Here is a 54,339-nt window from a genome sequence, read left to right as displayed (position 1 = left end):
CACTGACTTGGTGTCGTGGCCGCATTCCGAACGCCGTTCGCTGCGATTTACTGCCAGTCCCATCCTCCTCCCGTGCCGTCCTTCTGCCATCTCGCTTGATTTACCCCTGTGAGTCAGCAGTTCCCATCGCACAAATGTCCATCGCTATGCTGGGGGTGCGGCCCTCCCGCCGCACGCCGGGCCGAGGGGAGTGCAGCAGCCTTGGGATGTTCTGCGTTGGCAGGGCCTTTCAAACCTGAACCTTGCTTTATGAGGTTAAAAAGTACTTCATTCCCTTCCATTGGTGTTCATGGAGAAAATGTGACCTAAGCAGAACACACAAGAAACAGCCGAGGGTTTTGGCTGGCACTCACACCCTGGCTGGCGTTAACACCTCACAGGAGCCCTCCTGAGCTGGATGCTCACCATCAGCACACAGGTTGCTCTACAGGCCTTCAGTTCTGCTCCCAGAGATCACCTTTGGCTTTTCATGGTGCACGGTGGGGAGAGCGTGCTCACTTCACTTTCCATGAACGAGAAAGTTACTTTCCACAATCTGGGAAATGAACCCAAACAGAGGCCCTCTGGGGAAGTGTCTGTAACTGCCAGGAGATCTTCAGGCAGCCCCAGGGCCACATAGGGTTGCAAGATGAAGTCAGATCACAGTCACAGCAGTAGTCTGTATTCCCTAAACATGGAGATGGAACAGAGCCATGGTTTATTCTGAAAACACAAAGCACCAGATTCCCTCTTTGCTGAACACGTGGGGAGCCCAAAGGGCTCACGCACTGGAGCCTACGCTGCTGCTGCTGAGCCGTGAGCCCAGCTACCTGTGTCATTGCACGTGGGGGGCACAACAAGGGAAGGCTGCCAGACCTGGCAGGGCACTGCAGGAGCTGTGCTCCTGCTCACAGGCTCATGGGGAAGTGGTTCTGCTCTGCACTTGGCCTGCTTGCCCCACACACGTGAGTTGCTGCCTACTGGCACTGTTTGCAGACAAGCCCTTGCACTGCCCAGCCCAGGCCTTCCCCACCACAGTTCCTTGCCAGCAGATCCATGCACATTTGTGCGTGACTGCTGCCGAAGCCAAGTGCTGGAGCGCATGGCCACGCAGCTCTCCGGCCCAGGCTCCACCACACAGAGCCATGAGAAGCTTTATCCCTGAGAGCAGAGCTGGAAGCCATCACTACCAGCTCCTGTCTGAACAACTCTTGGGAAACTCCAATATCCATGGGTATTATAGTCCACACCAACGGCATCGAGCAGCCAGGAGTCTCCCTAAATGTTTGGAGGGACACTGCAGGCCCTTAAACCATTGGCTTGGCAATCAGCCTCAATCCCAAGAACAGAGACTAGCTCTTTGCAGATGCTTGTTGTGCTTCACAGGGCCAAGAATTTTAAATCCTGTACATTCTGCTCTTATCTGCACCTTGATTCTGTGCTGCATGTGCTTTCCCAAGGCTGTGTCCCTCCTTGCTTGTTTGTTGGGAGATAACAGCAGTCCACGTCTGAGGCCTCGTCCCCTCATCTCTTCTTAGAAAGTGTCTCAGCTGCAGGCACAGGAGCACTCTCCAGCTCAAGCCTCCAGCAGTCTGCGGGTGACTTGGAGAGGGGCCACAGTATTGTCTTTTCCTGGAAACATGGCTGCAGGAAGAATGAATCACACGTTGGACCGTGTAACCAACTGGAAACAAAAGCTCAGGATTCTGCATCTCACTGCTGTGAATAATGGGGGGAAAAGTGGGCATCCTGTTTTGAAATCCAGCACCAGCTGACAGGATGAAAATACTGCAGGCATGATTGTCTTCTGAGGCTCAGCAGTAACATAAGGCTGTGGCCATTTAAGGGAAAAAAATGAAACAAAAAAAGTACTTAGGGAAATAGATCCAGTGCTTCTGCTAGGGTGTGAGTAAAAAAAGAAACCAGTGAGGTTGTTCAGAACACACAGGGTCACAGGGGGAGGTTTAGTAGCCCTAACGTTCTCAGTTTTCAGATCACCTCCTGTACTACTGACGAGCGCTGAGCAGTGCCAGCAGGGCTGGGAGCTGTGCCTCGCAGCACACAGACTCCAGCATGGCTGTAATTGATCCCACCTGTACCTTAGTGTCTCTGCAGCAATCCTGGATGTCAGCACAGGCAGTGCAGAGGTTCTTAGCATGCGAGCACCTGGATCACTGCAGTGATGCCATTTGGCATAAATATGGCAGTAAATGTTTTTTGACCTTGGAGTCTTTTTTTGGATCTTGTCTTCATTTTGTCCTAAGAAAACATAAAACTAGCATCCGCAGGTATTGGAGACTCAAGAGAATGGACTGCAGCAGTGGAGTTATGGAGACCTTACACCTGAAAAGAGAATCTCAGATGTGCTGAAATCAAGGAGGCTGTGCTCTGTGCTGCTGGGCAGAGCTGGCACAGCTCCTCTTCCTGAGGAGCCAAGCATTGGAAATAGCTGTACTCCAGGTCATGTATGCAGTTTTCCTATGAGGAAAAGGGAAACGCTTTCCAGTATTTTAACACAAACATGAACATGGCATGTGTGACTTCATTCAGAAACAGCAAACTGCATGTATAAGCCCAGCCATAGCTTTAAGAAAAACTTCTGAAGGCTTAGTTCCAACATGGGCCATGAAAAGCCTGGAGGGAGGCCCTGAGGAGCCCTTCTTGTGAGGTCTGAGGCACCAGAAATTGCCTATGGGTGCCTAGTGCTTCTTCTCCTTTGTCTGAAGGGTTTTGTTTCTAAAGAGTGGAGAAAAGCTGCCTAATACTATCTCAAATAAATAAACAAACCAACCAACAAAAAAAATTTTTCTTGGTTTCTACTTGTTGAAAAAAGGAACCTGATGCATCTACCTGCATGCTCTAGCTCCTGTCTGCTTGCCTATAGAACTGTTTTCAAACTGCCCTTAGTTGTCGTTAACTAGTTGTAAATTAATACAGTACATGGCTTGCACTGTAATTTTCCCTCCAATTACATAACTCTGCACCTACGGAACACATCAGAAATGCGAGCACTTAAAATTAACCCTCTGGATCTACATTCAGCCTCCACCAAAGAGTGTTTTTGCAGCACATTTCCCAGTGCAGCAGCATCCCACAGGCAGACACCCGAGCCAGGTGCTTTGCAGCCCCCAGCCAGGCACCCTGCACATGAGAGCTGCGGGAGGGCAGCAGCATCTGCACTGTAACCCACCTCCCTGCCTCCCATGGCCCTGCAGCACAGCACTGTCTGCTTCCCATCAGAGGGCCAGCACGGCCCAGTGCCCAGCTGCTGGCACACCAATGTGAGGCTGTAGGTCAGATCTGCAAAGTGCATTAGCAAGAGCTGGAGGTTTCCAGCAACCAAAGTGCCATTGTCACTTACGGGGAGAAGAGCTGGCTCGTTTTGCTTTTTGTTGGTTAATTAAGATTTCAGAACAATGCCAACTTTCAGAACTGTGTGGCCTTTGAGAGATCAGTCACGTAACTCCACTAGAAGTGATGTGATTTTTCTGTATCAAGAGATTGTAATAAGTGCCATGATTATATCTGACAGTTGATCAAGATATGAGGTTTATGGAGTGATTGTAATAGTGCTGATGGGAACTATTCCTTCACAACAAAACTTCCTGCATTTCAGCCCCCGCGCTTCTGAAATTAAGCATCTTCATGATTTTTTTCATTACTTCCGTCGCTTAACATAACTGTGTTTGTATAAAGAAAATGACACAGTAGCTCATGCCATACATTATTTTCTTATTTAACACTTCTTGCAGAACCAGCAAGTTATAATGTCTGCAGATAACCTGTTAGCTTCTGCAGAAACTTAGGTTTTCATTTTTAATTCATCCTGTTGGTTTCAAAGGTGGTTCAGATCAATCAGGCTTTATTCTGTAACTGCAAGCAGCGATGAGCAGAATTAATCTCTGGCTGACTCCCTTTTTGTTTAACAGAAAGCAATTCAGTGCCCCATCTATCTCTCTGGTGCCAAGTGTGTGGAAGCTACCAGTGAACACGTAAAAACTGTTCATCACTTCACTGCTAGTCACTTGAATGGCCGCTGCTGGTGGTAGCTGAGGAGAAAGCTTTTTTTTCCAAGTTCCCCACCATGCCTGGTGTTAGTTAGCATTTGTTTGATTGGAGGAAGTTTTTAGCAAAACAGACATCTGTCAAAACTTTCCTTCACAGATAGTTCTTGTGTTCCAGTGGAAGGACAAGCAGAAATAGCTGATATTTGCTTAGACAGAAAGGATTAAACACATAGGCTCAGAAGTCTCCAGGCAAATAGTCACTGCGGCCATTTGGGATAAGGCGTTGCTGTCAGACAGTTACCAACAACGCATGTTCCCTGATAGAGTTTTTAAAAAGTGTATCAGATTGTTTCTATTTATACCTGTCTTTGCCGTGGCAACCAGAGACTGTGAGATGGATGCAGTGTTTTCCTCGCGTTGTGCATGTCTCCAAGATCCATTTGGTATATGCAGTGTCTGCAGAACCATCACAAGAACTGCTGTATTCATTTCAAAGGAAGGATTTTAAACATTTAGCAGCCAAGAGAAGATTTCTGTAAGAGATGTGTACCAGTACAGTCTTAAAAGAATTTGCTCTCATTTTCATGACATCTACTTGGTTCTTTGATATTCTGAGCATTAAAAGAACCACTGCTCTGAAACACTTCTTTAAATCACCCCACAAAGCTTATTGGCATCAGAGGGAGCAGGATTTACAGTTGGACATACTGCACCTCTGTTCCATCAAGTAGTTGAGTGAGATAAGAATGGATTGAAAGCAGTGTTTATTTTTGCTTTAATTCACCCTTGCTTACCTTACAGTGAGCAGTTTCCTACTTTGCGAATTTATCTGCAGCTCAGATATCCATATTGCCTTCTGCAGCATTTAAAGGCGAACCGAGTTACATTTCTCCCAACTTCATTGCTGTGCTAAGCTCTCACCTTGCTGAGAGAAAAAGTACTTCAGTTTTGGACAACTGTCCTATGCATAGAATTCTTTTTTGTTACATTTTCCTTGCCATTTTACTGTCAGGAAAGGTGGGGAAAAAAGTATGTCTCTTACTCTGCCGTTATAATACTTGAGTACTGTAACTTGGAAAACAGATTTCTAGAGAGGAAAAAAAGTTAGATGTAGGGCCCTTTAATAGCCTTTAATTGCCTTTTTAATAGCTTCACTACCAAGTTATGCTCTGGAAAGTAATTCCTGGCCTTCTGTCTAAGGCGTGTGAAAGTCAGTGCCAAAGTAATATTAGCAAGGAAGAAAGGGAAATACTTCTGAGGAGAAGAGCAGGGTTCGTAGAGCCTGCTGAGCTGCTGAGATACTCTGGAATATATGCCTTAGAAAAACACACTATTGAGAAAAGACTATTTGCTGCATTATTGTCAAGTAGGAGTAGTGGCAAGGAACCAGTGCTTTAGACATAAAACCACAGTAAGCTGAATCATCACACCTGCTCTGGCCTGCTTAGGAAAAGAAGTCTGAGTTGCCATAAGACAAGTATGAACCGGTCTGGGGCAAGTGGAATTCTGCTTTCCACTCCACTACAGTAGCAGAACCCTACAAACAAGCTTTGTTTCCTGCTCCCCTGTGCAGCCTGTAATGCTCTTCCACAAAGGTGTTAACGAATCTAAAGCCGCTCTGTTGAAATCAACAGCTTTCACATATAACAACATTTGCTTTCTTCTGCCAGCCAGATTTGCTGTTTCCTGTGGGAGGGCAGGGCTGCGTTCTGAAGTTGGTTGTGCTCCCTGAGTTTGAGGGCTGGCACCGGGAGCCGCTGAGCGGTGCAGCCCCCGGAGATGGGCGCGGGTCTCCCAGGCGCTTCTCCTGTGACCCGTGCACGCCTGCTCTGGCCCCGTGCAGGGAACGAGGAGCATGGCCGGCACTGCCCTCCTGCTGCCGGAGTCTTTGCCGAGCGCCTCCGGGAAGCCAGGACGGCTGCCCGGCCCTCCCACGGCCTTTAGCAGGCTTTGGAGCAGGTTCAAGGAACTGGGTAGGGAGACAAAGGAGAGGCGCGCTGTGTTGTTTTGCCAAACAAGAGATTAAACGGAGCCAAAGGTGACGAGAGAGCCGTGCACAAACAAGGCAGTGGGAGCACCGGCACCACACCTCCGCCGCTGAGCGGCTCGGCCCTGCGGCCGCGCTCGGCGCCGCGACCCAGCCGTACCGGGAGCCGCGTCCGACGTTATCCGGCCGCGCGATGACCGCTTCCAGCCCGACACCGCTCATCGGCACGGGCCCCTCCGCCCGGCCCAGCCCCGCCGCCGCCCGCCCCTCCCGCGCCCCGGCCCCTGTTCTGCACGGTTCCGCCGCGGCCGGAGCGAGGGAGGCAGCGGGACGGCTTGGCCGCGCCCCGCCGCGTTTCCGCCGTTCCGCAGGAAGCGGCCGCGATGGCGCTGGTGCCCTACGAGGAAGGCCGGGCGCTGCAGGGCCTGCGCAGGCCGACGGCCACGTACCGCTTCGCGGGGCGCACCGTCCGCATCCGGCAGGACTGGGAGCGGCGCGGTGTGGCGGCCGTGGTGTGGGACGCGGTAGGTGCGGGCCGGGCGGCGGCCGGGCACTTCGGATCGCGCGGAGAAGCGACCGAGCGCCGAATTGGGGATCGGCGGATTAAAGAAAGTTCGCTTCCCTGAGGCCCCTCACGTGCGCGAGGGCAGCGGGCGCCCCGGGCCCCGCACAGGCGGCGCGCAGCACGGAAGCACGCGGGGCCCGCCGCCTGCAGCGGCCGCGAGGACCGCCGGCAGCCTCGTCGGGGCCGTGGCCCTCCCGGACGGCCCGGCTTTGGGACGAGCCCGAGGCTGCGGGGCGCTGGCAGCGGGAGAGATGCGGTGCCCGAGCGGCCTCGTCGGTTCCGGCAGAAGCCGCCCCGCGGAACGCTCCTCGGCGCTGCACGTTAGGTAGCGGGGCCGTTATCGTATTCTGCCTCTAAGGGTCTTCCATAAAGCTCACGACAAGACCGCACGCTGCTCACGGGCCCTCCACGGAAGGGCTGACCGGAGCCTTGCTGCAGACCCTCCTCATAACGTGCTTCTTCCGTGTAAATCAGAAGCGCTGTGATTCAGTATGACTGAGGTGCACTTAACTGACCTTGTCTCCTGGCTCAGGCTGTCGTCCTGTCTGCTTATCTGGAGATGGGAGGCATCGATCTCAGGGATCGGTCGGTGATTGAGCTGGGAGCTGGAACTGGATTGCTGGGAATAGTGGCCACACTGTTGGGTAAGGGTTGTTTTGTTTGCCGTGAGCAATTTACAGCTGTAGTAAAACTGGCATTTTTACATCCACATGCAGAAGTTCATATGAAAGCCACACATGTGAACTGTGATATATCCTGAGTCATCTTCCTCCCTCATCAGACTTCAGAGCCTGCTGTGTTATTTACTGTACTGATAGTGCCACCACAGTTTACTTTATGGTGGGACCTTGCTAAGACTGATGCTGTTACCATGGCAGTCTGCTTCGCAACACTGAGCTTTGCAGATCTCCTCCCCCAGGGAGCAAGAGCTGTGCTTGTCGTCTTTCAATTCTCCTGAAATGCAGCACAGATAAAGCTGCAGACAGAGAGCACACAAAGCCACATTAGCCTATCTTGCAGACAGGGAAACCAAGGTCTGGAGGAATGATTTGCCTCGCATACTACTGTGGCCGAGACAGGGGCTGAGCACTGTTTAATCTGTGCTAAGTGTCGCAGATTATCATGTAATTCAGGGCTGTACTGACAGTGGAAAGTGCCTGTTAAAATAATAAAAACAAAGCAGTTTGACAAAATGTGGCAATGCCATAGGAAATCACACAGGCATAAATTTTCTCAGACCTCTTCAGTTGCTTCTCTTCTAATGAGGAATCAGAGCAAGTTAATGGTGACAGTCTTTTTAAAATTGTTGTCACATACCAGAAAAATAATTACTCTCATGCACTGAGAAAAAGCGCCAGAAAACCTTTTTGTTTAACCTGATTTAATCTTCGTGTGGAATATATTAATATATTTTATATTCTTAAGTGACTAATGAAGAATGGGATGTGTCCAGACAGTGGGATTTCTGCTTGTTTTGTTCCTTTGTTTTTAATCAAGCATCTCAGCAGTTATTAGGACTGCTTACCTTGAAGCTTTGTATTCCAGATGCTCTATTTATGGACATCAAGCATTTATCTGAGATGTATATTCCTGTACCGCTTAGGTGCTCGCGTTACCATCACAGACAGGGAGCCAGCACTAGAATTCCTGGAGTTGAACGTGTGGGCTAACTTACCTTCTGAACTACACCCAAAGGCTGTGGTGAAGGAACTAACTTGGGGAAAAGACCTAGGCAACTTCTCTCCAGGAGCATTTGACTTCATCCTGGGGGCAGACATCATTTATCTTGAAGAAACTTTTGAGGAACTGCTTCAGACATTGGAGCACCTGTGCTCAGAGCAAACTGTGATTCTTCTTTCCTGCCGCATCCGCTATGAACGGGATAGCAACTTCTTGAAGATGCTGAAAGGCCGTTTCTCTGTAAATGAGGTCCACTATGATTACAGTAAGGATGTTCATATCTACAAAGCACAGAGGCATGGTCACAAAGATGACTTTTGACTGTATACTTTGTTAATAAACTGCTGATCCTTTTCAAACCTCTCCTTGTTCCTACTAAATACACTTGTTCCTAAGCATATAATTATGGAGGTTGTGTTATTTCACTGGCTTCTTTTTCTACTCAGTCTGAACCAGCAGGGAAAGTTCCTATCCTCCTTCTGCATACTGATTTTCCACTTCATTTCCCAGTAAGAAATACATAAGGTCTTCCAATGACTTTTTATCAAATAATTTTTGAAGTTGATTTATGTTGCAGAAATTGTCATGCATGAAAAATGTAATCAAAAGATCTGTGGTTTAAAAATCTTAATTTTCCCACTTAATTTTCACAGGAAACTTATATTAGCAATTAGATTAGGTGGGATTTTTGCCTTTTATCACTTCTTCAACTTTAGAAAAGTGGAATAAACTAAGACTTCAGTTCAAAGTGTTTTAACTCATCAGACCTGCATTTTTAACACTGTGGTAAAAGAAGCCATGCAAAGGGCACACCCAACAAAGGCAGATGCCATAAATCTGTTCTATTGCTACCACTACTGAACTGAAGAAGAGCAGGAAAACAGGGCTGGGGTGGTAGGAGGGGGATCAACAGTTCAAAGCAAGCTGACTTAGAAATTAGTGGTTGTATCTAACTTGCAAGTGTGGAGGCCATACCTGCTTCCATCAGAGTTCCTAATGAGAAGATGCTGAGGGTCTGTGATCCAGAAGTGACATGCATACCGTATTCTGGAAATACCGTGTCATTATAGCTTCCACCAACAAGGTCTGAAGGCCTTGCATTTTGCCACTGGAGAATCTGTTGTCTGTTTTCAGCTTCAGTTCTTTGCTTGGCTCTGAATTGCGCCTGAGGGCGGATGCTTTGTAATACACTTGCTTACAACTGTATACTTAGAAGCCACACGGTGTCACTAAAACAGTACTTACTGGGAATTTGCAGTTTCAAACTAGTGTTGAAGTCTTTTGAGGAAAGGAAGGCAGCACCTTTAATTAAAAGCAGAACATGGTATGAGCTGTAATGTGCCATACTGTCTTTTCTGTCCTACCAATTGGGTGAGCAACATCTGGAAAAAAATCACAAGCTCTCCCAGTTCTGTTTCTGGCTGTAATGTTTGGAATGGGACTCCAGTTCTCAGTGCTCCTCTTCCTCCCCCCTAGTGCTTCCTTCTCTCAGCTCATCTGTGATCACTGCATGTTTTGGTTCCCCTGGGGCTGGGGCTGGCAGAAAGCAGAATGCTGCAGCTTGTGCCTGCCTGTGCATGTGACTTGGCCCCTGGGGAAGGTCTGCTACCTGGCCGTGCTCAGCCCCTGCAAGAAGCTGCAGCTGCACTGCTTCCTTAGCAGGATCCTGCTTTAAAAGCATACTTAAACAGCACAGAATAAAACGTAGAAGTTTAACAACCTGTATGACGTTAAAAAGGGAATCTTTGCTCCATGGCGTGCTATGATGAGAAGTTTTGAATTTTTAAAACAGATCAATCTAATTGCATTGCTTTCTAATTGTTTAGCAGCTCCCATTGTGTGTTCTCTTGTAGCTGCTTTTACAATCAGCAACCGTTCGGAGAGCAGGCAGAAAAGATCAGCCTTGGCTGCTTCTAGACTCAGGAGTGAACCACACCAGCTGTGTAGGGCAGGACAGGAGCAATGGCCCCATTGGGTAAGTACTGAGAGCAGCTCTCTGCAATGACATCTGTAAGCCTGAGGCAAAATCAAATGCTCCTGTCCCGACTGATTGGTCCCAGGCAAGCTTCTGATCTAGAATGAGATGACATACATTAATGGTTCAGCAGCTGCATGGCAATTACACTAACACCCTGCCCAGGCACTTTCTGCCACTGTGTTTATCCTAAACTTGAAAAAATCAGTGAGATTCTCTTTTGGGTGGTTCCACTGCATCACTCTTGGTTTGCAATATCATGTGAACTCAACTGGATGGAGGACTTGGTGCAGTTGTCCCAGAGCAGTGACGCAGTGCATAAACAGACTTTTGACAGTAAAAAACCACTCACCCTAGGGGGAGGATCCAAGACACAGAGAAGTGATCGGGTAGACGTGAACATACTGTGATTTTCTGCAACCGTCTCTGAAATGTGCCATTCTGTGAGGGAACAAACTGCAGTGTCATTGCAAAACCGGTGCTTTATTATTATGAAGACAGAGTACAAAATTCAGCTCTGTATCTTACAGACAAAGAGCTTCAAGGTGCCTCAGCACCAGAAGTATCAGGTTTACTGGATGATGTACTGACTGCAGAGGGACCTGTGTTACCTGATTCCTTCAGTGTGAAGTTCAAGACAAACTGCATTTTTATCTTACAAACTAACCTGCCTGGGATTCCCCTCATTGCAGAGATGTAGATTTTGTGAACAAATGTAGGAACAGCACTATGAAAGTGCTTAGTTATGAAAACCACAAAATCCCACTCATAATGAGTCGACCTTTCTTCTTTCCCTTGGTGCATTGCATCAGTGATGGATTTGTTCTGGCTTTTGTCCCGTGGTTTGATCCAACCTTGCAGATTACATAATCAATTTGTGATCTTTGTAATGTTTGCTGCCTTCTCTTCTGTTCTCAAAATCAGCAGTACATGGCTTAAGAGGAATGCTTGAAAGTGGGAAAGATAGCATATTTAAACTGTGAAAGGAAAAAAATCTTTCACACATTATTAAACAACAGAACTAAGTACCACCAAAACAGATACAAGAAAGGAAGTTTAAAAATAAGTATCAGAAGTGGAAGATTGGAACTTTGGAAGAATGCAACTTTGTCTTCAGGATTTACCCTCTAATTAATTCAAATGGATTGAGATTTTAAAAGCACTCTGTTTGGGAAAATACTCATGAATACTTACAGCACGCCATGTCATGAGGATACCATCGACTGCTTAAAATGTGCCCTCTCCTGCATTCCTATCTAGCTCTGCCTCTCGATTAGTGCAAAGGGAAAATCCTGCTCAAAAAAGAGACTTTTTAGAGTTTTTTAAAGCATGTTTATGTGACTGCACATAAATGTTTGTGTAAAAAGGGAGTTATGACAGTTTATACCACAAAGGTTACAGTAAGAAAAAGCACGTCTTTATGACAATAATTCACAAATTCACAAGAATCACTTTAATATACAAAGCAATTACTACCATTCTGAAAACATAAAGCAGCTAATATGTACATAGTGTTAATAAAATGCATTATAACCCAGTACAGCTTTTTTTTTTCCTTTTTTTTAAACACAGATAAAGCACAAAAAAATAAGTAAAAAAAATAAACACAACAGGGATGTTTCTAGATCTTTGGGGAAAGGTAAAAAAAGGATTCATTTTCCCCCAACAATGGATTTTCTTTCAGTCTTTTAACTTCCACAGGTACGTGGGAGTTGAGCTCAAATACCCTGTTCTGTGCTAACATAGTTTGGGTAAAGAACCAGAAATGCAGATGAGGTGAACTTGCCCTTTCCAGCATACATTACAAAGGGAGAACAATAACTCTTGCTCTGGAAGCTTCCCTAAAAAACACTGTTCCAAAACAATTTTAAATTATAAATCCAGACAACCAGAAACTCATTTTTGAAGTGAACAACTGATCTGTGGACAAGCCTGTGGAGGGGCTGGCTGCCAACGAGCACCTCTTTTTGCCCTGTTCCCCATCACATCCATAGAAGTCCATATCAGCAGCACAGCATTAAATCTCATACAAAGTCGCAGTTCAGAATTTTTAAACTTTATGTTTTAATATAAATAAATGTTATTACACACACACACACCAAAAAAAAAAAATATGGAGTGGCACCTGAATAAAACACAGCTTGTGGAGAGCATCCATTTACCCTCAGTTCTTAACAGTGGCCATTTCCAGACAACTGACCAGCTCAAGATCTTCCCCTTGCCCTCACTCAGCTATTCCCTAATTTAGAGAAATAGATTGCTGAAGCTGAGACTCAGTGAACTGACTGTTCCCAAGCAATGAGAACAGCAAGTGCTCAGCTCACGGAGGAGCGCTAACCACGGATCACTATGGCTGCTCCCTGATCCTATCCCTGTCAGCACACAGCTCCCAAGGACAGCTGGCTTTCCTCCTCCTTGTTGGTGAAAGTGAGACCTAGACTCACTGCCGTGGGCCACAGGCCAAGAACTGCACTTGTAGCACCAGAACAGGTCGGTGTCTTCAATTTGTGCTACAAAAAATAGCCAGAGCAAGTCTCTTTGTAGGACAGAGCTTAAGTACATGTGAAAAGTACATTCCAAGACAAAACACTTAAAATGCAACCCCCCTTACCACCTGGATCTGGTCCCTTTCCCTAAAAGATGCACAGATTTAAGCCATGTCTATCCACAATCCCGAACCTGCCACCAGCACACAGCAGAAAGGACTTCAGCTGAGCTTCACGATACATTCAGGTTTCTGCAAAATCAGTCTTATCCAGCCAGCAAATACAAAAGCTCAGGGAAATGAGTTCGCAGGCACAGTACATGAGAACCATGAAAGTACTGTATGCTTTTAAAACCTGCTTACCGTGACAGATTTCAGGATTATAGCTAAATTATCATTTCTGCACAAATAAGTTAGTTGTGCTTTTTTTCTTTTAAAGCAAAGTGACACACTGTCAGCATACCTTTAATTCCCGGTGTCAAAAATTTATAAAGCGTTTTGATTTATATTCTTGGAATACAGCTTTTAAAATGCACAGCTAAATCTCAAATTAAGGGGAATAAAGAGGCTGAGAAAGAGTTGGGCTTTCTTTCTGAGTTATCTCCCTTTCTCACCTGGGATCACTGAACCTGTTCTGTCTAAAAATAATGCCACATCCATCCTGTACCTACTGCTCTGAGACACCACACACTTAATTCTTTGCCATCTTCAGTACCACCCACTCACATCTCCTGCCAGTCTGAAGCAGTGCCTGCTGGAAGCCAGGTGCTGATCAGCAAGTTACACTGGTGAAAGAGCCAACTGCTGTGGGGAGAGGAGTGAATTGTGTGCAGGCAGCGGGATCGCAGCAATTGTGCCCGGGAGCTTCTTAAGCAAACCCAATTTTTCTTTTTTTTTTTCTATGCTTTTTTATTATTATTATTATTTTTATTTAAAAAGTGCACATTTTAATTAAACATTTACAAAGGATATCGTGTAACAAAAATAAATACATGACCTTTTGGTTAGATCATTGGCAAATGTGACATCACTAACCATCTTCAGGGTAAAAAATGACAATAAAAACAGGGTCTTAGAAAACCAATGACATCCCCTATGAATTGTCATGCATTTGCAACCACTGATAATGAACTTGCTGTGATGCAGAGACCAGTCTTTAGCCCACAGAAAGCACTGGCTCTCTGTCTAACATGATAAAAAGGCAGAGGCTAGTCTTTGCTCAGATGACTACTTGCAGCTGCTGTCTACTGGAAGCCCAGATTTAAAAAACAAAACAAGACTGCAGTACAAATTTTGATCAGAAACTATCAGGGCTGTTTTCCTTATTAAATCTAACTTTTTTTTCCTGAGCCTCTTAATGATTCCAAATGCCCCTCCGATTTTCTGATCAATGTAAAGTACCAGAGAAGATAGTGGTCTGCGACACAAACACGACCTACAGAAGAGCCAGAACCTACAGGAGTCTGTACAGTCCTGACAGCATGACAGGCTACAATTGTGCTTTCAGATACAAGCAACTACCTGCTTCTGGTGAAATCGCTGCTTACATACAAATGCACTGCTGCTACTCTAGGAGGAAAACAGAAGTCTTACCAGTGGTTCCTTTAAAAAGCAACACCTCAACAACCATTCCAATTGTTTTGCCTTTGATATATAGCTGCCAAAGAGAAAAAGCACAAAAGTAAGTTATTCTGGGGGGTGGTGGCTGTTGTAAAACAACTGTTTACATCATTTCAAAAATCTCTATCAAAAAAAAAAAATAAAGATAAAAACAAACCAACTCACAAAAGCCATGAAAAATGAAATACAATTCTCAAAAATGGATAACTGAGAAACAGCACAAAACAAATCAGTAATAAGCGCTAAATAATGCAGCCCAGAAGGACTGGGCAGGGGGAGGCTTTCACACACACGCACACACACGCACACACCCAGACGCACACAGAAGTAAAAATTTTTTCTGACCTCCATATACTATAATACTCAGCATTCCTGACTTAAAAGCTCTCAGAGCTGTAGATTATATACTGTGTGTATATATATATATGTACATATATTATACATATGTATTTTCCAAGAATATCTAAATTAAAAGAGCACCTCTGACAATATCTCAACTGCCTGACTGGTGCTGTAGTTTTGCAAAATAATGACATTACAAAAATTATATTTCAAATCAATCCTCGTTTATTACGAACGTAATGGATCTAGCCCTTTCTAACCCTCTCCTCAGGTAAAACAGGCTATCGGTTCGAGAAAACTCACGATCGTGAGATATAAAACTAACCTTCCCCCCCGCCAGCACTACTGCTGTCCTGTTTCCAAATGGCCTTAGTTTATAGAAGCTGATTACCCCAATCTCACTGCTTGGTAAGTAACACATCAGCAAATGTCTGAATCGTATTCCTTCCCCTTTTGGGTCACTATGAATAGTAAAGTATGTATGGGTAACCCTAGTCAGACCTGTACTCTGCCTAATACATTTTTTATCATCGTCATTAAAAATTTCTGTTTAAGAAATTCAAGTCCTTGAATCCTCAGTGCAGCATAAATAAAAATACAGATTCTTGGAGATGCCTATGTACTTTAAAATAACATTCTTTTTCTCAGTGAAATGTTTGTTGCTACTGCAGTCTACAGTAATGACACGATAGACTACTCACAGACCACACACAGACAGACAGGTAATGCAGTTCTCCTCTCACTGCCACACAGATTTGGTTCAGCCATGTAACAGAAGAAACAGGTCCAGGTGCAGCTGTAGGCTCCTGGTCCATGCACTGCCAGGCTCTGTGCTGGGACTGCCCATGGCCATGGCTTGGAGCGTCCCCCAGCTCCCAGCTAGTCTCGCAGAGGTGCAGTACAGAACCTCAAGCTTTTGCACACAGGTGGTTCTGCAAAACAAACAGCCTTAATGCAGGCACTCAGGGCCTTTTACACAATTCTCAAAGCCGGAGGAACCATTCTGTGTAACTCTGTCAATTAAGCCATCATAAGCTTACATATTTGATGAGAACTACGCCTGCATCATCAACATTTCTAGTGTTAGTTCTGAAGAACTGGGAACCGTCAAAAATGCATGTGTTTTCTGTCTTTAAGAATCAGACAATTTTTAGGTAGGCGAGCCTGAGAATTTAGGGTCTTCTTCAAATTTCCATTGCTAAACTAATAAATTCATATTCTGTTAAATAAAAACATGAAAATCAGTTTTCTATGGCAGACAAAAATAGACCATTTATAAACCCCCTCAAAACTTATTTTGAAAATGAATTCTTTCATAATTCTGATACTCATGATCTCTTATTTGAAATACAATCTGAAATTATTGATAACTCTAGATTTAAAAATAATGCTACAAGTTTAACCCTGCTCCTTTAAAAGTCTCTTGGAAACTGAATGCCCTCTCAAATGAGAAAACCACAACTTTTAATACTGCTTAGTTGTTTGAGACTCAACTGCCAAGAGTCTTGCAAATGTTCTTGCAACGTCACACTGATTGTATAACCTCTTAGAAATTCATCTTTGAAATTTATCTTAAGAACAGATAGAGAGAATGGGAAAAAAATATGAGCTAACACTTTGCTAGGCAAGGTGTTGGTACAGACCAGAGTCTTATTCATATATCTCTAAACGTAGAAGTTGGACCAAAAGCCCAAAGTTACTCCATCAAATCACTCAAGTTAATATGAAGAGCCTGGCTGCAGGGGGCCAGGAAACAAACAGAGCGTGATTCTTTTTGACACATAATGGAAGTCCTAATGCTGATCACAGTATTATTTTTAACATTATCCACTTTTTTAACAATGTAAATCCAGAAACGTTTCCTTAGTACACACAAGAAGTCTGATCTTGCAAAAATCTGAGGCAGGTAAGTAGTTCTACTTACATTAACAACTTGATAAATCTGACCCTCTGCATGAAAAAAATCCTCTCAATAAATTAAGAATCTATTTAGCCTGGGCAAGTTCAAATAATTAATATTGTCTCTTGAGAAGCAGAAGCCGGTTGGAATATTTGTGTCTGAGGTCCCCTTCAATATCTGAGGTTGTCCTGGCAGTTACCATACTGCAATTTAATTTATGCATGGAAAACGTCCTCCAAATTTGAAAAATAATCTAGTAAACCAGGACAACGCTTCTATCAAGTTCAATAATTTCCTTTACATATGATAGTGGTAGGGAAATAGAAACACATGATCGCTTAAGAGGACATCAGACAAACTATACTGTCATCAGGGAGTATGTATGTGGAGTTGGCCACGCTTCAACTGCTTAGTTGTTCTGCATATAAATAGGCAGTGCTTTCATGTGTTAGCCTTATTATCTGACTGTTTACTAAGCATCACTGCTGTACCTTTTTCATTCTGATTCCTTTCCCATTCAAATCTTGTTTGCCAACCAGTAACATATGAAGTCAATGGGGTTTTTTTGTGCATTCGGAATGTTGCACACATTTGCACACACCATGCTTCAAGAAGCAACAACTGAACAGTGAAGCTTATTTCGATCCATTTGTGTCTGAGGCATGGAGTTTTCACTAGTTCAGGAGGGACTAGTGATGTAGATTACATATAAGAACTCCTCCTGGGCTAGTTTGAAAAGGTATTTTAGCTCCACACGCAGAATGTGACTGTGAAGTGCCTTTCATTTGGCATGCCACCTAGACACGTATTTTTATAGCTTAAAATAAGTATGAGAAACCACTTTGGCAACCACTGCTTCTTCATTGCACCATGTGTGCTTCACATATGCGGCCCACAGCTCTCTGGGCCAAGAGGCTGGGGTAGTTCTGTCTCTAAGGCAATGGAAAGAGCTCAGCACAAATTCTTGACGTCATTACAAAAGGACCCTCCCCCGCAGTAACTTCCCAAGTGACCATTTTAACTCCTTGAAGAGGATGGGAGATGAGAAAGAAGCCTGTTCTTCTTCACGCTGAGATTATTTGACGATGAAAATAATCTTGTAGGGGGAGAAGTGGAGGCAAATATTTGAACATTCACAGTTTGATGCAAAGCACAGACGAAGTATATTCTGTAGTTGCTTCAGGCAGTTTTGCGCATAGAAAAAAAAGAAATGTTTAGAAAATAAAAAGTTTACTTTGTCTTTCTGGGTATAGCCAGAAGCAGTCTCTCATCCCACCTGGACAAGTGAAAATGGGAATCCAAAATTAATCTGATTTGTGGCAGTAAAGGTCTTTAAGTGCTTTCAACTCCTCAATCAGTGTCTTGTTTTGGTTTTCAAGCACAGCCACTCGATTTTCTAGACATTTCACATACTCCTTTTTCTTCCTGCGACATTCACGTGCTGCCTCTCTGCAAAGCAAAAGAGGACATTCAAATCCAGAACAATTACTTGCAGACTGGAAGTACAACTACTTGATTGTTTGGGTCAAACCCTATGTGGTACTGCCATTTTTAGAATATGCAGGTACTCTAACACTCACAGATTAGGAAAAAAGGCTGAGCTCATAACAATTTATCAAGATCTAAGGTTCATTTCAATATCCAGATCCCAATTTGCCAGCACCAATAGAAATCTGCTGCTGTGAGAAAAGGAGCCTACTCAAACATAAATTTCTGTTTGCAGGATTTAACTTGGAGCTATTAGTCTGAGTGGAATGCTAGTAATAATTAGATTGCTTTTATTATAATAAATAGATGAATAATAAAAACATGGATAAAAGTGGTGCTCATCTACTGATCTTCTTATAGTCACAACTCTACCTTTTACTGCAGTCCAACCACATACTAATAGTCAGGAAGTTCAAGCAGTGCAAAAATGCTGCACTTAGAGCATTCATATATTTGCCCTTGAGCAACACTTTCATTTTCTTAGTAATGTCTGCATCACTGCAGTGATAATGTATACCACTCAAATAAGAAAAAACGACACAGTCACTAGCAAATTCTTTAGCCTTCATCTGCTGTGCAGAGAACACGGCATTGTAAATCTGCTGAAGCAGGTCTTGGGACAATCAAACTCTCCTGTAAAGACTGAGCTACCTGCAAGTAACTCAGATGGCAATATATTAAGGATACCACTGAAAAATACCTCAAAGGAGCTAATGTGCAGCTGAGCATGCTGAAGGCAGCAACACCAAGGCAGAAGGTGTCCTGCAGAGCAACAGTAATGGTACTGACTTGCAAAGTGAGCACAAGGATAGATGCTGCAGGTGGACATGCTTGCGGGAGGTTCTCCTGCAACATGGCTTGTCAATGCAGTATGCTGCAGAAACATGTAACATACATTTGTTTGACCTGAATTGATAAGTGCAATGCAGAACAGCTTCAGAAGGTGAGTGAGTGTCCTATTATGCAAATACTGCATAAAATGGTGATAATGCCAGTGTTCTGGGAAATTAGAAGATGATAAGTTTGAAGATAGCTCTTCTTCTCACTACGTAAGTAATAACTTGTATGAAATAAAAAAAAGAGCATCTGTTCCAGGATCTATCTGGTAAGTCAACACGAAAAGCGACTGCTGATATTCTGCTTTGTAAATGAGACAGAAAGAAGAAAATCTAATTTGTAATACCTGAAAGGACTCAAGTATCCACTGTTCACTCCTACAAATACAGCTTTATATGCTTGTAGCACTTCAGTGGGCCATATGCAACATGTGGAATTTTGTGTCATTTTGGGCTACTTGTGTCACCAAATACCAACTTCTACTGGATTAGGAAAGAGTTGTGCCTCTCAGAGGAGAGCTTCTAAGATGCCTTCTTGGGTGACAACTTCTTACTTACGGTGACACCCTTACTTAAGGTTTCACAGTCAATGCATGGCATAAGCAGGTGTGTTTCTTTGCTTCTCACCCTTAATGACTTAAGAAAGATCAGGATTCTCAGTGCTTAACACTCTATTTCTTGGGGAAAAAAAAGTGATCTAAATGTACGTGCCTGTTCTTCATTAGACGCACTTCTCTCTTCCGTGCGGCCTCTTCTGCTGGCTGGGTTGGAAGTGCTGGAGATGATGCCATGACTACTCCAGGTGCAATGGTGCTGGTAGGGGCGGTGCGAATCTGGTAGGTCTGCACGTCTCCTGAGGCAGCTGCATGATGAAAAACGTAGGGGTCATATTGTACTTCAACAATTGTGTGCAAGTTAGGTGCACAACTTAATATTTCTCTAGAATAGAGAATGGGGTCTTTGGTTTCCGTTATTTGTTTTAACAAGTGTGTTATACTTGCCTGAGATCATAAAAAATTTGATATCACCTAAAGAGGCGACATGTGGTTAAGAATGCAAAATCCAGAAAATCAATGCAACAATAGTATTTTTTGCACCCATATGTTTTTTTACTGGTGCCTAGAGACCTCTCCTCCGGATAACTTTGAATTATCTGACTTAGAATCATAAAAGCAGGCATATAGTTTTCTGTTATTTTGATAAATATTTTTAAAACTCTCCCTCTTACTCCCAATTAATCAAGAATTTTAATAAAATAAAAAGTAACTTGGTCTAAGTCTGAAGTAGTCCTGCTCTAAGTGGAGGTCTTGATCAAATGACATCTTAAGGCACAATCCTTAAGTATTCTATTACTATATTCTATTCTAAAACTCCAATGAGTTTTTCACCAATACCTGGTGACTAGTTACAATCCCACAATAAAAAGGAATTATGGCTTCCAATTGAAAAGGGAGAGAACTTACCAATAAATAAAAGTGTCCTTATGGAAAGAACATATTAAACAAGTTTCTTTCCTAACTTTAACACTTTGCTTTAAATTCACTATTGTTGCAGATGACTCTGGCTGAATTTTGAAATGGAGTGTAGCATCAGTTTTTGTGAACGTGTAACAAAAATCATGTTAAAACAATTAATACTGTTTCAAGAAGTAGATATCTATAAAGGTATTGAACTGAAGAGAAAGGCTCCAAGAAAATGTGACAGCTTTGCCCAGAATTTCCTTTTATTTTGGAGACTGATCTGTGTTAAAGCTGTTAATTCTGTCTCCTGACACATTTGAGGACTTCAGATTGGCAAGATGAATCTGTGTGGAGAAAATGTTACACAGAATGACTGGCTGTGAGGCATCTCACCTTGTACAACAACTTGGTTGCTGGGTACAAGTATCTGTTGTCCATCTGTGGTCTGTGCATATTGTAAAATGGTAGTGCCAGGTTGTGTTGCAGCTGCATTGGTCATTGTCAATGTCTGGAGACCTTGTACTCCATCTGTGCCATTGTTAGACAACTGAATTGCTCCTCCTTGCGTAATAGCAACTGCAGACAAGGAAAAGGGATACAGTATTTAAGACATTGATTTACTCATTAATATAAAGTAATTAACCTAGACATAGAAGACTACCAGTCCAAGTTAGAGCCGTTGAACCCTTATAAGCCCTCAAATCAGATCCAAGGCTTTCAAGTAGGTTTAAAGTAACCATACTTTGACAGTAAGGTTTTAATTTTTCCTGAGATTCATATTTTGAATCACACCCACAACTTAAAAAAAACTTAAAATACAAATTAAACTACAAATTAGTTTCTCTGGTAAAACAATATCACACAGAGGAGCTACAATCCTCCCCTGGGAAATACTTTCTATTAGTTAGTATTCTTCCGGTTGGTTTAGGTCTTTTCCTTGCCTTTTTCTCCTCATCTGAAATTCTTTGCCTCTTCCATGCTTTACTCCCTTCAGTCTCCTCTGCTGCTACTGCTATCCATCTTGTGTTTCACTTTCTTCTTGCTTTGGCTTTTTTCTCTTCTGATTGTATCTCCCCTTCTCTACTACTTCCTCAGCACCTTCCTAGCAGTGTTTTCGCTCACACAGGTCCAGTTTCACACATTTTTCTTTCCTTCATGCAGTCTTTGTTGCTTTTTTTCCTTTCTCTCCCTCTATGCTGTGTACTGAGGTGTACTGAGATGTCACTTCTCCTTTCTACTTCCACAGAATTTCACTGTATTGTTATATATAGACATATCAAAATCTGAGGTGTCCACACGACCAGTTTATTTTAGTTATAGTAGAAAAGCAGAATTAACATCATTTCAATATTTAGGTGGGATATTGTCAAAGTGGCTAAGGAGTAAACAGAGAAACAACATTTTAAAGACACTTTAAGAGAAAGACATGAACTGAGAGTTCTTTCTTCCTCTTGAATATTTAATACTGAGTATATTTGTTTGAGGCAGCATGTGAATTCTAGTTTTAGTGTTATAACCTCAACCCTTCAAGTCAAAGTACAGTAGATATAAAATCTAACGAGTAAAGACAATGAAAACACAGAAACTCTTTTACTATGTGCTTCAAATAAGCTTGTTGAAGTCCTTATATTTCAGGACTTTCTAAAAAGTGCAATGGCAGACTAATGCATCTTCCATTAACTAGGTAATGATTTAGCCTGGATTAATAGTCTGCCAGGAAAAACTGAAACTACTGAATTACCTCATCTGATTCCTGAAGTTAAAAAGTTTATAACAGCATTATGTTTAACTCATATTTTGCCTCTGGAAGCAGCAGCTGCACTAGCTGGCAAACAATCCCAGAATGTTAATTGAAGATTTCAAATATTAATAAGAAGAATACGTTTAAAAGGTATAGCTGTCAAATAAAGTAATCTTAGTTTTACCTCCTGCTTTACCCTAGCCCACACAGTTATACAAATAATAGTTCTTCATCTTCTCATCCCCACTTACTAGCACCACTGAGAAATTCAGACTACATACTGTACTGCCCACTGCTGGTTTGGTAAATGGGAGTTGGCACCGTAACAGTGGCGATGGCAGGTGCAGCTGTTTCCTCTTCAGACTTTTCCTCTTCAATCCTTGGCACTCCTGGGGCGTCTGAGGACAAGTCATTCAAAATTTTTCTGGCAAAGACAGTGTGTTGTAGAGATTTTAGTAAAAGGTGAGAAAATGTCTTTTTGATGCATAATTATTGGGAAGTACAGTGATCCAGCACTGCAAATATGGGTGTAAAATGAAAAACCCAGACTACCTTCAAATTCTTATTGGAGAAAGTTGTTCAGAGTGCTATGCACAGATGAGTAAGGCAGCTAGCAAAGAGCAGCACAGGTGCTTCTCAACAATTGCAATATTTCCTTTTTCTTAAAAACGTGTTTGTGTCTCATGCATTTTGACTTCTTTCCTGCTTTCACCCACAAAATATCTGAAGAAAGCAATGTATGCAAAACCTCATCATTCACATCAGAGGAACTGCTCCCTTTCAGAGACCATCATGTCCTCAGCCAGAGAGACAAGTATAAAGGAGGTTTGCAGAAATGCCTGTACAGGGCCACCAGCTTTTAATGGAACAGCTGCCTGGGAGACAGTGCTGAGTTTTAAGCAGCACAATTATGCGTACAGGGGAGCTAAAAACTCTGCCTTAGAAATGCTGTAAGATTAGCATGTATAAAGAAAAAGCAGTTTGTTAACTATGTACACAGGCTAATTCTCCACAGCCCAAACAGCTGAAACATCCCAGCTACAGGTCCTATTGACTGTGACTGTAGGACTGAACACAACCAGTTGCTGCCATTTGCAACATTTACACTAAGCACTGTCCCACAGAGAGTGGACTGTCAAGCCTTTTTTAGTGCAGACACTGTATTACCTCACTGCAAAATGCTACTCGGGTGTAAAGGAACTTTCTTTGTAATTCTGTTTTCCTGTGGACTGTCTCTAGAATTCAAAGTGTGATGAAGTGAACACCGTTGTAGATCCTAAGCTCCAACATGACACTCGTTACCTTTCCAAGGCTTTGGGAACCAGAACATCTGTGCTCAGCTATGTGGGGAGGCTGGTCACTCTGCTAGGCAACTTGACAAACAGTGCTTTGCTGTTACTATTTCAGCTCTGCATGTGTACAGGAACCCCAGCACTGCACAAGCGCTCCACAGTGCCAAGTACCACTTGGACAGGTAACCAGTTCCCTTCTAGAGAACTTGAATTCTAGGTATTAGATGAGAAAAAGTAGTGGACAAAACAGAGAGATTTCAATAAATCTGAACAGAATTATAGAATCCCACCATTTGGCATCCCACGTGAAGAACACATCCAACAAGCAAAATGCTTCTGCTTTTAACCTGCTTACCTGTAGGAGGGTCGTCTGGAAAGAATTTCTCTCCGTTTCTGTGAGTCTGTGACACTGTCCACTGATTCCTGTGAGTCTTCACTTTCTGCTATAGTTGAGATCTGAAAATAAGAACAGCAATCAAATTTAACAGGACACTTCCAATGCCTTAATTTTAAGGAATAGCTGACGTGATGCATGTGTTATACACTACTACCATCTATGCAATGAAAAGAAAGGGCAGGCTGCTTAAAAGTAATAGATACAATGAAGAATGACCAGAGCCAGGTATCTACCCATGAGAATGTCTCTTAGAACTTAAATATTACAGTAAGAGAATACAAAAATTAGTCCCAAACAGTTTTTGGTTTTCATGATTTCTTCCTTGTTTCCATCCAATCTGAAGGAACAAATGAGGAAGTCAGTCAGATTTAGGGAGAGAAAAAATTCAAAGCAAATTAAGAAAGGACGCAGAAGGGTTGGAAAGAGCAAAATAATGAAATTGAGAAACAACAATTTATAAATCACTGTATGGATTTATTACACAAATACTGCTTTTTCTTTTGGGAAATCGTCAGGAAAATGTCATGCCTGAAGATGCTAAAAAATAATGCAGTGCTGCAAGTCTGAAAATTGGAGCTAAAAAAAAAACTTTAAAAGATTCATAAGGGAAAGTTAAAATGTTTCAAACTAGTTCCACAGTTTTACGTTCAAAGTGTCCCAAAAATATTTTAAAAACCTCAAATACAAAAACTCTTCAAGTTGTTTTTCAAATGGCTATATTCATGTTATAAATCTACAAAGCTCACTATGGTGAGCAGCAAAATGCTTACGTGAGAAACACAGCTCTCAGCATGGTTTTTTAAGCACCGTAGGGAAGATCCTTAAAGGATCCAAAAGCTTGCTGGCGCCTAAATCTCAGTTATCAGATAGAGGGCCTGGACAGGTCTGAGGCTGACATTGAAATACCATGCTATGTGTATCACAGCATTCCATACACGTTTGTGCTTTGCACTGAGCCAGGTGAATTCCATCCAGGATTTCACTGTCAGTCTCTTATCTCCCACCCCTGTGCTAGTAAAGTGCACTTATCTGAAAACTGCTTGCTTCCAATAGATTACAACTCTGAACTTCTGACTCTATCCGCTGAAGAGGGCAGAGACTGCCAGAAACTCTTCATTAAAGCTGGGAGTATTTTACAAGGAGTAAATAAAGACCATTATCAGAATGGCCTAGTTTTAAGTTATGCATGCCTTATTATTTTTACAAGAAGACCCAGCTAGGTATCTATCAGTCTAACTCTGTGTAGCTGCCCAAAGTAATTCCTGTGCTCAGTAACACTGGACTTGAAATTGCTCCAAAGAAAAATGAAATAAATGGTTATGGGTTTCAAGATTTCAGATTACTTTTCTCCTAAGTCTTCAAGCTCTCTCTTCACTCATGTTGCATTATCTTTCTTGTTTTATGGAAGAAAAACAACATTCTGCTGGTAAATTTAAATATTATTTTTACGAGAAGACCGATAAGTATATTTGAAGGGCCATAAACATGCAGATGTGTTTTGTAAACCAATACAAATGTTTCCTGAAGCGGCAAAGGCTCTCATCCCAGAATATCGGGCTCAAATGATTAACAGATTGCATTATAAGAAAAACTGTTCTTGTTCACCTTAGGACAATATTAACTCTTACACTCTTACAGTGCAAAAATAAAGTAGAGGGAAAAAATTAAAAAATACTGAAAGGTAAAACAGTGACCTGTTAAGCTCCCCAATCAAGTTCTAGAGGGAAATGAGACTCAGTGATGAATTAAAGTCAAAAGTGGTTAAACCAGAAGAGAAAAAAAGTCACAGAGTAGCAAATACTGTACAGATTTTGTTTTTAAATTAAATTTAAGCAAAAACATAAACACAAGCTCAATAAAAACCAACAAATTGGCAGGACCATTCAGAAGGTGCAATTCGCATATTAGGAAGTTCTTCAGCAAGTACCTGAACTGTCTGGACCTGTGGAGACTGAATAACTGATGGCTGGGCAGCCTGAATTACGCCGTGCACTTGAACTGTCTGCCCATTGGGCAGCTGAACTAAGGTCACCGTGGGTGCAGAAGACGTTGCGTGAGCTGCTGGCATAGATACCTGCAATGTAGAGACAGTGAATAAAAGTTAGGTTATTGCAGAATCTTATTTCACTATCAGGAACACCTTCTGGTGAACAAATTACATCTAATCTAGACACCAGCTAGATGACCCAAATGTTTCAAAGTAATACAAAAAAACCTGAATTGTCTATGCCCAACATCTGACCTACTTTCCAAATTAATCTAATGCAGCGTTTCTGCAGGCTCAAAATATTACCTCTAAAACCATTAACAAGATTGAGAAAAACACAACTGCTTCTATTTTGAGTAACCTAATAAAAACATATTAACCTTCAGTTACTTCAGTTACACACTGCTAAGATTTGGGTGTACTCCTACTAACACCTTTGAGTCAAAGGCAGAAACGTATGGGAGTGGAACTATTTTTGTTCTCACTCAGGAAAATGCACAGTTACTTGCCAGATGTAAGATGTTAGAATTTGTAGAGTCATATCTTTCAGACTTATTAGAGACTAAACCTTACTGAGTAGCTGGCAAAATCAACCACGTGTTCAGATAGAAAAAAACCAGGGGGTTGCCGAGGACCAAAAGATACGCACTCAGTTATTTTCATCCAGCCTAGCCAGTAAACACAAACTCTGCTCTTACAGCTATTTCATGTCTGAGGAAAAATGGCCCAAGTCTTTAAAATCTCAGTTTCTACACACACATTCATTTCTAAAGCACAGTGCTGCAGGCAGTGGCTATGCCCACAGTGACGTGCCAACTGTGCAGAGCTGGGCATGGCAGTGTGTGTGCAGCCACACGGCCTGTACAGGACATGGCCCCAAGGACAGCGCTCCACAAGCACAGCTGCTCATGGCAGAATGGGGAAATCTCGCTTCTTTGCTGTGCCGAGTGACATGGACCACAATCATGGGTAATGGGCAAGCAGTGGGCTGTGCACTGGGGCTGCTCCATGGCTGGGCAGGCACCCCAGGACTCAGTCGTGCTCATCCCTGGTCCGGTGATGCAGTGCATGAGGTCACGCCTGGGCTCCTAGCAGGCAGAGCATTGACAGGGCTGCCACACCGTGCCAGGGCCCCAGAGATGCTCCTTACTTGCCATCACAGGCCTTGGCCATCGCAGGCCATGCCAGTGAGGGCTCACTCACTAGCCATCCTGCACCTGCATACCTACATTTGGACAAATGGAGTCTTCTGGTATGCAATGGCTTTTTTAAGAAATGCAATCCATTTAGCTACAGTGGGAGTAGGAGTTCTACTGCCGTCCTGCCCAATCCCAGAGAACTGCTGTATGCAGACTGCAAATTCTCTGCTGTCCTCATGGACACATGGTTCTCAAAATGCTACAACAGCTCATCTCTGAATCTCCATAAACATCCATCATTTACAAAGAAATCTTGCTCAACAAGAGAATTAGGGGGAATTTCATGTAGATCTCTCTCCTCCACAGCTGTCCCTCCCTAATCCACAATCTGTGCTTGCTGTTACCTTCCTTTTTTTATGAAAATGGCTGCAGCATTACATGGCCGTACTTAGCTTGCAGGAGAGAAACTGGGACTGGGATTAGCGTGACCATGCTTCCCTCTGGCAAATCATATTCCTTCACCAAGTGACCTTTTATAATACTGCACGTCTGACTAAACAGTCCTTGGCAGTGACAGCAACACCGATCAACTGGAGGCTACGCCGCGGCTGCACAAAGCCAACAGCAGAATGCAACTTCCGCAGATGCCTCTGACTCATACCTTGTGGAACTGGAACGAGTTTCCTTTTGACTCCAAAAACTACCCTGAGCTAGCTAAAAACACAGAATTTAGACTAAGCTCATAAGGGGGTGACTTACAAGAAGTAATGAAAGATTAAATTAACATAATTAGTTATTTAGACTTGCCTGAGCCTCTGAGGGCACTCTCTAATGCCAAGCTCTGCCACATGACACATTAAAAATGTCATATTAATGAAACACTGCCAATCAGAATCAGACAAGGAATTGTGTTTGGACTGTTCAGTCCCCTCCATGAGGATTATAAAGTTTGGGAAATAGCCAAGGTGCAAATAATACAGTGAATGACAATAGGGGAATTGGGGAAACTTACATATTTGCTTGTGCTTCACAAGGGTTTTAATAATAACTGCATAGCCTTTTCTTACTCAAAAAAAAAAAAATCTCATTCAAGTGCCAGGGTAATTTTACCCTAGCGAAGTACATTCAGTCCACTCTGTACTGCAAGTTTATCTACCTGGAAGTGAGTATGTCAGCACATAAATGTAAAACATGCTTGCTTCTCCATAGGAAATGTTAACACATACCAAGAGGGAAGCAGCTTACTGGTTTTGCAAGAGAAATAAATGACTTTCACTTAGTTGACACTGAAGTGTTATTCACACCACCTACATTCTGTGCCTAAGTTAGACAGTGAGAAAACTGCCCAAAGAGGCAAGCTGGTGCAGGGCAGCTGGTGGTCTGAAAATTCACACTACAGCTCACTGTGCATTCTAACAGCTTGGACCCCTGTGCTATCACTTGAATGGAAGTGTACTGAGTTTACTGAGAGGTGAAAAGACTTCTTAGAGATACTAACCACCTATAAAATTGTACATCATTCAACACATGCGCCTCTTAAAAGACATCGAATTCCCCACACTACGTGATCTAAAGAACATGCCAGCTCTTTGCAGACTGCAAGTACTTCTAAAATGAAATTGTTAAAGGAGAGAGATGAGAGATTCTGTATTCATTTTACACAATGGAGTTACTTCTGCCAGCCATCATGCATCCACGAATGACACTAGATTCCAGAATTAGAGACGTAGCTGGAATTGCGTAACTTCTTGCCTCTCCAAAATAATTTGGGGATAATGAATGATCTACTTCTGTCTCTCTATGTGATGAACAATTCTGTGAAATTCCATAGGACAAGACAAGCTGTCAGATGCCAGGTTGCCTCATTTACTTGATCCTAATGTTTACAAGGTTCATCCCATCTGATGTGATGTTGTATTTTCTGTATTATTTAACTGGATTTTCAATTTGTTTCCTTCAGAATAAAGTTAATTGTTATAGACAAGTTTCTAACAGAAAATACAACAGCGAAACAATCTGGTCAATATCAAAAAAGACAATAAATTACATAACTTGAAAACAACCCAACCTTTCAGTGTTACGGTTGTGGTAAAGAATGAGATAAATAATTCAATTAATATTAAATATTCTGTTAAAATTACAAAGTTTACACACATACAGTTCTTCAGAATTAACAGTCGAGGGTGATGTGAAGTTGAAAATTTCTAATGCTACAAAAATCTGAAGACAAACATTAATGGAACTATACACAGCAGCTGTTTCAGAGTCGTATCAATCGGACCTTAACTCAGGCCCACGAGCAGACATTATCCCTCTTAACAAAGTTACCCAGTAGGTAAAGCTACTATACCATATTATTTTATACCTGGGCTAACGTTGCAATCTGTGGTTGTGCCTGTACTGTCATCTGTTGGGTTTCTGCCTCTGTAACGGCTGCATCTCCACTCTGCTGGTTCTCTGCTCCAGATTCCATGGTCATTTAGTTACCTACAATCACAATATTTGTCGTAAGTCTGTGTTGGTATGCAATTCCATTACTCTTAGTGGATCTGGTAGCAATCACTGCATCTGAATTCCCATTACTACATACTAGTTTCATTTACATATTAAAATTGTGCCAAACTATTAGCATTCAGGCAAAATTTTGCGTGCTATATGTCTGCCTCAGGTTCATTTTCCTATGTGTAATGTTCCTGAAAAACTGGTCCAGTTTCCTACAAAAATTGAGATCAGAAAAAAAATGTGTTTTGCTCATGTTAAAATAATTGCTTGGGTGATTGTACTACGATGATCTACTACCTCTGTAATTTGGAACAGTGACCCACAATTTCTCAGGAAACCTCAGTGCCAAGGTGAAAATATGCCATAATTAAGCCATAAAAGCATTGCTGCTACAGCCCTCCCTCTCCCCATCACTGCAGTTTGCAAGTAACCAACAGCAGTTTCTGTATTGGGTACTTAGCTTTCAGTCTTCTATCTGAGCTAAATGTGCAACAGCTCCATACACACTTTTTCCACAGCCAGACTGCATGGATCTACATCACAGCAACTAAAGCTTTTCCACTCTGCAGGATTCAGATCAGTATACATAATGATAGAAGCCAGAAGAACCTTAATGCAATTGATTATTTTTAAATTAAGAGGTACACAGTAATTCATCATGACCTATGTTTTGTATCCTACACATTTTCCAATACACTTATATTTTAGAGAAGTAGCTGAGTTAAGTCTGGATCACTAGAAAACACAACTCTATAGAAAGAGGTTGTGTAACTCCCAATCCCCAGCATGTAGGCAGAACGTAATGAATGTGAATTTCTGCACTGATCTCTGAGAATTACTTTTCAGTTCTTTAAATACTGGTAAGTAAATATTTAAAATCTGACAAAGAACTTCAAAATACAAGGAAACCTTTCCAACAGGGATACAGTAATACAAAATTGAAATGCAGAACCCCCAATACTAAGTAAGAGGAATGGCCATTACCTCCACAGCCACAATACCAATCTTGTGTACCGCTCTGTGCTGCCCAGTTACTCTGGCCTCTCTCTACCCAGCGGCACCACAGTTCTCCAGAGCAGGAGCAAAACCACCAGTTGAGCATTTCTGCTTTCGAGAGGGCCTGGAGGCAGAGGATGCTCAGATCAGTAGGCAGGTGGAAAGAAGGAGAAATCCCCCTCTCCCTCCAGAATTTTACTGGTCCTGGAGAAAGAGACTTAGAATATGTAGCGGTACCACAACCCCTTTCAAAATACTTCATTTTAAACCTAATCTCAGAAAATTTTAATGCCAACTAGGCTTCAGTATTACAGCAATGAGAACATACTAGGAGACACGCTGCCTAAAGCCATAGGATCACAATTCAAACCCCAGAAATTTCCATCTCTTAGAAAATGATGCAACGGCATTTCAAAGTAGTAGCTGCATCTAGCACAAAAAGAATGCAAGTAAATGTATATAAAGCAAAACCTGTATACTTACTATTGAGAAAGATTGCTCAGACTGTGTGTGTGTGTGTGAAAAAATGAAATGTGGTTGTGCGTACCAAAAAATTAGCTCCAACAAGAAGCAGTCATTAAACCTGATTTTCCTTAAAAATAAACAATGAAAAAAACATTTTTAGAAAATGAAAGTTAAAGTCTTCTAAGCACTGGAATTTTGTTCCACCTCTCCTTGTCATGGTTTTACATTCCACTTTATGTGACACCAATCTGAGGTCATATAGTCACTTTAACTATAGGCATATAGCTGTAAACTAGTCATGAAAGAAATTAATTGTGAACTCACTGCTTTGAAGTAGTCTACACTGCCATTTTTATAAGAATGTCAAGGACAGCCTGTATCCACACAAATACTGCAAGCCCATTCTTCCCAACAGCACCCACCCTCTCTCACTGCATTTCATGCTCCGGAAAGCACAAAGGAAAACCCCTGCACTATTACTATTTATAATACACATTACTGTTCTTAAAGGTGTCATTAATTATATTTTAAGTGGTTTTCTCTAACATATAAGTTTTTTATTGTGATAGTTTTAGGCCTCCATGTCACACCTCCTTTCTATTTTAGTATTGTTTTCAAATCAGAGTACTACTAAAGGCTTCTCTTTTATTTTTATCATTTTTATGGAGGTGTCTAGTTTGGTCCCTTTTTTGTGTCCGTACCAGCCATTCTGCCTAGGATAAGCAAATCAACATCTTCCTCTCAAATCCTATGTAAGCATCACAGTGACTGCACCAAAAGCCCACTCCATCAGAGCCACTTAGGAGAATGGGCAGATCACACACAGCAGCAGCATCCCCCAGGCAAATGTTTTCATGGATCTTAAGAAGATACAGTTTCCCTGCTATGTATTCAAATATGTTGCAAAACTAACAATGGCTTTGCGTGCTGATAGAAATTGTGACTCCAGCATGGAGTCAATTGCTATGTAAAAGGGATTAGAAATAGATAAAACGCAGAAAGTTCCTTGAATCAGGGCCTTACCAATGTTCAGAAAGGCAAATGTTGCCAAGTTCCTGTTGATACACGTTTCTGTAGGAAGAATTCTTAGTCTCATACATCGTGAAGGAAAAGACTTGTGGTTTTACAAGCATGGTTTCTACAGTTGTGTCATCTTTGTATATATTACAGTAAGTTTTAACTGTTTGAGGCGCACTCTCCTCTGAAATACCAACATTTTAGAAACCAAATTCTTAACCTGACTTGTAAACATCTAAAAGGAAACTCCTCATAACATACAGTAAGGACTGAGCAATGCAGGAAGCTGCCAGCAAGATTTGCATCTTGACACTGGAGTTGGAACAAGTTTCAAGGGTGACTTATAGGGGCTTTTTGACAAGCTTTGTCATAGATTACTTACAGGTTCTAAGTAATCTTGAATTTGGCTAATTTAGAATGCTCTTCCACCTCAGAGTATTTGCATTCTTACTTCTTCACTACTACCTTTTACAATTAATTGTGAGAAAAAGAGGGAATTATATCAGTGAGCACTGTGGCTTCACACTCAAGATACACTGACCACTTCATTGTTTCACATCTGTTCTAACAGCACAGTATTAAAAGATTGCCAAGGCATACAAGACAAGGCACTTAGAACGTAAATACTTAATAAAAATGCATATCACTGTATCAGGCATGACTCATTTCAGAAATGTTCTTTCAAAAATATTTGTTAAATGTATCTATCTAAATGAAATTGCCTTCTTATGTCTTCACAGAATGCAGTCATCAGTTTATCGACTGTGTGATTGAGCGTATAACCATAATGGCGGTAAGACTATAAGGTTATCAATCCCTATTAGTTCTTGCAGTTCACAATTCTTCCCTGCTTCCAGGCTGCTTTCCAACTTGTCAAAAAAGGACTCACATTTCCACTTTCAGAAAAATAGCTCTTGGTTCATTTTGAACTAAACATTCCTAGATTAAACTAAAGGAAGAAAAAAACCAAACAGCTGTAACAACCAGAGTCAGGACTCTGCTTGTCTGAGACACTCTGGGAATGAACTCTGAACACAGGTTAAGAAAGCTGACATGATTGCCTGGTTAGGTATGGTCTAACTCAACACTTATATTTAATAGATAACTTTATTCATTAAAAAAAAAAAAAACAAACTAGCATTATTCAATGTACTTACTGACAAACTGAAATTCCAGAGATGAGCAGCTAAACAGCAAAACATGCGGCTGACACCCAGTAATTCATTTTAATCAAATCAGTAAAGGGAGAAAGTTCAGCAGAAACTAACTGTGCTAAACAAAGCTGCAATATCACAGCACTAAGACATTAAGCACAGAATTACGATAATGAACACAAACAGTTGCAGAATGCCTAAGAAATTCTGAACTACATACACTGCAAAAATAATCCAAATAATTCTGTCTTGTCCATAGCATAAGCCAAGGGAAGGGCTCTGGGCACTACTGCTTTTAGCTCATCTCAAGTTTCTGCTTGACATGCACCTATGACAACAAAGCTAAAATGTTAGAATGCAATAGTAATAAGGTACTGAGTAGACTTAAAAAATTCTGTTTGTGTAAGCGGGCCCTATCTATCAGCTGGATTACAGTGCAGAGGATGGCAGCACACTGTGGAAATGGGCTTTATGGAATTCAGGTGTTCAGAGAAAGCAAGCATTTGGGGAATGAAAGTTTGTAGCTGTATCAGGAGGCTGCAAAAAAACTGTTATATACCTCAGAAAGATGTCCAAACATTTCAGTAACACAGAAAGTAAGCCAGAAATATTCACTGCCTGAATATAAAACAGCAAAGCTAAAGGTCTGCAAGTTTAAGAGTATAAAAATAAAAATTTAAAAATATTTACTAAAAAAAAGGTGAAAATTGGTACTTATGTACGACACAAAAAAGCCACTGACGCTGATAAGCAATTTATCAGGATTAAAATAGGGTTAGACATGCATAAGGATAACAAGAATATCCATGATTAAGCAGATTATTTCATACAAAAAAAAAAAAAAAAAAAAAAAAAAGCGTAGAACTGAAAGGAAGATAATAATGAGTCAAGATGTAAATTAATTTTGAATCCTTAAAGAATCAAACACTTTCATGAGGGGGCAGATTATATTGTGTTTAATTCTACAGTTCCCAGTACTGTCGTGAGGTACCCACTGATCACTAGTATCTTAGGCAGGATGCTGACTGAGGTGACCTGCAGATAAGATTTATCTCTGAGCTCCAATGCTGTACATTCAGAGCACGAGTACAGCCACCTCCCTTCCTGTCTTTAAACTCAGGAAGATACAACTGTCTTCTTACAGATTTCCTACCTTCTTCAATCCACAGTACTCACCTACTGCCAGTTATTCGGCCTCCCTGATACATCCGCTTTCTTACTCCTTGTATCTCTTTCCCCAGATACCCCTACAAAGTGCTACAGCTTCTCTCCCAGATGCAATGTCCCACCCTCTGGTCCCTGCCCACCCCTTGGCACCAGACCTTGGCTCGCAGTTACCACAGAGCTTTCCTGCTCTGCAAAGACGGCGTGTCACCATGCAGGACCAGACTGAAGGAAAGGAGACGGAGCCCACTTCCCAAGCGGCGCTAAGTCCAAGAAGCAAAGCACCAGTGCTGTGGCAGCTGTAGCAGATACAACCTTCCGGAGTGCCGCAAAGCTGTGAGGCAGCACGGATCAGCATACAGCCGGCAGCCACAGCCGCAGCCTGCTCACAGCAGCCATGGCCGTCACCTGGAACTTACCAGGCCACACACTTCACAACTTTGAAAGGCCTCTTTCTTCTCCACAGCTAAGGGATGGCTTTTGGTTTCACTTTATTCAAGCACTCAACCAGATGCACCACAATGGCTTCCAACGCCAGCAGGGAGCAGACCTGACAGACCCATGCCCAGCCCCGCACGCGCCCTGTCCAGTCAGGGGTCCATCCAGTCATCCTGCCACTGTCACCGCCATGGCCATGCTGCTCCAGGCCCGCCCAGCACCCAGCCACTGAGCTGTGTGTGGCAGTGCAGGGCCACGACAGTAGCTATACACAGAGAGGCCTACGTGTATTAAAATGAATAAACTGTTTCACAAGGCATGTTCCTTTTACTTGTCCCAAATGTGAATGAAGCCTGTTTTGCCTCCTTCTGCATTCCCTTCATTTCATTATCTTCAGCAACCTTTAGCATGAAACAGATTTGAGGATGTTCAGACAAGAGAATAAGTATGGTAACAGTTTTGTATGCTGTTTTAACATGAATGCTGTTGTGTATTTGCCAGTCCTGATTTCAGCAGCTGTCCTGAGTTCTGGAAAGCTCCTCCAAAGTAAGCACGTCAAGCCTGCCCCTCAAGCAGTGCTCACTATGGCCTATATTCCATTTTGTTCATAGCAGGCATACCAGCACCGTTGTTCAGAAAGCACATACATCTCCTTAGTCCACAGTTCCAGAAATTAAATAAAGCCACATTTATTACACGTGGCTTTATTAAGCCACACATCCACCATGAAAGCACTGAAAAGTCATCAAACATCACTGCTGAGTGCTATTATTTGTTTTCACCTTTTCAGTGTAATTACTGAGGACATTCACTTGCAGTCTATAAACATTTCCACTGTCACTTCACAGTGTGGCAGCCTTTTCAACTGCTGAGCAGCTGCTCTGTGAATTCTATTCAATCTCTGTCAGACTGAAAACGTTCAGAGAAAAATAATTTTATTTACTGCTAACATGAGACTTCAAATAACCACTAGTAAACGCACAACACGACAAAACATGCCCATAATTATCTCTCTCTGTCACTAATGACTACACACAAATTGCAGTTTTTATCACAGCTTCACTGCCATCTTAAGCTGTCACTGCCACTGCCCTCAAATGCTTGTTCCTGTCCTGCGCTCTCCTTCGGGTGACAGAAGACTGTGCACAATGCTGTGAACACAACTCAGTTTGCTAATGCTTTTAAAACTACTTTCTACCACTCCTCCGATCCTGTTCATCATACAGCCACTCCCAATTAGGCTGGCTACAGGTCAGAGCAGTACAGGGGTGTGGGAATCAAATGTTGTTTCTGCATTAGAATTGGATAATATTATTTTTATTTCATGATCTCCGCTATCATAGTTCTTTTTGGGAGTCCTTCTACTTAACTTGGGGAAGATCTCTGATAAGTTTATATCACTTATCCTCTAGATGAACCTTCCCAGGAACGCACACTCTGTATATAGGTGTATAGATGTATATTTTGTCATACACACTGCAAGAATATCCTGCACGAGAGCAAACCAGAGAACTAGTCATGGCCTGCCCGAGGAAGCGCCTGAAGAGACATCAGAAGGCCTGGCATCATCCCCAGTGCTCTTTGTTTAACGATGACTTTAAAGAAAATCACCATATCAATACAACAAGGAGAGCACCCAGACATCTTGGAAACAACAGGATGACTACTGACTGACACCAGACAACAAATAAATTAACAACTAAATAACAAATGTAAACCTTCTGATAAGATTGTGAACCTGGAGTACCCAGCCAGTGGGGAAACAGGGGAGGGAGGGAGGCAAGGGGGAGCAAACAGGGTCTAAAGGCTGTCATGATGTGTCCACAGGGGCGCTCCTGCTTGCGGGACGCCCGCCATTGCAATCGCGAATAAAATCTGCTTTTATCAGAATTTTACCAGAATTTTATCAGAATTTTGTCCTGACAAAATTACTTGGATATTTCCAACAACTTGGGGGCTCATCCGGGAGTATTATCGCCTCTTTGGGAGTTTCCCTACTGCCCTGCACAGGATAGGTGCACCCCGCTGATTTCAGCGGTCCTGTCTGGGTGCTGAGGTGACTCCTTGGTACGGCCGATAAAAAACCAAGACTGTTACATAAAGGACGGGCTCTGTGAAAGCCAAGGGGCAGGTAGGCACGGGTGTTGGCCATTGCGACCCGGTAACTTCGTGCACGGACCAAGGAAAGGGGATTTAACTCTTTCCTTGAGGGTCAGTTGGGACTCTTGAGTGTGTGTGACTGAGACACGCTGTCAGTGCGAAGCGAGTGCTGAGTCCCAACCTGCGGTTCTGTTGTCCCACGAGGGGCATGGCCAGGGATGGACGGAGCGGCTGTGTTGGTGAAAGGAAGAGTCTCAGGAGGGAGCTGTTGGTGTGCGGTACCCTGTGCACTTGACAGCAGTACACCCCTATTAATCTGATATAGGAGTATAGTACTCCTGAGGGATTGGGCCCAAAATCCGAGAATCAGAGTGTGGTAACCTGTGAGCTGGGGAGTTCACAGTAGCATTCTGGAGGGATGGGGAATAAGAGTTCTGAGAGCAGGGAAAGAGGTCTCCGGAATGGTGCCTAGAGATTGCCAGCCACTTGGGAGAAGTGCTTCAAAATTGGAAAATAATCCCAGAACTAGGAAAAGAACAGGGAAAAGATGTTTAAATACTGTATACAGCAGAGAGCCACTACAGGGAAAATCATTATTTTGACCAAAAATAGGAGTCTGACGAAGATTGGGCCTGTCAGACTTTGTATTTATATGTAAACAGTAAGACTCCTTTTTCTGAAACAGAATTGGCTTAGGTCACTTAATGAGTGCGAGAAGTAAAGAAATGTTCCCCGTGAGGAGTGGAAGTTCAAAGGAAATAGGAAAGAGAAGCAGAAAGATCATAAATGAGATAACTTCACCCCCTTCAATTTCTAAAGCAGTGCAAGCGGCAGTGACCTCTCCAGAGGAGGAGAGTGGCCGTGCTGCTGATCTGTGCAGGGTCCTGGAGAGAGGCTCTGCTCTCGATTAGTGAGGGAGTTGGAGTAATGCTAATGGCACCTGGAGAGTTTTCCTTTCTCTAATACTAACCTTACTAATACTTCACTTTATCCTCTTAGGCAGTCTTAGGTCAAAGGGAAATAGGGTATGGTAATGCCTGCTGTTTTTACTAGAAGAGAAGTGAGGAGTTCCAAGAAGAATTCCTTAACTGAGGGTCCTATAAGTGTAGCACAACAATTAGATCAATTTCTAGGGCCTAATTTCTACTCATGGATAGAAATCATGTTTATCATTGATATGTTGATTATTGGAGAAGGAGGCTGGCAGCTACACAAGTGTGGGAAATGAATACAGAAGGAAGGTTGGGCTCTGGAGGGAGGCAGAGAGAGGATCCTGAGGACAAATCGTACTGATTTGTAAAGACTGTCAAAGACACAAAGACACAAAGACACTGTCTTTGTGATTGTTAAATGTTTATGTCATGAAAGTGTTACGTTATGTTATGTTATGTCGTGTACGAGGCTGTTACGGAACAAGGGGTGTCTAAAGCGATACGAGAAGACCCCTGAGTTGTATTTTGGCTCACTGGAGAAAGGTTGGTGAGCCAGGGGGAATATTGAATAAGAAACCAGGAACATAAATGTATGTATGAGTAATGGGACCAGTTTTATAATTGAGTATCCTAATCATGAGACCAAGTGCTGGGTGTTTGTGGAAGTTGAGGAATTGTATTGTTTGATTTGTGGATTTTGAAAGCACTGGGAGAAACTTAAGTCTTAATGGTATGTGGAAATGCAGTTGTTAATGGATGTGGAAATGCAGATGTTAATGGTATGTGGAAATGCAATTTTTAATGGTACGTGGAAATGCAGTTGTTAATGGTATGTGGAAATGATGTGGAAATGCCAAAAATGCAGCCCAATGAAAGTTAAGTTAGATGGGAGCCAGCCCAACCAGGGTAAAGCAATGCCCTTTGAGGATACGAGATTGTACGAGGATAAAAGAAATAATAAATAACATTTTGGATTTTGGATTATTAATTGGATAGAAATCCAAATACAACACCCAATCTTGCAAATGAAAAATTGGATGGCAAGAGCTGTAGTTTGGTACAAGATTTGAGGACAATTAATAGAAATGTTGAATATATACAACCCATGGTGTATATCTTTATTAACCAAGTTAAGGAATAAGTAGGTGGGGTTTACCGTTCAGAATTTGAAGTACACCTTTTTCTGCCTTGTTTTGCCAAAGAAAGTCTAAAATTATTTGCCTTTGAATAGGAAAACTCAAATAAGGAGAGAAGAAAAAAATAATAATTAAAAATACTACTAATAATAATTCAGTTAACCTGCACAGTGTTACCTAGAGTTGTGAGAACAGCCCAATGATTTTTGAGAACTGGTCAACTTGTGAGCCTGAGATTTGGGTTCGCCATCTCACAGTGGAACTTTACTGCAGTACGTGGATGCTACAGTAACAAAGGACTGTGTATAATGAACTGTTAGTTTGCTGAATTTCTTGATTTAAATGGCTATCAAGTTTCTCAACAGAAAGCACAACTGATCAAAGAGAAGGAAGCAATTTGCTGAACACCCAGAACACCAATGCAGAGCTGCCTCCAAGCCAGCAGTGTGCGACTGCATGGAGACTGGCTGTGCCAGCTGGTCAGACCTACAGGAGGAACCGTTGGAAGATGCTGAGGAGTCCTGGATTCATCGACGGAAGCAGTTTTGCGAAGACAAGGAACTGTAAGGCAGGACATGCAGTAACTGCTACTCACAAGGTAATAGAAGCAAAACCATTACCTGTGGGGACTTCCACTCAGAAGGCTGAAATAATTGCCTTGACAAGAACCTTAAATATATGGACAGATGCTAAATATGCTTTTGGGGTGGTACCCACTCATGGTGCCAGCTGGAAAAAGCAAGGATTGCTTACACACAAGGAAAACAAATTCAGCATGATGTAAATCTACCAAAGAACATCATGGCTGTTACACATTGTAAAGGACATCAGAAGAGTGACACTGTAAACTGGGAAACTGGGAATATGATGGTGGATCAGGTGGCTAAACAGGCAGCTGAAGGAAAAGAAATTGTAGAACTGGCTTTAAGTCAAGACAGTAAACTTGAAATATCTGAACCTTAGTCAGGATCTATAAGGTACTCTAGAAAGGATAGGAATCTAATTAATGAAGGGAAGAGAGCAAGCTGACAGATGGGTGCATACCCAGATGGACATATTGTTGTGCCTGTTAGTATTTAAAAGAATTTGGTCCTAAGGGAACATAATAAAAGATACGGGGGGTCCAGACACCAGAAAGTAACTGTACAATCCTAGTACCAGGAACAGGGTACAAGTAGGGCTTGTTGGAAAGGGAACCTTCCAGGGCAACAATTGCAAATTGATTTTTTTTTTTGAACTGCCAGGAAAAAGGAGGGTTTCGATATATGCTGGTTCTAACCAATACCCTCTCAGAGTGACCAGAAGCATTCCCTTGCAGGACCAATAGAGCCAAGGAAGTAACCAAGGTGCTTTTGCAGGAGATTATTGCAAGGTTTGGGTGTTCTGCAACAATACCCTTCAACCAGCGAACTCATTTTATCGCAGAGATTGTCCAACAGGGCAGCAAGCGTTGGGAATACATTGGCAATTGCACATAGCACACAGACCACAGGCAAGTGGTCAGGAGGAAAAGATGAACTGTCTAATTAAATCACAGGTTGTAAAACTGGGCAGGAAGCTGGACTATCCTGACTACAGTTGTTGCCTTTGGCTCTCCTTAGCACCAGAACAAAACCTAGAGCCAAAGAGGGGTTAAGTCCTTTCAAAATACTGTACAAAAAGCCTTATATGTTGTACAAACGGGGATCTCTACCCAAGTAGGGAGCGAAATACTAACTCAGCAGGAGATAAGTCTACAGGAATAGCTTTGAGAAAAAGAGAAACTGGTTCTAGGAACTAGAGCCTAAGGCCTTGATATGGCTCAATATGTATATAACAAATCTCTTTAAGATTCGCCCTGGAACCAAGGTGGGTAGGTCTGTTCCAGGTGCTGCTAACATCCCACACAACAATAAAAGCACTGTGGATACATCATACTAGAGTTAAGAAGGTCCATCAAACACAATGAGAACTGAAATCAGCTGGACCCTTAAAACATCCAAAGACAAGAATGTGGGCTTTTGTAATTGTTAGAAATGTTGATTTGATGAGTGCAGCATTTAATGTAAATACTTATGTATCTCTTGTGACAAACATCATTGCATATCAGTATTGTTTGGTATGTGGGCAAGCTAAGGATTTAAACTTTTCACTTCTTGTTGTCCCTGACGATTTTAAGGTGAGAAATCAAACCGTTGCAGGGTTTGAGTCACTGTCCTGGTGGGTGATGATCAACAAGAATGTAGATTGGATTAACTACATCTGTTATAATCAATGGAGATTTTCAAATTATACAAAGAGTGCAATAAGGAAAATTGCAGGACAGTCAGATGCCACAAGTAGGATGGCCAGAGAAAATAGCATCTCCTAAGATATAAAAGTGTATATGTAACGCTGAGTACCCGTTGTTGCACCTTCATCCCAATAACACAGCTCTGGATGACATAATAATGAAGGCATTGCAAGGGCTTAGTGCCACTCTTGTCAATGAAGTGGCAGAAAAATCAGGAATAGATACTTCTGTCACTGGATGGTTCGAGTCCTGGTTTGGTGAATAGAAGGGGTGACTGTATCCACATTTACTTCTTTGATAGTAGTAGCAGGAGCCCTGATGGCCATTGGTTGCTGTGTTTGTGACGGGACTAGTAGAGTTATTGATCAAGACAGCACTATTGAAGCAAACACCAATGGAGCTATTACACTGGGATAAAAAGATGGTATTGGAGGAGATGGAAGATAAAGAAAGTGAAGACGAGGGAAATGTCTATAAAAGTGAACCTTAAAAAAAAAAAAAGGGATTTTTGCAGAAATCAACAGTGTATAAAAAAAGAAAAAGGGGGTAATTGTGGGAATCAAATGCTGTTTCTGCATTAGAATTGGATAATATTATTTTTATTTCATGATCTCTGCTATCATAGTTCTTTCTGGGAGTCCTTCTACTCAACTTGGGGAAGATCATCCCCAGTGCTCTTTATTTAACGATGACTTTAAAGAAAATTACCATATCTATCATATCAATGTCAATATCAATAGGACAAGGAGAGCACCCAGACATCTTGGAAACAACAGGATGACTACTGACTGACACCAGACAACAAGTAAATTAACAACTAAATAACAAATGTAAACCTTCTGATAAGATTGTGAACCTGGAGTACCCAGCCAGTGGGGAAACAGGGGAGGGAGGGAGGCAAGGGGGAGCAAACAGAGTCTAAAGGCTGTCATGTTGTGTCCATAGGCGCGCTCCTGCTTGTGGGACGCTGCCATTGCAATCGCAAATAAAACCTGCTTTAATCAGAGATACCGTCCTGACAAAATTACTTGGATATTTCCAACAAGGGGCCAGGCAAGTAAACTGGAAGTGTGAGTACCAGAACGGCCCCAATCACCACCTGTAAAAAATGCCAAAAATGGCAAAGATCCTCCAGACATTTGCATTCAAGCACAGAAATTTGTGAGGCAAATGCAATAAAAAGCAGGAAAAACTCTTGACACTGAAGATAAAATATTTCATCCTGAACTTACAAGAAAAAATTATTCTCAATTTAAAGCGATCCTGCACAAAGTGGAATCATACTATCAGCTGAACATGATAGCCATGGTCCCACTTCTGTTTACATCAGTGTGACACAAGGGGATGCCTGAAAACACTCTGCTGATTGAACGCAGCAGCCAAAGTAAGTGAGATGAAAATACAGCATTTTCATATAGGCCACTGAAAAATGCAACCAGGGACCTTGGTTATGCTTCACAAACTTTTTTGGCTCACGATTTTTCAAGCAGCCTTCTAATGCGGTTGTAGCTGCGTTTTCAAAGTCAGTGAAAATTTCTCATACTTAACAGATTTAGATATCTAAATGACTGCTGTATGGGAACAAAATATTTGGTTTGTATGCTCTATTTCCCTCTCACTGGGGAAAAAGCTATGAGATTTTTTAAAAAGGTGGAAGATCTAAAACTGAACTCACAGCTACAGAGTAGAGTACCCAAATGAGCCATCAATTCTAGATTCCATATTATTGTGTTTGCATAACACAATGAAGCTGACATTTACCAGGCAGAGGTGAATGAAAATGCACTTGTACAATGTGTGACTGAATGGTGCTTATGCATTCTTCAGTGCTGGATTGTCTTGATTTGCCTTTACATTCTTGGTATTGTACTAGTATCCAGAGTCTGTCTTCAGGCTTGCTAAAAGGAAATAAGACTCGACAATAATTAACTGAAATTTATTTCTTACATCAAAAAGTCACAGGTGTATCCAGCAAGCATTTGTACATATGCATAATTTATTTTTAATGTATACTGCCTTTTCTTGCTCAATATAACATCATCAAGGGACCCAACTGAACTACAAACTTTCCCATTAAGAATAGAAATCAGACACTAAAGGTAAAGGTGAACTCTCCTGATCATCTTAAAAAACAAACAACTCCAATATATTTACATTCAACTGATAATGTGAAAAAAAAAAATCTATGTAAGTTGAAAACCTTATCTAGTAGAAGGGATAGATCTTGTATGAAAGCACCAGTTTTGCCAAGGCCTTTCTAGAAGCTTGGGGGAAGAGATGAGAGTAAGTGCTTCCTAAGACATTCACAATGAAAAGAAACCAAATGCCTCACTGCTATCTCATACCTGCCCGTCAGAAATCCCCCTCAAAACTGTTAGGCTTCACTTAACAAAAGAAAATGCCAACACAAATTATGGACAGGTTATAAAGTCATTTGGTGTCTATTATTACTATTGTTTAATATTTAATCCATAATGATGTTTTATTTATAAATGTATAGTCCTCATACTCAGTGCACATAGTGTATTAGAAGATTAATTCATATGCCTTATGCCTGTGATCCTAATGGTAAGATAGAATTATGATAAATATTTATGAACAGCTTTAGCCAATATGTGCAGCAAAAAAAATCCTCCAAAAGGTGTCAGCAAACTGAAACTGTAGAGAAAGCAGATTAAGGATGATCTGGGCAGTATATTCTATCTATTCACAAAGACTTCAGGAGAACCTGCTTGTTTCTAAGAATTCGACACATCTTGCAGTTCTCATACATTTGTTGCCAATGTTATTTATACAGTGCATTTACATACTAACGGACTGCAGCTCACCACAGCTTACCATCTTTTCTCTGAGATTATTTTTAGAGTATAAAAAGCACCTAATTTTCAACCTGCGCTGATTTCTTGTAATTCCTGCAAGCAGAAGAAAGTTTTCCTCTCACAAAGGTGCAACTATGTATAAATATCAACTGATACTTCTAAAAAATATCAATTGATCTTATCTACGTGTGCCTACTGAAAGTACTGTGGAGAACTCTGCAACTTGTGGCTGTTGGTAAGTTATCACAACAACATATCTGAATGGTATTATTTGTATGAAGACATCTTCAAGATGACACAAGGGCTTCAAACGATTTTTGTTATGGTGTTTGGGAGCCAATGCTCTTGCTGAGCATATCATGAACTCGAGAAGCAAGCTCTTACCAATCAGTACAGGTCTAGAAAACTAACAATAAGCATCGCTGTTTGTAAGCAGGCTTAATTTATTTCTTAACTGCGGGTGGAGAACTGAAAATTACAGAGCCCACGAGATCTGAAGCTGACTGATGTAACAACGACATCAGACAATGTTTTTCACTTTAAGGGTGCTAACTGTGACCAGACACTATTCAAATGACAGTTTTTTAAGAAAAAAGGAACAGACCTTTACACTAACGTTAGTGAAATCTTTCCCTTTTTGTTACTTCAAAGGCCTCTGTGACACTGCTGGATGCTGCAGATCATACTCCCTTTTGCAAACAGGGATATCCAACAGAAGGTGTGGTCTGCATCTGCTGAGTCCATGGTGAGTTTGCTGGACACAAACATCTAAAAGTCATGTATTGTATTAATGCAGCCTGAACTCAAGTACTGTGACTACAACAGTAAATACAATGAACTAACATCTCTGTCCTGCTCATGACACCCTGCATCCAAGCTGGAACACCCTACCTACTCTTAACAGGGGTTATTAGTTTGGGCTCAGCATCACATGAAAGCAGCTGCATGATTCCTGCACAAGGAGGAAGGTTGTGCCTGCTGACACAATGAGCAATTCAGAACATGTGTTCTGGTACCACTCAGCCAGAGATGCTCAATAAATAACGAAATCCGCCACGCTGCTCAACAGGAGCCAAGATGCTTCCTGCCTCTCTTCACCGCAAACATCAGCATGTGAAGGTATTCCAGCAGAAGAGCTAAGGCACTCCAGAATGACAGAAAGGAAAACTCATTCTGCAAGCAGACAGATACCTCCTCTTTCCCCAGAGGGAGGGAGGAAACAGGAGGAGGTGTTACAGAGACCTGTGTCCACACCAATGATGAAAGCAGTATTCACAGCAGAAAGTGATGCAAAGATAGCAAGGTTAAGATTCATCTAAGAAAGTGCATGTGTTCTTTTTTCCCCGCTCTGTAGACCTGTCAGGACTTGACCTGCCACTGTAATTCAAACAAAAGACATTTGTTTTCCTCTGTATGCATTTTTGTGTCTTGTAGCCTTAAACTGCCCCACCAGTCATCCTGCAGAGCAATACCAATCTAACTGCTGTGGGTCATATTAGAAAACATTTGGATGTGTATAGTTAGGCTCTTTGTCTATAAGCCAGGCAACCTTTAAATGTCCCAGCTCAGAGGCACCAGCTGGAGGAACTGTGGTAGTCCCAAGCCTGCAGCTGCACAGAACTCTGCAAGGAGAGACTCTACACATACTGGCGCTCAGCGCAGGGCTATCTCTGTAGTGGAGTTCTTGGCAAACAATTATGGAGCAATGGCTGGCAGCTCAACAGAGAACTCTCCCAGAAAAAGTTCAGACTACGAGGTCCCCAGGTGAACACAAGGGCATTTAATAACAGGCCCTCCTGCACAGGCTTTGCTCTAAACGCACAGAAGAGATTTGCACATGTCCAATCACTGGGACCAAAACAAACACTGAAGTGAACAAGACTGAGGCTCCTTTGAAATTACATAAACATCACCCAGCTCTTTCAGTGCTCAGAGCAGATCAGGAATGACACACTAAAAAAAGCTGAGTGTTACACAGAGTCACAGCAGTCTGGTGAACCTGAGTGCTCCAGGGCCAAAGATCAGGAATGCAACAAATAAGTGATCCTGCTGCTGTAGCAGAGAATGGTGTCGTCTCACTACAGGTGTTTCTTTCAGTGTAGTAATTTGCATTATATACCAGGTATGACTTAACAGAAGCATATGTAGGAATGTGATCAAGACAGATACCCACAGAGACATGTTTATTATTACTCAAAATCTTTCACTTTCAAAGTAACTCATTTCCAGAGTAAGTGGGTTAATTTTTTAGCGTGAAAATATTAATAGGCACTTCACATTCATCAGGACAGCGTACCATTAGACTAGACTCAAGCTGCTTAGAGATTCCACTGATTAAAGATGACGTCTAATGTAATATGAATGTAACTTTATATTACAGAACTTCATCTGCTGGAAAGTCCCAGAAATTCAGGGTACTTCCCCATGAATAAAGTAAATGTTTCCCACCCTGTAACGATGGAGGGCAGCTGTCAGTATTTAAAGTTCTTTATTTGGTCACCCAAAACATTAAATTAGACACCTGAATTTCATCATCCATTTGAGGTTTATTTTTCATATAAAAATGTGAGAAAAAGCCTGAGGTTTAAATCTTGTCACCTTTGTTGAAGTCACCTCAGCAGAATACTGCAAACTGAAAAGGGCCAGATGTTGAAAATCACAGTCCAGAGACTACTGTCTTTTTCTCATCATTCTTCTGTCTCAGAGAACTGTCAGATCAGTTAAGAAACTGAGGGCAAGCATGGAGAGTTTTAGGTATTATCAACATACCACTGAACTTGACAAAAGAATTTTATGTCACAGTTTGTGTCTGTGCTGAGATTCTGTTTGTTGGTGAAAACAGACCGCTCCGTTCCAAACGTTTCTAACCCTCCTCTGAATGTCAGTGGCTAAACAGCTCGTTGAAAATGCTTCTGATATTGAGGCTGCAAGTTCTATAGGGATGAACAATTAAAAAAATACATTGTTCTCTTTGATGCTTGTAACACATGTAGTAACTACAGAGTTCAACCCACTGTGCAACACAAAGTTCTGTAACTTGGTAAACTCTAGGAAGTTTTGTTTAGAAAACACCACCACTTTTAATGAGTTCAGAAAGAAAACACAACAAAACTGATGTTTCAGACCAATGTTTTCACTGTTTTATTAACAGAATATAATTAGAACTAGTCATCTGAAAGCAAGATTGAATGATTTATACAGAGCTGATAGTTAACAGATATAAAGCCAAGTGTCTGAAACAACTTCAAAATAACCTGTATCTGCAGATGCAACACAGATTTTGTTGTAATAGCTTTGTTTCCTTCTTCAGGGACAGGATAGAGTAACTTTTGCTCTGATGCTGCTCTGAAGTGAAAACCTGAATTTTCTACAGTTGGAGTGCTGCAGTAGAATATGCCCAGGAATTCACAAGAAAAACAACACTTCCCTACAGACCTTGCCCTTGTCCAACTTCTGAATGCTTCCAATTCACAGAATGTATTGAAACATTAAAACTGAAAGGCTTGGGGCTCATGCCACGGCTCAGCTCGGAAATACTTTAAATCCTGAAATTGCTCTGGCTGAATTACATTAAAATTGTTGCTGCTTGGTCGGTTAGCACTGCTCTTGAAGCAACAGAAGATATCTTAGCGTACCAAAATTAAATCTATGACCCACCCTCCCTAAACACCAACTGAAAATAAACCACAACCAAATTCTATAACAAGTTGATCAACTGTATGGGTTCTGTCTTATTTTTCATGCATTTTTGGATTTGCATGGACAGTGTAGGAAAACTAAAATGAGCAAGGTCTTTCATATGCTTGCCAGGCAGATCTGCTCTGCTTAATATCGTCTCCATAACCAAGAACCTTGGTTCTCAAATATTTGTGTGGATTAAAGACTTGTATTACCAGTGGCCACCACAACTTTCTGGATGGAACAGAGATGTGACCTGCTGGTAACTCTGATTTGAGAACGGTGGACCTGAATAAGCAGCAGGAGCCAGTGATGAACCAGAAAGGGCCAGAGAAGGAAACAGAATCCATGCCTTGCTTTAGTATACAAAACTGTATAAGCATAGAAAAGAAAATCTCTGTTTTGCTTTCTGCAACTAGTCATAGCTGGCAGCACTGCTCCAGCTCAGCTTTCCTTCTCGTTCCTATTTATTTCTACCCTTACAGCTGCCTGTGAAGCTGTGCAGTAAATGGGACTGGGGACCAATTTGGACTACATACAAAGCAGAAAATACAACTTATCTTTAATCTGAACTTGTTTTCTGATAATTTCACAATCCCACAAGCAGTTGTACTGGTCCTGCTGCCATGGGACCAAGAACAGAGAAGGTGAAGTAGAGTTTACCCTGCTGAAGCCTGGCCTGCCCATGGGAGCAAAGTAGATCAGATCATGGATAGGTGTCGTAAGACTGCAGGAAATAACAAAGCTACTGAAGAAAACACACATTCTGTAACATGAATATTAATGTTTTATTAATAACTCTCCTTAAGAATGGGAGGCTAAAAGCAGATTTTTTTTCCAAGGAGGGCTTGCTGAGAACTGGGTAGCGCGCCATGTACTTCAGACTGCTCCACCTCCGAGAAAGCAGCTGTCTGCTGCCTCCTCTGCCCACCTCAGGATACTGTGCGCTAGTGTGCAATCCACAGAAACCTTTTGCTACAACTTTCCTGCTACAAGTTTCAACCACACTTGTTATTTTAAAAACCAGAGGAGAGGCTGCAGCAGTTACATGCAGTAACAGTGTAACAGTAACAACCTGTTGGGCCTGGACAACTTCTGGAGCTTTGTCTTTCCAGTGAGGTTTCATTAAAAGCTATCAAATGCAATTTTCCTCACCTGACTGGGCTCCTGACAACCAGAGGCAGTCAACTGTCACATCAATCCAATCTCTTGAGAAGACTGAAACCCACCTTTGATGAGGAGGAGCTAGTTCAACCACGCAAGTGTCACCAGGCTTTCCAAAAGAAGGAAACTTTCAATTTTCTTTTTATTTAATTCAGCTGAAACACTTGCTGTGTTACAACTTTCCTAGACACAAAGACAGAACCCAGCTCCTCCTGTGGCTCACAAACAAGGATGTGCTGCAGCTCCGTGGGACAGGCTGTGGTCCAGCTCTGCTGCTGAAGGGATATAGTTGTCTTCCTCCTTCCTATGGTCTCACTGTGAATTTGCACCACGCTGGTACTAGCAGGATCTCAATTGCCAACCAACTCAGCTCACTCATGCAGAAGAAAACTGACCTGACAACAGTTTTCTCTCATATCAATGATTTGAACAGGCTTACTAAATTGTACAACTGACACTACAACCTACGCCAGGGATGGGCAAACAACATGCAACAAAAAGCAGGAAAAGGGGAAGGAGAAAGATGTCTGTCTGTTGAGAGCCACACACAGTCACGTCAGCTCAGATGAAATGAGGCCAGCAGGCTCCTGCTGGTACCACACTGCAGTGTTTCTGCACACTGCCCCTTTCCACACCTTCCCTCCCTCAGTATTGCCCAGAATGTTCCTATCAGTACAAGAGAGAATAATTTGGATGAGTTTCACGAGGGTCAGAAGCCCTGCTTTTGTCTAACGCCCTAGGATTTACTCAAGAGAAGGCTCTCCACAACATACTAGGCTTTAATTTACAAACCCTGTGTATATTCCAAGTCTCTTGGAGGAGCGGACAGGCACCAGCAGAGTTTGAGATGGGGCCAACTATACAGAGCCAGAGAAAGAGCCATCAGGGAAAGGCAAGAAAATACTGCATCCCATCCATCATTCTAAGGGGTATAAAAGATCAGTTGGATGGGAGAAGATTCCACATTCATCCCTAGGAAAGGTGCAAGGGAAAGCAAAACCGGACTATTTGAATAGCTGTCAAGAAAGAGAAGGATTGAGGCAGTATCTACCAGAAAAATGCATGCAATACTGGAGCCAAAACGCGACAGGAGGTTGTACTGTAGCTGTAGGGATGGTTAAAAACATTGCAGCAAGGCATTGCAGGGAACAGGGACAGGAGGTTAGGAGTTAGAGCAGATGATCAACAAAGAACAGTGCTGAAGAAGAGAACACAGTAGTCTTTAAACATGCAGAAGGTGCTTAAGCAAAGAAAATAAGTAGTGTTACAAACAGTATGTGTATTACAGTTTGGAAGCAGCTGCTGCTCACGTTCATTTACTCCTACTATCTGACACATACAAAAACTTAAACTTAGTGAAATGATTGAGTGCCGCAGCTAAAAGGACAAGAACCATGTGATCCAACTTGGCTATAAACACAGCAATAATCTCAGAACTTCGTGCAGGCTGCATTTCCTCATCTAGCAGCACTGCTGCTCAGGCTGCCCCTCTCCTGCTTCTCCCAGTCCTGTCCCTTCCCGTGATGTGCTGGCACAGCCACCGTGCAGCCCTGCAGCAACTAGGGCAGGGCGCCGGCGTGGGGAAATACAACCCAGCCTGACAGAAAAGGAAAACACAACCCAGACTTACAGTTCTTGCAAATGAAGGAGAAAAAGGTTTTACTGATAGCCTCCCTGACCAACCGAGCTGCCGATGGGATAGCACTTACAGGGTCAAAGGCATTTCTACACATCACTTCAACTCTCTCCTCCAAAAAGTGTGAAAATCTCAAGGGCAGACATTTCAGTTTCATGTTCCTGCATGAAGGCAGCTTTAAAATAGCACACTGCAAGGCCTTCTGCAGCTTTACGGTAGCCGGGGCTGCCTGGGCTGACTGATGGTAACAGAAGAGCAACTGGAACGACTCACATCTTTGGAACTATTGCTACATTTTTTCACCCAACGGTCTCAGATTCATAACAAGTAACAAATCTCAAAACATTCTCATGTATGCTTATAATCTCAAGGGGCATCTCTTCAGGGGTGAAAGAATCACTGAAACTATCTAACAGGCATGTGTGCTGCTTTAAAACTACTTGTATGTAAGTTTATAAAGCACAGACTAACAGACCTCCACAAAATGCTTTACTCTCCGAATCCTGTGGATTCTCTGGTCTCAGTGGTACCACAAAGAGATGGCAGCAGCATCCCTGTCTGTTTGCAAACGCTGCTCTCCCTGGCAAACCCCAGAGAACAAGCAGAGCCAGGGGCATTTCATCTGCACAGCGCACATGGCAGTTCTAGAAGCACGCAAAACCAAAAAGTGTTGTGCTTCCTCTCACCTTTTTAACCTCAGTACTACCAAGCAGCTGACAAGTTTTGAAGAATAAAATAGGTGTCAGTGCCTTAGTGGGCACCGGGAGAAGTGCAAAGAAAATCACTAACCACGAGGTGGTCAGGTTTTCATCATCACCGTGAAGTGTGACCGCACAGACTGCAGATGAGGCCACACCATTTTTGATTTAGAGAAAAACCAGAGTATTGCCATAAATCTCCAGCTGCAAGCAGGCAAGGAAGCAGTGAGCTCCAGCCCAACTCAGCGGGGCTGTTTTTCTCGCTGAGGATTACTGTCTTTTTCATGAAGCTGACTTTAGATTACAAGCAGAAAGCTGGCAAGGCCTTCTCACTGCAGCAAAGCCTTGAGAAGTGTGGCATGAGTAACCCATCTCCACTTGCTAAGAGATCTTAAAATAGAGGTGAAGTGTGAATATCCCATTTGTTGCACAAGGGTGTCAACAGAAATTCCCTATCAGGGCCTCAGCTGCTAGCAAAGCCTGCACCCAGCGGGCTGCAGCTGCACACAGGCAAGAAGTGCTCACCTCTGAGCACGGTTGAACTGCTACTTTCCAGAACATTTTGTATTTGATCTCAGGACCAGCAATAGTGACAACAGCTCACACTTCCATGAAACAGGCTGATGACTTGACAGCCTAAATTAGATGCTTCTAAATTTTCTGCATCAACAGATCACTCCCCCTGTCAGACCATTCCTTGCACGCAGGGCAGCAGGCACCTTACATCAGAGCCATGGGGAGGATCAGATGCAAACAACATCTCATGGGAGATCCAGATACAAAGCTGGGAAAATTATTTTTAACACTTATACTCTATCAATGAAATTTTAAAAATTATTGTATTATGCTTTCCTGCACTGAAATATCTGATCTTGGGTCACCTGACAGTGATGCATAGCAAACACAATCTCCTGCCTGCTGCTCTTCCCAACCTGCCCTGCGAGGATGGATATACAGAGCTCATGCGAATACAGCGTATGGGTTAGAAAACGTGGATCTGAGAGTCCTCTGCCGTTATGAAACCATGTTTGGGGGGATAAATAAAGTGCCGTGTTTCTGAAGTGACAGAAAGTACTATAAGGACTTACTGCCACATTTTTGTATTTAAAATGTAGTGCATACCCCCATCAAACCAAGAATGAATGAAATACATCAGCCACTACAAATCATTTAATCACCACCAACAGCTCTGCTGCCCGCTGACACCCACAGATGTCCCATTGTTCAGTTACAGCTTTAGGAACCCCTCTATCATAGAGAGCGACAAGCGACGTGGAACATCCTTGGCATTTATGTCAACAGTGGTGTAAGCGACACAACACAGCAATTTGCACAGAAGGAAGGACAGGCTATCCACATGCTCCTGTGAATCGCTAATATCTGTCTTGACCAAAGAAATTGTTTTGGTGACTTCCATTTTACTCCACAAACAAAGCCAAACATATTTGCTGGTGATGGGGAAGGGACTAAGTACAGATGCTGTATTTCAAAAGAGAGTGCTTGGTGCTCACAGTTGCTTAATGATTGTAGGTCAGTTTCTAGTCCTTTATTTGAGAAACAGGAAAATTGTTTCTAACCCCAGGAAGAGATGTTTTTCATAAGAGTGTTACTCCAAAAGCACTGCAATACTTAAAAGGGTAACTAAAAAAAAAAAAAAAAATCTGGAAAAGACATATAGTCTGCAAAAATAAAATAAATCTACCTCCTCGTGTGTACTCGAGAGGTGTAATAACCTTCGTGTAAAATACATTTTTAAGAAGATCCGATTGCCACGTCACTTTGAATTATTGCTGAGCACAGAGATGTGGATATCCAGGTTTGGAAGCGGGAATAGAGTCCTCTATCCTAGGGAACAAGGCGGGAACGGCCCGCAGCTGCGGCACCGGCGGCGGGCGAGCCGGCGTGGCGTGGGAAGGCGCCGTCGTTGACATTTGCGATTAAGGGACGGGCAGAGGTCGGATCCCGCCGATCGTGCGGCACTCGGAGCCGCGGGGAGCTGGCACCGGCGGTTCCCGAGCGAAGGCTGGCCGCCGCGGCCGGGCTCGGGTTCGCTGCGGGTTAAAAATACCGCCGGGGCGCCCGGCTCCGCTCGGAGGCGTCGGGTGCCGGCGCGGGGACCTCCTGCAGGCGGGCCGGGCTCGAGCCGTGCCGCCGACGGCGCCCTGCGGGACGCGGCGGCGGCTCTCGGCTGTCGGGCGGCGGGGCCGCGGCCCGGCCCGGCCGGGGGAGGAGAGCGGGGCAGCGCCGCCGGAGCCCGGCAGCGGCGGAGGGCGTCCCGCGCCGCGGGCGAGCGGCCGCCCCGCGCCCCCGTCCTCGTCCTCCCGCCGCGGGGCCGGGCCCTCCCCGCCGCGCCGAGCGCCGCCGCTGGCTGCCGCCGGAGCGGCCCGGCCGAGCGGCCGCCGCCGGGCCGGCTCCCATCCGCCATTATCCTTTGTTCGCGGCGCGGCGGCGGCGGGGACGGTGCGGGGCTCGGCTCCATCTTTGAGGCGGGCGCCCCTCCCGCGGGCGGTGCGAGGCCGGGCCCCCGCGTCCCGCCGCCCGCCGGCCGCCCCGGTCCCCGCCGGGCTCCATTTCCTTCCCTCCCCCCCGCCCCTGTTCGCTGGGCGCCGTCCTCCTCTTACCGGTTGCGGGCTGCTCCGTCACTGCTTTCGTTCGCGCCTGGGATCTCGCCGCAGTTTTATTCTCTCCCCCACGTAACACACCGCGTCAAACTACACCTCCGCCGCGTCACTCACACACACACAGGCGCTCCCAGCCCGGCGACAGGCAGGCAGCGGCCGACTGAGGAGCGCCAGCCAGGGAGCAAGCGCCGAGCGCGCCGCGGCCCGCACGGAAACCGCCGAGCGCTCACGGAAACCGCCGAGCGCGCGGCGAGCGGCGGGAACGGCCGAGCGCGCCGCCGGCCCCCTCGGAAAGAGCCGAGCGGCCGCGGAAACGAACGAAGCGCCCCGGAGGGCTGGCGGAAAGAGCCGAGCGGCCGCGGGAAGGCGCGAACGGAGCTTCCGCCCGAGGCGGCCCGCGGGGCGGGCGGCGGGGTAGGCGCGGAAACCTCCGGGCGCTCGCGGAAACGGCCGAACCGCCCCGAGCCGAGGGGGTCCCGCGGGCGGGCCGCCGCCTCCCCGCAGAGAGCGCCCGGGGCGTCGGGACGCCGGGTTCGCCGAGCGCGTCGGCCGCCGCCCCGCGGGGCCGCGCGTCCCAGGGTTCCCCCCTCGCTGACCCGTTGATCTGGGGGCCTCCTCGGTTCTCGGGGACCCCCACACCCAACGTCTCCACAAGCACGGCACGGCT

General features: G+C 43.1%; 2 protein-coding genes and 1 long non-coding RNA gene across 10 annotated transcripts; 1 reads left to right on the top strand and 2 right to left on the bottom strand.

Moving 5' to 3' along the window:
• Positions 1 to 663: 663 nt before the first annotated feature.
• LOC128076787 (uncharacterized) lies at positions 664 to 7,152 on the bottom strand. Of its 4 annotated transcripts, none has more exons than XR_008204652.1 (4): positions 7,054 to 7,152; positions 4,781 to 4,911; positions 4,349 to 4,519; positions 664 to 1,623 (listed from the first exon to the last, which is right to left on the bottom strand). It is a non-coding gene; the product is annotated as an uncharacterized LOC128076787 (long non-coding RNA). The 4 variants fall into 4 exon arrangements; XR_008204653.1 differs by lacking the exon at positions 664 to 1,623 and adding an exon at positions 3,692 to 3,852; XR_008204651.1 differs by lacking the exon at positions 7,054 to 7,152 and adding an exon at positions 6,134 to 6,228 and having other exon boundaries at positions 664 to 4,519.
• Positions 6,345 to 11,507, top strand: METTL21A (methyltransferase 21A, HSPA lysine). Of its 2 annotated transcripts, XM_052674938.1 has the most exons (5): positions 6,345 to 6,497; positions 7,071 to 7,182; positions 8,142 to 8,483; positions 10,072 to 10,193; positions 10,724 to 11,507. In XM_052674938.1, exons 1-5 carry the CDS (start codon positions 6,357 to 6,359, stop codon positions 10,781 to 10,783), a joined length of 777 nt encoding a protein of 258 aa, XP_052530898.1. In that variant the 5' UTR covers positions 6,345 to 6,356; the 3' UTR covers positions 10,784 to 11,507. The 2 variants fall into 2 exon arrangements, with proteins under 2 accessions (XP_052530898.1, XP_052530900.1); XM_052674940.1 differs by lacking the exons at positions 10,072 to 10,193; positions 10,724 to 11,507 and having other exon boundaries at positions 8,084 to 8,208.
• Positions 11,508 to 11,623: 116 nt separating this feature from the next.
• CREB1 (cAMP responsive element binding protein 1) lies at positions 11,624 to 53,887 on the bottom strand. 4 transcript variants are annotated; one of them, XR_008204649.1, is made up of 9 exons: positions 53,673 to 53,887; positions 29,246 to 29,367; positions 25,682 to 25,828; positions 23,713 to 23,813; positions 22,347 to 22,489; positions 20,718 to 20,900; positions 19,572 to 19,726; positions 15,342 to 17,985; positions 11,624 to 14,335 (listed from the first exon to the last, which is right to left on the bottom strand). XR_008204649.1 is itself a non-coding variant. In XM_052674936.1 (9 exons), the coding sequence occupies exons 3-9, from the start codon at positions 29,357 to 29,359 to the stop codon at positions 17,845 to 17,847; spliced, it is 984 nt and encodes a 327-aa protein (XP_052530896.1). In that variant the 5' UTR covers positions 29,360 to 29,367; positions 30,367 to 30,502; positions 53,673 to 53,887; the 3' UTR covers positions 11,624 to 17,844. The 4 variants fall into 4 exon arrangements, 3 of the variants coding, with proteins under 3 accessions (XP_052530896.1, XP_052530895.1, XP_052530897.1); XM_052674936.1 differs by adding an exon at positions 30,367 to 30,502 and having other exon boundaries at positions 11,624 to 17,985; XM_052674935.1 differs by having other exon boundaries at positions 11,624 to 17,985.
• Between the last annotated feature and the right edge of the window lie 452 nt (positions 53,888 to 54,339).

Source organism: Tympanuchus pallidicinctus, unplaced genomic scaffold (assembly GCF_026119805.1).
Source record: "Tympanuchus pallidicinctus isolate F22 unplaced genomic scaffold, pur_lepc_1.0 scaffold15, whole genome shotgun sequence".
Classification (NCBI taxonomy): domain Eukaryota; kingdom Metazoa; phylum Chordata; class Aves; order Galliformes; family Phasianidae; genus Tympanuchus; species Tympanuchus pallidicinctus.
The sequence above is the reverse complement of the archived record's forward strand: the minus strand, read 5'-3'. Positions and strand labels throughout refer to the sequence as shown.

Bases quoted from the DNA above. Each gene is read 5' to 3' on its own strand.
- METTL21A (XM_052674938.1), top strand. From the start codon at position 6,357: ATGGCGCTGGTGCCCTACGAGGAAGGCCGGGCGCTGCAGGGCCTGCGC. The intron at 7,183-8,141 runs GTAAGGGTTGTT...TGTACCGCTTAG, and splicing joins AATAGTGGCCACACTGTTGG to GTGCTCGCGTTACCATCACA. The intron at 10,194-10,723 runs GTAAGTACTGAG...TGTATCTTACAG, and splicing joins AGGAGCAATGGCCCCATTGG to ACAAAGAGCTTCAAGGTGCC.
- CREB1 (XM_052674936.1), bottom strand. From the start codon at position 29,359: ATGACCATGGAATCTGGAGCAGAGAACCAGCAGAGTGGAGATGCAGCC. The intron at 25,829-29,245 runs GTATAAAATAAT...TCTACATTGCAG, and splicing joins AGATTGCAACGTTAGCCCAG to GTATCTATGCCAGCAGCTCA. The intron at 22,490-23,712 runs GTAAGCAGGTTA...TGTCTTTGCCAG, and splicing joins TCCAGACGACCCTCCTACAG to AAAAATTTTGAATGACTTGT.